This window comes from Lethenteron reissneri, chromosome 51, assembly GCF_015708825.2.
Source record: "Lethenteron reissneri isolate LAM-NWPU_2019-01 chromosome 51, ASM1570882v1, whole genome shotgun sequence".
Taxonomy (NCBI): Eukaryota; Metazoa; Chordata; class Hyperoartia; order Petromyzontiformes; family Petromyzontidae; genus Lethenteron; species Lethenteron reissneri.
The window spans coordinates 1,437,278-1,509,366 of NC_083829.1; the positions used below are offsets into that span (position 1 = coordinate 1,437,278).

General features: G+C 50.9%; 1 long non-coding RNA gene across 2 annotated transcripts; it reads left to right on the forward strand.

The window, feature by feature from the left end:
• The first annotated feature begins 3,332 nt into the window (after window positions 1-3,332).
• On the forward strand, window positions 3,333-53,156 carry LOC133355616 (uncharacterized). Of its 2 annotated transcripts, XR_009756708.1 has the most exons (4): window positions 3,338-3,462; window positions 32,028-32,190; window positions 32,400-32,561; window positions 53,089-53,156. It is a non-coding gene; the product is annotated as an uncharacterized LOC133355616 (long non-coding RNA). The 2 variants fall into 2 exon arrangements; XR_009756709.1 differs by lacking the exon at window positions 32,028-32,190 and having other exon boundaries at window positions 3,333-3,462.
• The last annotated feature ends 18,933 nt before the right edge of the window (window positions 53,157-72,089 follow it).

The window sequence follows — 72,089 nt, forward strand, 5'->3', positions numbered from 1 at the left end:
TTAACCACATGCAGTCGATAATCGGTTATCGACATATATTCGGCCATCGATTATCAATAGACAGTAGATACTCGATGACCTACATACAGTAGATAATCGATTATCCGGCGGCTTCGGTGGGGGGGGGGGGCAGACAATCACGACATTGTTATAATTTAAAACTGCTTATTTTTTGCACATTCCGTTAATGCAATTATGTTTGTATGTGTTGTTATATGTTTTTTCTGTGTTTTAAATTAGTTCACTGCATGAAATTCGCATAAACATATAGAAATAGACAAAAATAAAGCTCCTTTAAAAAGTGTACGCATCTGCTGAACCGTACTTGGCACTCCATGCTCGAAGACGCTGCGTGAAGGGGCGACGTATCCGCATGCAGTATTGACACTGTCCAGGCGGTACGAGGTGTCACGTCCCGCCTGTAACATTTGACACTGAAATCGAGCAGAGCCACTGCTCTGTGTCGTGGCCCACGATCGCCGGACTGGCCACGCAGCCCTCGGGAGCGGTTTCGCCGGATCAGTCCAGGACCGCCGAGTATCTTCGGAAGCAATAGCCGGATAATTCATCGATGATCGATGGTACATACGATTTCACTGGCAATCACCTGCCGGTGCATTTAGCCACCGAGTTTGTGTTACATTCACTCGTCCGCCGTGTCCCCTCTGCACTCCCGCCTGACTGCTGCACCGCAGCCCACGGTGGAACTCTACACCAGCAGCAGCAGTGCGACTCACAGCCTCCTCCTGCTGCTGCTCTCTACACCAGCAGTGCGACTCACGACTCACAGCCTCCTGCTGCTGCTCTCTACAGCAGCAGTGCGACTCACAGCCTCCTGCTGCTGCTGCTCTCTACAGCAGCAGCAGTGCGACTCACAGCCTCCTCCTGCTGCTCTCTACAGCAGCAGCAGTGTGATTGACAGCCTCCTGCTGCTGCTCTCTACAGCAGCAGCAGCAGTGCGACTCACAGCCTCCTGCTGCTGCTGCTGCTCTCTACCCCACGGTATAGTACTATAATAATAGAGCAAGTGCAGAATCACTGAACCGGAGTTGATAGATTAAAAGCATTTAGCGCGGGGCCCTTGAAAGTGCGGGGCCCGTAGAATATGAAGCTACTACACATGTAGCTACACATGCAGCTACACGTGTAGTGCCTGAAAGTACGCGTCACGCGCAGAGGTCGGTGTGCGCACACGCGACGTACAGTGGGAGCAAATAAGGACACGGGGCGCTGATTGGCTGGTCGTTGTTGTTGTCGGGATGTGGGGCCGCGCTGTCTGAAGATGGTAGCAGGTGGCAGGGAGTAATTAAGGACGCAGGGCGCTGATTGGCCGAGAGGGTGTTGTTGTCGCGGAGTGGCGCCGCATTGTCTGGAAAAACATTCGGGGGGGCTGGGGGCGAGTGGCGTCACGGGGGCCCCTGATTAATTGGGGATTAATTGGCTGGTGATAAAGACAGGGGTTTTTGGAGAAGACGGGAGTTCGCGCCTGGGAGGAGACAGAGGATGGAAGAGTCGGAGCAGCAGAGCTAATAACAGTATAGGGTAGCAGTGGAGAAGTGTAGGGTGGCAGTGGAGAAGTGTAGGGTAGCAGTGGAGAAGCGTAGGTAGCAGTGGAGAAGTGTAGGGTAGCAGTGGAGAAGCGTAGGGTAGCAGTGGAGAAGTGTAGGGTGGCAGTGGAGAAGTGTAGGGTAGCAGTGGAGAAGCGTAGGGTAGCAGTGGAGAAGTGTAGGGTAGCAGTGGAGAAGCGTAGGGTAGCAGTGGAGAAGTGTAGGGTAGCAGTGGAGAAGTGTAGGGTAGCAGTGGAGAAGCGTAGGGTAGCAGTGGAGAAGCGTAGGGTAGCAGTGGAGAAGTGTAGGGTGGCAGTGGAGAAGTGTAGAGTAACAGTGAGACGATGAAGAGTAGGAAGCGGCTGGAGTGTGGGAAGAGAAGCTGATGCAGCTACGACGGAGTGGGACGGCGGAGCTGATAAAGAGCAGCCGAACTGTGGCAGAGAGAGTGGAGAGGAGAGTCGACGGAGGAGTGAAGGGGAGCGAGTGAGGCCGGCGGAACGCGGCGAGCGAGCGGAGAGCGCGGAGGAGAACATTGGATCGGTGTTAGCGGGAGGAACGTTGAGCGATGTTGGATGGAGGAGTGTTGATCGAAATACGCGAAATAAAGTGAAGAGGAAAGACAAGAAGCTGTCGTGTCGCAACCTAAAGAGACGTTGACATTGGCTCCGCGCCTCAACAGTCGTTCGTACAATTACCCCTAGGTCTGTGAATTATCGTGCACGTTATAAATCGCATCATTACGAGCAATCACATGCTTAAGCAGCCGAACACTTATTTAGTCTTGTTCAATGAAAATATCCACAAGTTTTTTTTGTTGTTGCCAGACTCGTAACATTTACGAGATATAGGCAGCGACGTGGCCCCTGCGGTTGCGCGCCTTCGCGATTTTGTTCCAGAGGTTCGCGGTTCAAGCGCAGTTGGCCGGTCTCGTGATTAAAGCTACATGTTACATTAATTTTTATTTATTTATAGTGGATAAAAACAATCGTACTACGCGCCATCGGCTTCGCGGTGGACTCTATCCCCTGGCATTTGTTCGCAAGAGGAGGCCAGCGTGTGTGTGCCAGCTTTTGCAGGGTACGTGACAGACAACCTTTGACAAATTTGTGAAACTTGGTCCATTTGAAAGCCACTGCGAATGACTCGATTGAAATCTACCCTACACAGCGACCATCGCCACCCATCCCCTCCATCACCCACCGTGCGAACTTGCCGAGGAATCCTCCTGGAGCACGAGTCGCGAGACTCGGTACGGCTTTCGTGGCCAAACAAGAAAAGTGTTGTCGTAGAAGGAATAATGATACATTATTGCACGGTTCAGTAGTTTGGTTTCATCGAGAGAGGCACTTCTGCACATCTGGTTTTATTTCTTCCCGCGTTTAAAATTATTGACCCCGTGACCCCGAGCTATGCTCATGCATACTGTGATGAGTTAATGTCGGTTGCTTTGGGAATTAAATGGTTTTAAATGTCGCAGCGAAAGTACAAATTTGCTGTGGATATTTTACGAGCCAACGTTTTAAATTGTGTATTATTTATATGCACTGTAATTATGTCCGTATGCATTGGTGTACATATACCGTGTGTATGTAATGCAGAATGTGGGTTCGTGCATGTGCTGGGAGACGATTAACAATTTAATGTACAGTACGTGTGTACGAGTGCATTTTGTTTACAGTGTAAAAGCGTGTTTATGTATATTTGTGTCTTTATGCATGGCCACCCACGCATGCTGATGTCTATAATCGGCTGTGGCGTGACCTGCCGCTTCTTGCAGAGTTTCGAGGTTCGAGTCTAGCGGCTGCCCTGGTCAACACCGTGGTGTGCGGTAGCCATAATCACACTACGCGCCGTCTGCTTCACTCACGGCGGACGCTCAACATCCCCTGACATCATTCGCAAGAGGAGCACGGTTGGCTACGCACGGTTCAACATACAAATTCAAACATCACACTGCAAATTATTCACCCGGGATTATACACGGCAATCATCGCCCCCCTACTGGCAGACTATTGCCTCAGATCATTCTGAGACACTCATCTTGGTTCAACAAAATTAACGTGAAACTTGTTGAGGTGAATTCACTGCGGTGATGATATATTTATGAAGGATAAATATGCAAATAGGTATACTTAACAAAAGGAGCAATATACCCCGTATGTACTTGTATATTTGGGGATGGAGTGGTCAAGGTGGGTTGATTGGCCATACCTCACTACACTGGTCAGCGCGGGTTGATGAAGCGGGGAGGCCTAAGACTGGGCACCACGGCAAGGTGTTAACTACCTCGCCTGGTATACAGGAGCGCGTGGGTTCGATCCCGACCCTGCGCCTGCTGTATATTTGGAGTTTGTATATTCTCTCCCCGTGGTCGTGTGGATTTTTCTCTGGGTCCTCCGCTGATCCATCCCCACATTTAGAATCAACGTGCGTTTAGAGTATTTGGCTGTTGTAAATTTCCACGTGATAAGCCACTTCGTTGAGCTATCATATGTGGCCAGGTCGCTTCTGAAAAAGAGCTACATAGCTCAGTGGACCTTACCTGGTAAAATAAAAAGTTAAGGTTCAGGTATCGATCACCTCTAGCTCTAGCCGTGGCTCGGAATCAAATAGGGTTCACGGGGTTGTAGTCCAAAGCGCCAGGGCTCCTCCACAAACCAACTCACCTCGGATAAATTATCTGCAATTCCTCAGCTGCATTATCGCAGGCCCGTGTGTGTGCTGCGACAGGCTCGTTCACGAGCGGGCGGTTTTCAAATTCCCCACTACAGGTGCAGGCAATAGAAGCCGTGTAATTTAAGATGGGGCGAATGCAGCTGTAGAGCTGCTTTAACATTATTGGCCCCATCTGGAAGAGCGGAATTTACAAATTTACACGCCGACCCAGCCCCCTGCGCCCCCCACCCTGTATGCCTCTACCTGCCTCCACGGGGCAGTGCGGATTGATGGCAGCTTCCAGACACGGCCTGGCTCGAGTGTTGACAGTGAGAATACCTCATCGCGGCTGTGCCGTCTCACAGCCTCCCTCGTCGTGCGCGTGACGTGCTATTGCGCTCCAGATGGGTCTCCCGTGCAGGTGTGCCGGCAGGTAAGACATGCCTCCGATGGACTACGGCCTGTCTGGATGTCACCTGTGTGAAACGTGCAACGCAAATTGTCCGAGTCCAGGCCATGCATCTCGGTTGTCAGTACCACGTGAGGGTGGCATAGGTTTAGTGGTTCTAATCTCTTCATTGCGGCCATTAACAGTGAATGACGTGATAACCATTTGACATGAGTGGGAATTTCAAATCATTGTCGCCATGCAACCCAACCTCTGGACCGCACAGTAAGCCACCGTAGTCTGGGCTCCTTCGACGAAAGAGGAGGATTAGCAAAACGACACGAACGAACTTCCTGCTGAAGCCCCCTCGCCGTGGCCGGCAGACCTCGACATTGGCACTCATTGCCGCAAGACGCCAACATAGAATAGAATATAATCAGTAATTCACTCGTATTGGCCATGTGAAAAAAAAATCGACATGGCTATCAATGTTGCTGCCTTAGGTGGTACCAACATCTGCTCCAGCCCATGGGCCAAAGAGCCGAACGACGACCTGGTCGAGCCACATCGGCCTGGCGCGTAATCTACCAAAAGCAATTGCCACCACTTCATGCATATTGTGGCATTGTCAAGCAACCGTAGCCCAGCATCCTATAACACCTGTTATGCATGGTGGTCTCCATCCAAGCGCTGTCCATGCTCAACTGTGCTTAGCTTCTGATAAGGTAATGATTTGGTTGTAGGCATATTGTAACTCATCCGTTTTTATTGTATTAGTTTGAAATTTATTATGCCCATCGTTGGTTTAGCTTAAGACTGCTGATCTCAGTAAGGCTTTTCTGGATAAATGAATAACACCACATACTTTATTCTGCTGACACAGAGAATAAAGAAATAAGCTCTTGGGCAGGTGAGAGCTGGATTGTTGCATAACAGGACCATGAGAGATGGCAATGGGTTCGGGAGACCTTCATCCAGCAGTGGATCGACCATGGCTGCTCGATTTTGAGTCATCCCCTTGCAGCGGTCAACCGAGGTTGTTTGAGCATACTTCTTCACATGCTGGTCAGTGCAGGTTGGTGAATCAGATAGTGCATGATGATGAATCGTTACTACACCCAGAACTATATTGGTCTGTCCATATTCCTTTCAACATTACCCAGGTCTAACTTACAGCACAGATGTATCATCACAATGGGCTCTCGCTTGGCTTGGATAAATAAATGAAGACCTCCCCATACCGTGTCGGTCACGGGGCTTGTTTAGCTGTACTTGGCGCTCGCTGGATGAAGAGGGATTTTAAGGTTCTCACGATTAATTATCGATTAGTTATCGTTCGCCACTGATGTTAGTTGTGGCCGGGAATCGAACTCGGGACGCCTGGTTCACCGCGCAGTGCTGTAACCACTGCGCCACCACTCCACAGGAAAATAGCGTGCGTGAGAATACATGTACAAGAGCATTTGGGTCTGGGGCTTTTCATACGGCGATGTCGGTCTGGACCATGGCGGCGTTTGGGCACTAGGTGTCACTGCAGCAGTAGACAGAAACTGGACCGAGCGCTGTGACCGAATTGCGCCTCCAACAGGGAGGAGTGCTGTTGCCTTGGAGCAGGGGCCAGCAAGCTGCGCCTCCGGGGCTGCATGCAGCTCATTAAGGACTGCTGCTTCGTGACGTCATTTATTAAGGACCACCGTTGCGTATTCACATTGCATTGTGGCTCTTGAAATAGAGGATTTTTTTTGCGAATTCGAAAAGAATGGCTCTTGTTATTTTGGATGCTGACTCCTACCTGGGAGTTAATGGTCAGCACGGGCAACAATTGGCTGTCACTGCCGCAGTAGACAAGGCAGCCTCTGATGAGAAGGGGTGGAGGGCACGCGAGGGGACAGCACGTCCGGGATTGCCATCCACGCTGTCCAGCTGTCCGTGGTCGGTCGGTCGCCCCTCCGAGCACTGGCCAGGCTGAGGCTTGCTGAGCCCCTGAAACCTAACGAGATGGGGCACATTCCAGGCGATATGATTCATAGGTCGCGAAAATGAATGAACGAATGAACGAATTTCAGCAACGAATACCAAAATATGCTCGGTGCGTGCAGGTACAGGCGTGGCATCGTCGCCACCGCGGTGAAACTGACATCAATAGGTGCGGCTCGTCCCGGAGTAGAGACGGCGTCGGGCGTGACTCGCCCGGCCCAAACCTCACCGGTTTAATCCCTCATCCTGGCCCTAGGCTCTGCGCTTACCACAAGCACAACAACAAATGGCACAACAGCATCGAACGCGGCCAGACAGCCAGCCAGCAAAACAGACGGACAAACCTGGCAGACAAACCTGACAGAAAGACAGTCAACCTGAATGCAGGACAGCCAATGTAGTCAACCAGACGAGACAACCAGGACAGCAGCCAGAGAAGCAGCTGGATGGAGAGAAACAACGAGATGGCGGGCAGCTGGTGTTAGCCAGCCGGTTCGCCAGCCAGGAGTTTGTGCCATTGTATTTTCAAAGAATGATGGTGGCCATTGTGAAATTGGGTCATTGTCAGAATGCGCAACATGAATAAGTCATCCGTCCCAGGCGAATACGAACAGAGAGGATTCTTGTAAACAAACAGCATGCGGCTCAGATCCCACTCTCCAGCCATGCTGCCCCACACATCAACAACAGATGAGAGCTGGCTGGCCGAGAAGCCACCCGGCCGGCCAGCTCTCCTGTATGCTGTTGACGTGTGGGGAGATGTGGCTGGAAAATTGTGCAATTGTGCTGTGCAGAGAGCTGACCAATGTACAGCTGTGTCAAGGTCAGAACGTGCGACATGAATAAGTAATGATTCCAGGCAAGAGCCGATTCTTGGAAGCAAGTTGCGCGTGGCTTAGACGCTGTACACCATGTACGGGTTGCCACCTGTTCTTAGGTTTTCCAGGATCGTCCTGTTATTGAGACAGCTGCTGTCCCGGGATATCTGAAAGTCTTCCCGGAACATTAAACTCCCGTTTTTTTGTCAGTTGCGTAATAAAAATAGTAATGCACCGCTCTCAACGTTGCATTTACACTACACGCAAGTTCTCCCCCTATTCTGCTTTTGTCAGATACTTCTTGCCGCGACGTGTGCCGCTTATTTTGTACTTCGGAGGTGGCAATCCCTACGCTACGCCGGGATCCCCAGTGGGAGCCTGTGAGGTTTCCTGTTCACTTCCTAACTCAGCGGGGCGTGACTTGGGTGGAGAAGCGCGGTTGGCACGGTTGGCACGGTTGGCACGGTTGGCATGGGCTCTGCTGCAAGGAATGAAGCGGGGGCCCCCTGTCCGATCTCCTCCCCTCTCCGTAGCCCCTGGTCCCTGGGGCCCCTTCAGGCCCGTGGGCCTCGGTGCAGTTGCACCACCTGCACTCTCGGTAGCCACGCTGCTACCGCGACGCCAAAGGCGGTAGTGGCGAGGGTGGCAACAACTTTCACTGACAATCCAGCAACAGGGAGGGCAATCGCATGTCCTAAGATGGCACATGCTGATCCATGAACAGATATCTTACTAAAATAGTGAGTATTTGCAGAGGACAACTATATTGAATTCAAAGCCTCTACACGTCTGCCTCCAATCTCGATGCGACTTATTATAATCTTTAACAGAGTTGCATTCATAAATCGATCACCTATTTAGAAGTTACCCAGGGGTCAACTCGAAAAAATCAGCAGGGCATCTATAAATGGATCGCCCTCAATTTCTCACGCTCTACTTTTTACATGTTAATCATCTTTGTTTACCCAGGAAAGGCAAGAAAATAGTGGCCATGCACTAATTAGAGCAATTAAACAAGGAAGTTGTTATTCTATGTGTGTCTGCGGTCACCCTTGAGTGCGCATATGCTTGCTGCGTGAGTGGGTTTTTGCGAAGGAAGGAAACAATTTTTGTCATTCTAGAATTTGATATTTCTAAAGTCTCGTCAAATTTACGACTGCCAATAAAGTCTATGCGCAACTTGTGGGATGAACCCGATGAGGTTCAATGCCATTAGATTATTTTTAGAGGGCATTCTTTGCCGAAAATCTAGAGCTTTTCAATGAGTAACAGTTGTACGATGTTGAAATGGGGCTTGCATGCGGTGCCAGAGTGGAGGAGCAGGATGGGTGATGATTAGAGGAATTATTGGGTAAAAGGTATAAAAAAAGTATCCATGGAGAAAAAAATCCACCTTATTCATATTTATGACAAATCATACCAACACACGCACATACAAATTGTGTACGCATAAATTGTGTATTTGTCCGTGTACAACTCTTGTTGATTCTCTGCCGTTTGAGGACCTCCCCGTGGCTTCCCGGGAGTTCTTTGACAATACTTTGCAGGGTGAAGGCAGGGACCGTAGACGTTGGATCATAGTACAGCACAACAACGGATGTGTCTGCACTGGCCTCCTGCTGACAGTGCTATAACACCTGCTTTTGGTATTCGTTACTTGACCTCTCTGGCCTCTCTCTGTGCTCTGAATAAGGGCCATTACCCAAAAACGTCACCTACTATGACGGGTTTTATTTTAAGGCCACGGTGTGTTGAGGTGCTTTGTTTGGTGCACTGTGGTTCACGCATTCAAGCGCAGTCCAGACTTACACCTGCTTAGCTTCCAATAATCTAATGAGATCTGGATGCATTCTGGGATATTTGTTTGTAGGCTCATACCTATTATCCACTTACAAAGCTGATGTGCACAGAATGACAGCTGCTATGGTAAAATAAATGAGGACAGATTGATGTATGACTTTCAAATGTTGATTTTATTCATGGTCAATGTTTGTTGTTGTTGCTGTGGCATAAAGATTCGCAGAAAATTTTTACTTTTGGATTATCCGCGACTTTTAATAATCCCTGGTCGTCCTCTCCGTCATTAGCGCGGATAATCGAGAGTCTATTGTATTTTAAAGTCAACACTGTTTCTGGCTGAAGCATGCGTGGGGGCGGCATTCTCCACCTCTGTACCCGTGGGGTATTCTCCGGGTTCTCTGGTCCAGAGGTGTGGACTCGAGTCATGTGACTTGGACTCGAGTCAGACTCGAGTCATGAATTTGATGACTTCAGACTCGACTTGGACTTGCATAACAATGACTTTGTCCCACCTCTGAGGTGTGGACTCGAGTCATGTGACTTGGACTCGAGTCAGACTCGAGTCATGAATTTGATGACTTCAGACTCGACTTGGACTTGCATAACAATGACTTTGTCCCACCTCTGCTCTGGTCTCCTCTCGCGAGTCAAAGCTCATTCGTGGAATTGGGCCAAACATCCCAATGCAGGACCCTCCTGATGAAGAGTCTTCATTTCACCCCAGGGTGACTTTCCTTGATAAATAAACGACTTTATTATTATTTAGTACTTACGAGGGCAATTGTGAGTTTGGCTAAGTATATTCGGCTGGCGTTTCTATGCCGCTGTCCACTACAGCTGGGCTGTGAAATTACGTGAGTAAATAAATGACTCTCCCCATTTAACCGGTCCAATTACTGGCTAATCGACTGACAAAATAGTGTCACCTCTGTTCTCACGTGTGCCACTGTACGGGAGGCGATCGGTAGGAGTTTTGATGACGTGTTTGGGCGTTATCAGCCACGTGACACTCGGCGTGGCTTGTAAGAGGTTTCCCAACTTCGTGAGGCGGGGTTGTGGGAGTGACCGTTTTTAAAAGGGCTGAGTATGCATCATGGAATGGAACACCTGAGCCATGAGCTCAAAGGAAAGGAGAGGAATTCGAGGTCAGATGGTTCCTCCCCCCCCCACCTCATACAACACCTAAAATAAGTTAGCAGGATGGAGGGGTCGGGAGACAGGACCGAGCCGGAATCGGAGGGGTGGAAAGAAAAAATACTCGTTTAGGTCGCCCTCTTATGTTTATATTATTTTTGTGTCAGGTGTGTCTCAGTTATATCCCTCCCTCTCCCCTTATCATCGCTTCCCGCTTTAAAAACAACGAGTTCCCCTTTCTGTGGACCCCCCACCCCAACTATGGTTTGAGGCAGCAAGCCGGTTCCCCATCTTTCTATATCCCCCTGCTTTTCTAACCGGTTTGGCTTATGGTGGACGGTACGTGTACGTGCGCCACAACGTGATGTATCAGCCACACATTGCCTCAATAAATACATAAAAGATCCTGAATAAATCAACCGTAACAAAAGTATACTCTTTGGTTATTTCGGTACAAGTCACGTAGCAATAAACAATTTGGCTGTGGGTTTCCCCACCTGATAATGATTGCTTGTGTTGCGATTCGAAACGTCGTGATTTAATTTACTTATTTTCTACCTACGTTACTTTACCTAAAGACCAAAGAGTATGGATCCCTGCAGTCACGAAAACTTCAAATCTAGATCGTAACACAAGTATTACAATTAATTGAGTTTAATTGCCTAATTTTCCCAGCTCGACTGCTGTTTGGGGCGGTAAAAGGTGGTACCTACTCGGGATATCCGATCAGAATCTTTATTAAGCTGGAGAATCTGATGAGCTACGAAGCACTTTTTTCAAAGATGCCCAGTAGGTCACAAATGTCCATGTTCAAGATTTTGGATAATGCGAATATATAAAGAAATACCCGTGCACCTAGACACAAACATATCAGACAGTCAAAAAATGTTTTATTGTTTCGGTTTTATCCGAAAAACATGACATCACTTCGGTGCTTCTTCCCACTAAAAGCGGTTGCGTCGCATCGGCTGATGTCGCTATTGTGAGCGTGAGGGCATTTTAAATGAGCACATCAAGTAAAACAACGTGAAAATCGAACAAAAAATATTTCGAAATTGTCCTTAAAGTACAAACATCCGATACTCATGCCATGTACTTACCATATTTTCCCACCCATTGGGCCCAATGTGTGCAGTGTGCCAACCCGTTTATCTCAGCAAGAGGCTGAAGCTTTCGATGTACAGTGGGAGTGATATTCCCCCAGAATGCCTGACGTGTATTTTGGTTATTTGGAAAATTCTACGTAATGATTTGCACAGATTTTCAGTGGACTTTTGCTGTGGTGCTTAAAGCATGCAACCCCATTTTTGAAGGCCACTAATCCGTTTGTGGATACTCTTAGGTTTTTTCGGTAAAAGTCACGTAGGGAAAATTAAAATAAAATAACAGAAATAATAATAGAAATACAATAATAAAATAATAGAATAATAGAAATTTACTGATACAATAAATTTAGCTGTGACGGTCCCACCTGATGACGGAGACTTGTGTTGCATCCGAAACGTCGTGATTTATTATTTAATTTCTATTATTTTTATTATTATTCACATTATTTTATTTTGTATTTTACCTACGTGATTTTATAGAAAAAACTAAGAGTATGAATTCTTGCAGTCCCGAAAGCTTCAAATCCAGTTTGTGGATGTTGAAAATATGGCCTCCCAGTTCCGTGCTAAGATAGCGCAATAAACAAACAAAACCAGAGAAAGAAAACCCCTCTTTAAATACACATTGAATATAAAATCAAGCATGCTATGCCACATATTGTCTGCAAGCTGGCAGTGACTGCGCTATTCTCCAAATTGTAAAGCTCACTTTTTTGCCATTATATTTTAAAGCAAAAGTTGTGTGAGGGGGTGGGGGTCGTGTTATCTACAGACTACGTTTTGGAACACATGTTTTAAAATCGCAGTTTGGAATCGGAGCGATCCACGAGCACCCAGAGGGCAGAATAATCTTCCTGGAGACATTTATCACCATAACAACGCAGGGGGTTCATAATCATCCCCCTGGAAGATGGCTCTCCATATAAATACATACATAATCTTCCAGAAGACGTGTCTTAATCTAACTGTTAAGAATAATCTTCCTGGAGACATCCCTCGCCATTACAACATAATAATCTTCTGGAAAAAGATGGCTCTCCGTGGTCACCCGTAATCTCCCGACGATGAAGCATATTTTATTTTTCAAAGCAACATTAACCCCCGAGCTTGAGTCTTGCTTTCCAGACCATATCATCATCATCCGAAGACCACGGGGTATCTTTCTTGTGTGCTCGACAAGCGCCAACATGACCTGCGCGTGAGCTGTCGCGGGCTCGCTCGACACACTCTCTCGGTGTGTCGTCACTGCCCTGCGAAAACGCGGCAGCCAAACGTGCGGAGCGAGGGGCCCGAAGTCGAGATTATTATTTGGGCCTACCCCCCCCTCCCCCCCAAAAAGATTACATTTCTAAACTCATAGCAATCTTCTTCTTTTTACCGTTTATGTGGCCGATGTCGATGTACAGCAGTTGTCGGCAACCTGTGGCTCCGGAGCTGCGTGCGGTGGTTCTTTAAGGATTGCTTCGTGAGACGTTGTTCACATGGCATGCCGATCCTTTTATTGTTGAGTTTTTTTTCTTTCTACCAAATTCATAAGAGATGGCTCTCCTTGTCCTTTTGGTTTGCCGACCCCCCGTGTTACCGAGTACTGTAGCCGTGGTTTGTGCCGTGGATGCGGTGTAGGTTGAACTCCTGGTGAACCCCTGAGGATTTTCTCATTTAACATATTTTGAACCTAAATGTTATTAGATCTTAATCTAATTCCTAACGATAGATAAAGATAACCGATTAAACAAATTACACAAAACTTGATACTCTTTCAACATTTATTCATCCTCATGATTTTATATTAATAACCACGTGAAAAAAATGTAAACCTTTAGATTCAGTAACTGGTGACACCCCTTTGAGCAACAATGACTGCAACTAAGCGTTTCCTGTCACAACCATTGGTCAGTCTCTTACATCGGATTTGAGGAATTTTGGCCCATTCCTCTTTATAGGACTCCTTAAACTCGGTGACATTTGAGGGTTGCCTTGCATGGACAGCTCGCTTAGGTCCTGCTACAATAATTCGATGGAATTTAGGTCCATACTTTGACTAGGCCATTGTCAAACGCGGAATTTCTACTTCTGCAGCCATTCTCTTGTAGATCTGCTTGTATGTTTAGGATCATTGTCTTGCTGCAAGACCCACTTTCAGCTCAGCTTCAGCTCACGGATGGATGGCCCGACATTCTCCTCTACAGTCTTCTGACACAATACAGAATTCTTGGTTGTGTCAATGATGGCGAGCCGTCCACGTCCTGAGGCGGCAAAACAGCCCCAAACCATCACATTCCCACCACCATGCTTGACGGTTGGGGTGAGGTTCTTCTGTTTGAAAGAAGTGTTTGGTTTTCGCCAAGCATAACGTTTCTCATTGGGGCCAAAACGTTATACCTTTGACTGTCTGTCCAGAGAACATTGTTTTAGAAGTCTTGTGGATCAACTATGTGTAGTGAGACACTAATAGTAGGAGGCATCCACGTTTATTCTACACTTTCCACAGTTTCGGGTATAACTATATACGGGTCAGGACAGCCGGCACACTGCCTGACCCAACACCGACGAGGAGGTGAAGACGGGGACGAAGACTTGTGAAGAGGACGGGTTCCATTCCCAAACCGCAGCAGCCCCGACCCAGCGTCGGGGCCTCCCTTTATCCTCCCCAGCGTGGCCTGGCTCCGCCCTCGGCCACGCCCCCTTCAGGAACCTACCAGAAGGTTCTGGGCTCTGCCCCACGTGTCCCCTCTGTCGCCATTACCCTACATCCGTGCCTGTCACGTGGCCTCCTGGCAGACCGGCTGCTGTATCCTCAAATGCCCTTCACTGCCAGCAACTGGCGCTATGTGCTCCAGGGCACACTTCACCTGCCCTGCTGGTAGACCGGGCTATTACACCCACGATCCCGCTCTCTACCAGTATCCAGTGTGACGCACCGTAGTGACCCATTCTATGTCACTACATATGTGCTCTTTGGTCAACTTCAAGCAGGCAGCAATGTTATTTTTGGAGAGCAGCGGTTTTCTCCTTGCTATCCTTCCATGAACACCATTCTTGATCAGTGTTTTTATGATAGTTCAGTCATGTGCACTCACATTAGCTAAGACTGGCCTGCAGATCGTTGGATGTTTCTTTGGGGTTCTTTGTGACCTTCCTTGATGATTTTCCGCTTTGTTCTTGGAGAGATTTTGGTAGGACGACTGCTCCTGGGTAGAGTGACCGTGGTCTTGAACTTTCTCCATTTGTAGACTCTCTGACAGTGGATTAGTGGAGCCGCAAATGATTTTGTAACCCTTTCCGGACCGATGAGCATCAATAACTCTCTTTCTGAGATCCTCAGAGATATATTTTGATCGTGGCATGACTTGTTCCCACACGCACCTGTATGGTGAAGACCAAACTCACGAAGTTTCTGATCTTTATATAAGGTGGGGCCTCCCAAACTCACCCCTGAAGAGCTGCCTAATTATTTAAACACCTGATTCAAATTATTCCCTTAATTGACCAAATTAAACCAGGGGTTTACTTTTTCACATACTCTGAACCTTAATTACTCAATGTTGTTTTAATCCATACATCATTTGTTGCAAAATACATGGAGTTGGTTAATATAAACCATTTTGGATATTTAAGAAAATACCAGTTTTGATTCAAGAAGGCTATCATGTTCTTGGTTCTTTAGGTAAGTCACGTAGAATGGAAATAATAAATAATAAAAAAATAAAACATAATAAAATAATTCTCACGACGTTTCGGCCACAACGCAAGCAGCCGTCCTCAGGTGAAGAACAGGTCTGTCGAGAAGACAGCGTCTGAATGTTCTTCACCTGAGGACGGCTGCTTGCGTTGTGGCCGAAACGTCGTGATAATTATTTTATTATGTTTTATGTTTATTATTTATTATTTCCATTCTACGTGACTTTACCGAAAGAACCAAGAAATTGAATCCCTGTGTAGGGGTTATTACGGGAGAAACGGCGGACAACAAACACAGGGCTGTCGGCACTCACATACACGGGGAGTCACACCGACGTCCGCATCAGTTATTGCCCACGCCCCCAGCCCTCGGAGGCGATCCCTATAAAAGGTGGAACCCAAAGAGCTCGAGGCAGTTCGACACGAAGCTGACCAGTGAAGATCCAAGACTCGGAGATTAGGCCCTGGGACTCCCCGGTCTCGCCGTCCTTATAAGGGCCGAGCCGGGTAAGCCAGTGGCGCGGCCCAAGAGCTTCCAGACCGCTGCCCTTATCAGGGCAAGGCTGGTTAGCTGGTGCCGAGATCTGTGCTTGCCAGGGCCAGATCAGTCAGCCTCCCGTAGCCCAGTAGAGGAGGACTGGGGGACAGGACAGAGGGCTTAGTACTAGGGTGGGTTTCCCATAGTACGGGTGAAGGGGCCGATACCCCTTCAAACTATTGTATCTGTCCCGGAGTTAATAAACAGTGTGTCTCAACTTCCTCATCGTCTCCTCATCAACTTACTACATCTGGTGTTGGAAGTGGTCCAAGCATGGATACGAGACGGAAGACTCGTGCCCAAGACCCAGGAGAGGATGACGACGAGGGAGGGGCAGTGCAAGACATCGCCGCCGACGTACCTGCACAACTGCTGCCGGCTCCGACATCGGCGGGGTCGTCGGAGAGGGCCGGGACGTCGACTGACGAGTTGGCGTTGGCTCACTCGCGGCTGGCGGAGCTCTTGTATGCAGCGGCCGTTATGCTGGAACAAATAACTCGCCTGGGGCCGGGAGGAGCGACGCGGCGGGAAGATGGACAACGCCCGCCAGAAACTCCCGCCTTTACAACAGCGGGGCGACTCGAAAATCCCGCCACGAAGACAGTAGGGGCGGAGGGAGGAGTCCCAGCTCGTCACGCGGGAGACGGTGCCCAACCAGCAGCCGCCACGTCATCGGCGGAGGCGGGTCGCGGTGGCAGCCTATCAGGGGTTGAAACGTCACCACCAGCGGACGCCAGCACCGACCATACAGTACGGGGACGCGCTACGGATGCTGCAAGAGACGATGCAAGAGGATCGGAGACGGAGCCGACATTCCAGCAACGCCTGCCGGCCCTGCAGGTATTTGTTGCAAGCGACGGCGATTGGGGGGGGTTCCAGCGCCGGTTCTTGGCCCACCAAGAGATGGCAGGCTGGTCGGACAACGAGGCGCTGTGTGCTCTCCCGGCGTTATTGGACGGCGACGCCCTGGGCACCCTCACTGCTGCACCCAAGTCGGCACGCTCCACCATTCAGTCGGCGCTGCAGCTGCTGGCCACCGTTTATGGGCCGCCCTCCGATTGTCGCCAGCTCTTCTATGAACGGCAGAAGGGTGATAAGGAATCGCCACTCGCTTATCGCACGGCCCTGCTGTCATTGGCGAAAGACGCTTTCCCGCGTATGGATGAAGAGGGGATCGATGCGATGGTGGCCGAGAAAATTTTGCTGCTGGCTGACGATCTGGACTTCACCATCTTAGCGCAGGACGATGCGGATATGTCATCACTGCGGGCTGCAAGGCACATTCACGCCAATCTCATCTCCCAGCGGAGGAAGGCGAACAAAGCTGCTGCACGACACACCGTGGCGGCAATCTCTTCTGGAATGGAGGGAGCCTTCGCTGCGGATCGTTCTGCAGGATGGCGATCTGCCGAGCGACCGGCTCGGGACGTTCCAAGCCACCGAGACCAGCCCAAGTCCTCTGGAACGCTCGTCGTCTGCTATAATTGTGGCCTCCGGGGCCACGTGGCGTCCGGATGCCGGGCTCCTCGACAGCGCGGTGCGAGACCTGGAGCTGCGGACGGCCCTCCTCACAAGCCTTCGCAACATCCTCGGGCAAGTCATGGCACCCCACATGTTCGGCCTGCGCACACACCCACTTTCCTATCACATGGTCCGATACACAATTCTCGGGGGTTGGGTGCTGGTGCGTCGGGTCGCGGCATGTCGGGGAGGGCGCTCCAACCGGGCCAATGGTCCGAGTTGGCTCACCGAGTTGTGGCTGCATCAGCGGGGTCGTCCGTTGTCGCGGGGCATATTGACGGGGTGGAGGTACGGCTATTGGTCGATACGGGAGCTTCGGCAACTATCATTTCAGATTTGATTATAATATCCTGCCCGTTCAGAGTCGCCCGTTGCTCCCTGTCGATATACCGTTTTACGCTGCGAATGGGGGCTCGTTGGGTATTATCGGTCAAATTCGAGCGCAAATTTCGATAGGGGACATTAAACTATCTGGCCCGGTGTTCGTCTCCTCCTCGCTGGCTATTCCGTGCCTGTTGGGGACAGACTTTTTGGCCAAATTGCCCATCAAAATTCTGATTGACCAGCAATGCATCGAGCTTCCATCGGGCCGACGTATGACGTTCCTACCTGCCACCCCTGCCGTGCGTGTTGCCTGTGCTGCGGTACAGGCGCTTGTTGCTCGGACGGTGCGTGTACCCCCGGGGGCACAGATGTTGGTACCCCTGCGCTTGCGTCGACCGTTCGATAAAGGAGTCTCTGACCGGGGCGTTATTTTGGGACCATCTAGAGCCGGGGTGAGTGGGCCAGATCTGGTGACGGCCCAGACTATTGTTAAAGGGGATGGTGACCCATTTATCGCGGTCCTCAATGTCGGGACACGGACGGCAGTGGTTTCGCAAGGTACCGTGTTCGCACATGCGGTTCCGGTACCTGCGGAAACGCCGATCATTGGCCAGGTGGCCACCGATTCTCAAACGCGATTAGCCTCAGACGCTGACGAGGGTTGGCTGGATGCGTTGTGTGCTGAGTCACCTGACCTGTCTGACGCACAACGTGCTAGATTACGCGCCTTATTGCGAGAATTTTCCGACGTCTTCAGTAAACACAAATACGATATCGGATGTACCAAATTGCTACGCCACCATATTGACACCGGTGACAACGCTCCTATCCGCCAAAATCCTTTTCGGTTAAGTCCCGCCGAAAAGGATCATGTCAAATCGGCTGTAGATGACATGTTGAAATCGGACATCATTTCTCCCTCGACCAGCCCTTGGGGTGCACCCATAGTGTTGGTCAAAAAGCACGACGGGTCCCTAAGGTTCTGCGTTGATTTCCGGCGATTAAATAAGATCTCGGTGGCCGATGCTTATCCGCTTCCTCGAATGGACGAATCGCTGGATGCCCTCGCGGGATCGCGATTCTTTTCCACTTTGGATTTGCTCTCAGGATTTTGGCAACTTCCCTTGGACGACGAATCTAGGCCCAAAACAGCTTTCCGAACGCCGCACGGCCTCTTCCAATTCAATCGCTTACCCATGGGATTACACTCTGCTCCCGCGACGTTCCAGCGCCTGATGGAATTGGTCCTCGCTGGCTTGCAATGGGAGGTGTGTTTGATTTACCTGGATGAAGTTATCGTATTCAGTAAGACGTTCGAGGAACACCTTGATAGGCTTCGGGCCGTCTTTCTCAAAATGCGCGCTGCTAATTTGAAATTCAAGCCACAAAAGTGCCATTTGCTGCGCGAATCTGTTAAATATTTGGGTCACATCGTCGGCCGGTCAGGTATCTCAACCGATCCCGCCAAAACGCGTTGTGTCAGCTCCTGGCCTATTCCCACCTCGGTGGGGGAGGTTAGAAGCTTCATCGGCTTTGCTTCATATTACCGCCGGTTTGTTGCGGACTTTGCTTCCATCGCTAAGCCACTACATGCCTTGACGTCAAAAGGGGTCAAATTTCATTGGGGGCCGGTGGAGAACGCCGCTTTTGTCTCTCTTCGGGATGCCCTGGTGGGGGCCCCGCCGTTAAGCTACCCCGATTTTTCCATGCCGTTCGTGCTCGACACGGACGCAAGCAATACCGGGATTGGAGGCGTGCTGTCACAAATTGTGGGTGGCGTGGAGCGCGTTGTGGCTTATGGTAGTAGAGTACTGTCCCCGGCCGAGCAGCGGTACTGCGTCACCCGCCGCGAACTGTTGGCTATCGTGTTCTTTATCCAACAGTACCGGCCATATCTGTACGGCCGGCATTTCACCGTCCGTACAGATCATGCAGCGTTGCAGTATGCCCTACGAATTAAACAGCCATCGGGGCAGTTGTCCCGATGGCTCGAGATCATGCAGGATTTCGATTTTGAGACAACTTACCGGAAGGGGATTCGCCACACCAACGCCGATGCCCTATCACGCCTGCCGATCGCCCCGGATTGCACTTGTTTCTTGGGTTCGGGCCGTTGCAAATCGGCAAGTGACGGCCGGGATCGGGTTCTTGCGGCCGCAGTTGATACTCCTTCGGACGCTGGTCCTATTTCGGAGGGTGGGAGTGATTCCCTACTTGGCTTGTCAAGTACTGAGTGGGGTCGCCTCCAAATGGAGGATGCGACCCTCCTGGCGCTACGACGTCGCGCGGAAGGATCAGGTCAAGGGAAGTCGGGCGTTGACTCATGGGGGTGGTGCCAGGGCTTACTCATGCATTGGGACGGGACGATCCGCCGTCACAGGCTGGTGGTGCCTTCCACGTTGAGGGGTAGGGCTGTATGGGCTGCTCATGAACGGCTCCTGCACCTGGGTACCCTCAAAACACTTGCCATGCTCCAGCTTAATTACTTTTGGCCGGGCATGGCAAGAGACGTGGACGATCTGCTGCGGTCCTGTACCCAGTGTGCACAACGGAAGCCGCCGGCGAAGGGAGCCAGTCCACCGCTCCAGTCCATTTCGGTCACCCGGGTTAACGAGCTGGTCGCCCTTGATATTTTGGGACCGTTTCCTTCCACGCCGAGGGGTAATAAGTACCTGCTGGTTGGCGTGGAATATTTCACGCGATGGCCTATGGCTTGGCCCCTCGCCAACCAGTCCGCAGCGGCCGTTGCGGAGGCTTTTGTTCAGGGCTACGTCCTCGACAAAGGCGCTCCGGAACGGTTGTTGACCGATCAGGGAAAGAATTTCACTAGTACTCTTTTACACGAGGTATGTGGCCTTCTGGGTACAAAGAAAGTTCGTACCTCGCCTTACCATCCACAAACGGATGGGATGGTGGAACGCTTGCATAGGACTCTTACGTCCATGCTATCCCACCAGGTATCTGAGTCCCAAAACGATTGGGATCTACGGATCGGGGGAGTCCTGGCGGCATACAGGATGGCTCCTCACGCGGCGACCGGGTTCTCGCCATTTTTTTTGATGTATGGTCGCGAGGTTGACCCGCCTGTCGCGACTCAGCTGACGATTGCCGCGCCTCATGCTAAGTCGAAAATCGCCGACCATGTTAAATTTAACATCCTTCGCTTGGCGGAGGCACGGCAGGCGGCCATGCAAAACTCTGACTCTCGCCAGAAACAAAACGAGAGATTGCGGTCGCCGGACTCACACGCACGAATGGCACCCGGGCGACCGAGCATGGTTGCACTGCCCCCAGGTGCCATTGGCCACCTCGGCTAAGTTGTTGCGACCATGGAGGGGCCCCGTTGAAATTGTGCAGGTTGTGCGGCCTCAATGTGTGCGCATTAAGTGGGGGAAGCGTCGGTGGTTTGTGCACCCTTCACGGTTAAAGCCATTTTTTGCTCCGCACGCTTCCTCCCACGTAAATGGCCAAACATGTGGGGAGTCCTCTGACTCCGGGGGGGCGGGATCGATGCCAGCCTCTGATCCACTAATGACTGTCCCGTCTTCAGGAGCCCCAGGACTGAAGCCCTCTGGGCTGCCAGCCTCCCCCGTGGGGGCGGCGCTGGCACGTCCGGGAAACCGGACGACCAGGCACCTGCTGATGCGACACCTGCCACCGACTCTACCAAGCCGGCCCCTTGTGACGGGCCCGCTGCACGGACTCGCGCCAAAACGCGCCGGTTGTTATGATTAGCTTTCCGCGCGTGTTCCGTTGCTGCGGAACCCGCTCATTGTATATATGTTTTTTTAATGGTTGTATGTGTGTGTAATAACGATGACCACGCTATCTGCTTGTTGCTTGCTGTCCATGTAAGTGTGTGCGTGTGTTGGGAATGGACGGAGAGTCTGCTGTGGTTGCTGAGTTTCAAAGGGAGTGTGTGCGCTGCTGCGTGGAGTTGTTATCTTGATGGTAAAGTTAATTATTAACGTGGGAGCGTCGGGTATCCTGTGCTGTACCATCTCGTGGGTCACCGTGCGCGATGGGCTTAAATGAAAAAAAAAAATGTTTTTTTTGGGCTGTATTATGCTGCGAGGTGCTGTGTGCGATGCGGTCGTTGCATGAGAGGGAATAACTGTGTTGTGGTTGAAAAGTTACGACGGGATTGATGGTGTGTTGGTCGCCTGCAGATTTGCTTGCTATTGTGCTTCAATGTACGCGTGTGATCGCGATATGCTGATTGCATGTGCTGTTATACCGTTCTGTATATGTGTTGCGGTTCCGGGTGGGGTTTTTTTTTTTTTAAGGAACCATCGGTTGATGTTACGCTTGTTCTTGTTATTGTTACTGTTACGAGGCACACGTGTATGGACGGTGTTAATCTTTATTCTTGGGGGTTGAGGGATTGTTGCAGCCGGGACGGCTGCGAGCTGTACAGGGGGGGGTGATGTAGGGGTTATTACGGGAGAAACGGCGGACAACAAACACAGGGCTGTCGGCACTCACATACACGGGGGGTCACACCGACGTCCGCATCAGTTATTGCCCACGCCCCCAGCCCTCGGAGGCGATCCCTATAAAAGGTGGAACCCAAAGAGCTCGAGGCAGTTCGACACGAAGCTGACCAGTGAAGATCCAAGACTCGGAGATTAGGCCCTGGGACTCCCCGGTCTCGCCGTCCTTATAAGGGCCGAGCCGGGTAAGCCAGTGGCGCGGCCCAAGAGCTTCCAGACCGCTGCCCTTATCAGGGCAAGGCTGGTTAGCTGGTGCTGAGATCTGTGCTTGCCAGGGCCAGATCAGTCAGCCTCCCGTAGCCCAGTAGAGGAGGACTGGGGGACAGGACAGAGGGCTTAGTACTAGGATGGGTTTCCCATAGTACGGGTGAAGGGGCCGATACCCCTTCAACTATTGTATCTGTCCCGGAGTTAATAAACAGTGTGTCTCAACTTCCTCATCGTCTCCTCATCAACTTACTACACCTGCAGTCACGAAAGGTTTAAATCGAAATTTAAGGCTATCATGGTAAAACTATGGAATTTCCATAATTATCATTGGGGTTCACAAACTTTTTCTCAGCACTATAGTTCAAGAGATAGAGATGTTAGGCGGTGGTTGAAATGTTAATGTATAAGTTCCGGCTGCCCTCTGTGGAAGAAACATCACAGCAAAGGAACAGGAGCCATTGTGAACAGAGTGCGGGTGGTACAGGGGTGTTCCATGCTCTGAGAAGTGCCGGTGTGGCGTAGACCGCCGTATACTGCTACATTTCCAACACTGTGAGAAGATAAATGTAGACAAAGTAGAGAAGAGAGGCACGGTAGAGATGAGAGCCATACATTCTGTTTATTTCCTTGTTATGTTTATAACAATCTAAGGTTTGGGCTGATATTTTATGTACCCTTCCTTTGGGGTGCACAGCCACACACAGCAACAACAACCACACAATAACAACACACAGCAGCAACAACAACCACAAACAGCAACAACAACAACCACACAGCCTACAATAACCACACACAGCATCAACAACAACCACACAATAACAACACACAGCAGCAACAACCACACACACCAACAACAACAACCACACAATAACAACACACAGCAGCAACAACAACCACACAATAACAACACACAGCAGCAACAACAACCACACAATAACAACACACAGCAGCAACAACAACCACACAATAACAACACACAGCAACAACAACAACAACCACAAACAGCAACAACAACAACCACACACACCAACAACAACAACCACACAATAACAACACACAGCAGCAACAACAACCACACAATAACAACACACAGCAACAACAACAACAACCACACACACCAACAACAACAACCACACAATAACAACACACAGCAGCAACAACAACCACACAATAACAACACACAGCAGCAACAACAACCACAAACAGCAACAACAACAACCACACAGCCTACAATAACCACACACAGCATCAACAACAACCACACACAGCAACAACAACCACACAATAACAACACAGCAACAACAACAACCACACACAGCCTACAATAACCACACACAGCATCAACAACAACCACACACAGCCTACAATAACAACACACATCAGCAACAACAACCACAAACAGCAACAACAACAACCACAAACAGCAACAACAACCACACACAGCAACAACAACAACCACACACAGCAACAACAACACCACACACAGCAGCAACAACAATCACACACAGCAGCAACAACAACCACACACAGCAACAACAACAACCACACACAGCAACAACAACAATCACACAGCAGCAACAACAATCACACACAGCAACAACAACAATCACACACAGCAGCAACAACAACCACACACAGCACAACAACAACCACACACACGCAACAACAACAATCACACACAGCAACAACAACAATCACACACAGCAACAACAACAACCACACACAGCAACAACAACAATCCACACAGCAGCAACAAACAATCACACACAGCAACAACAACAATCACACACAGCAACAACAACAACCACACACAAGCAACAACAACAATCACACACAGCAACAACAACAACCACACACAGTCAACAACAACAACCACACACAGCAGCAACAACAATCACACACAGCAACAACAACAACCACACACAGCAAACACAACAATCACAACCAGCAACAACAACAACCACACACAGCAACAACAACAACCACACACAGCAACAACAACCATCACACACAGCAACAACACAATCACACAAAGCAACCAACACCACACACAGCAACAACCAACAACCACACAGCAGCAACAACAACAATCACACACAGCACAACAACAATCACACCACCAGCAACCACACATACAATCACCACAGCAACAACAACAACCACACACAGCAACAACAACAACCACACACAGCAACAACAACAATCACACACAGCAACAACAACAATCACACACAGCAACAACACAACACACACGCAACAACAACAATCACAACAGCAACAACAACAATCACACACGCAACAACAACAATCACACACAGCAACAACAACAACCACACACAGCAACAACAACAATCACACACAGCAACAACAACAACACACACAGCAAACAACAACAACCACACACAGCAACAACAACAACCACACACAGCAACAACAACAACACACACAGCATCAACAACAACCACACACAGCAACAACAACAACCACACACGCAACAACAACACCACACACACAGCAGCAACAACAACAACCACACACAGCAACAACAATCACACAGCAACAACAACAACCACACACAGCACAACAAACAACCACACACAGCAACAACAACAACACCACACAGCAACAACAACAACCACACACAGCAGCAACAACAATCACACACAGCAACAACAACAACACACACAGCAACAACAACCACACACAGCAACAAACAACCACACACAGCAACAACAATCACACACAGCAACAACAACAACCACACACACAGCAACAACAACAACCACAACAGCAACAACAACAACCACACACAGCAAAACAACACCACACACAGCAGCAACAACAATCACACACAGCAACACACAACAACCACACACAGCAACAACAACAACCACACACAGCAAAAACAACACAACACCACAGCAGCAACAACAATCACACACAGCAACAACAACAACACCACACAGCAACAACAACAACCACACACAGCAGCAACAACAATCACACACAGCATCAACAACAACCACACACAGCAACAACAACAACACACACAGCAACAACAACAACCACACACAGCAGCAACAACAATCACACACAGCAACAACAACAATCACACACAGCAACAACAACAACCACACAGCAGCAACAACAATCACACACAGCAACAACAACAACCACACACAGCAACAACAACAATCACACACAGCAACAACAACAATCACACACAGCAACAACAACAACCACACACAGCAACAACAACAACCACACACAGCAACAACAACAATCACACACAGCAACAACAACAATCACACACAGCATCAACAACAACCACACACAGCATCAACAACAACCACACACCACCAACAACAACAACCACACACAGCATCAACAACAACCACACACAGCATCAACAACAATCACACACAGCATCAACAACAATCACACACAGCAACAACAACAACCACACACAGCATCAACCACAATCACACACAGCATCAACAACAATCACACACACACCAACAACAACAACCACACACAGCAGCAACAACAAGCCAGCACACATACAACCACACCAGACAACAACAACAACCACCACAGCATCAACAACAATCACACCACACCATCAACAACAACCACACACAGCATCAACCAACAACCACACACAGCCACAAACAACCACACACAGCATCAACAACAACCCACAACATCAACAACAACCACACACAGCAACAACAACCACACACAGATCAACAACAATCACACACACCAACAACAACAACCACACACAGCAACAACAACAACCACACACAGCAACAACAACAACCACACACAGCAACAACAACAACCACACACAGCAACAACAACAACACACACAGCATCAACAACAACCACACACAGCAACAACAACAACCACACACAGCAACAACAACAACCACACCAGCAGCAACAACAACAACCACACACAGCAACAACAATCAACACAGCAACAACAACAACAACCCACAAACAACAACAACAACCACACACAGCAACAACAACAACCACACACAGCAACAAACAACAACCAACACAGCAGCAACAACAATCACACACAGCAACAACAACAACCACACACAGCAACAACAACCACACACAGCAGCAACAACAACCACACACAGCAACAACAATCACACACAGCACAACAACAACAACCACACACAGCAACAACAACAACCACACACAGCAACACACAACAACCACACACAGCAACAACAACAACCACACACAGCAGCAACAACAATCACACACAGCACAACAACAACACCACACACAGCAACAACAACAACCACACACAGCAACACAACAACCACACACAGCAAGCAACAACAATCACACACAGCAACAACAACAACCACACACAGCAACAACAACAAAACCACACACAGCAACAACAACAACCACACACGCAACAACAACAACCACACAAGCAGCAACAACAATCACACACAGCATCAACAACAACCACACACAGCAACAACAACACAACCACACACAGCACAACACAAAACCACACACAGCAGCAACAACAATCACACACAGCAACAACAACAACACACACACAGCAACAACAACAACCACACACAGCAACAACAACAACCACACACAGCAAAACAACAACCACACACAGCAGCAACAACAATCACACCACAGCAACAACAACAACCACACACAGCATCAACAACAACCACACACAGCAACAACAACAACCACACACAGCAACACAAACAACCACACACAGCATCAACAACAACCACACACAGCATCAACAACAATCACACACAGCAACAACAACAACCACACAGCAGCAACAACAACCACACACAGCAACAACAACAACCACGCACAGCAACAAAACAACCACACACAGCATCAACAACAACCACACACAGCAACAACAACAACCACACACAGCAACAACAACAACCACACACAGCAACAACAACAACCACACACAGCAACAACAACAACCACACACAGCAACAACAACAAACCACGCACAGCAACAACAACAAACCACACAGCATCAACAACAACCACACACAACAACAACTACATCCACACACAACAACAACTACAACCACACACAACAACAACCACACACAACAACAACTACAACCACACAACAACAACCACACACAACAACAACCACAACCACACACAGCCAACAACAACCACACACAGCAACAACAACAACCACACACAGCACAACAACAACCACACACAGCAACAACAACAACCACACACAGCAGCAAAAAACCACACACAGCAACAACAACAACCACACACAGCACAACAACCACACACAGCATCAACAACAACCACACACAGCAACAACAACAACCACACACAGCAGCAAAAACCACACACAGCAACAACAACAACACACACAGCAACAACAACCACACACAGCATCAACAACAACCACACAGCATCACAACAACCACACACAGCAACAACAACAACCACACACAGCAACAACAACCACACACAGCAACAACAACAACCACACACAGCAAACAACAACAACCACACAGCATCAACAACAACCACACACAGCATCAACAACAACCACACACAGCAAACAACAACAACCACACACAGCAACAACAACCACACACAGCAACAACAACAACCACACACAGCAACAACAACCACACACAGCAACAACAACAACCACACACAGCAACAACAACAACCACACACAGCAGCAACAACAACCACACACAGCATCAAACAACAACCACACACAGCAACAACAACAACCACACACAGCAACAACAACAACCACACACAGCAACAACACAACCAACACACAACACAGCAACAACAAAACACCACCACACAGCAACAACAACAAACCACACACAGCAACAACAACAACCACACACAGCAACAACAACAACCACACACAGCAACAACAACAACCACACACAGCATCAACAACAACCACACACAGCAACAACAACAACCACACACAGCAACAACAACAACCACACACAGCAACAACAACAACCACACACAGCAACAACAACAACCACACACAGCAACAACAACAACCACACACAGCAACAACAACAACCACAACAGCAACAACAACAAACCACACACAGCATCAACAACAACCACCACACACGCAACAACAACAACCACACACAGCAACAGCAACAACCACACACAGAACAACCCCCAAACAACCACCAAGCAACAACAACAACCCAACACACAGCACAGCAACCATGCAACAACCACCACACACAGCAACAACAACATTCGTCACTAAGCGGTGGTGACATCACCACGGTGCTTGTGCCAGGCTAGGTGCACTCTGAGGCCACGTGAAGTGCCGGAGGCTAGCTGACGGAAGATCTCGAGATAAACCAGGTGCCATGGGTTGACTGGACTGAGATGACTGTGCCAACTTGCTGCATTTCAGCTACCTGGCGCTCTGCTCATTGGCATGAACGTTGTTGTTGTTGTTGGAGGGCGACTGCCTGCCACTACCGAGGTTGCGTCCTTCACGAGCCTCCTCCACAGAGGTCGATCTTGACACCGCTGGTACCGGTCTTCGGCAGCTCCAAATCCTCCCGTATCGCATCGGCTCCATCCCTTCTCCAGCCCGTGTCGTGTTCGTTTAGCCCCCCTCTATCCGGCCAAACAGAAGCTGCTTGGGCATGCGGTGGCTGGGCATGCAGGCCACATGACCCAGCCAATGCAGCCTTAGTCATACTCCAATAACAAAACGAAACATGACAGCGTGCGTGTCGACCGACTACAGAGAGGCCCTCGCGGTGTCAGGAGCGACTGGTTGCGCTATGATTAGGAACACGGTGTGGCATGCCCGGTTGAGATAGTGCCCTCTAGAAGTCGATTAGTCCAGATAAGGTGCTGACGGTGACGAATCAACATCCAAATTAGAAGTTACCCAATTACCACAAATACAGCCGTGCAGCAGCCTGTAACCACGTGTCCATACGAGGTTTTTGGGTTAGATCGCACAAATATATGAATGTGTCATTAAGCCCACCGCCACCCGACACAGCCAATTGGTAAGGTTTGTCACGTAAACAGAACGTGCCAATTTGTTACTCGTACAGCACGCCGGTTGTGTGTTGGAGAGTAAACCCACAACATTTACAATTCGAGTGCCGTAACGTTTCACCTGTCTGTGTTCATGGCGGTTACCCCATTCAAGGACTGTCCAGGCTCAACCGTGCTTAGCTTCCGAGATCTGACAAGATCGGCCATACCGTCATCTGGGTTGCTTTGTACGATCATTTATGTCCCACGAAGAAGGGTCATAGGCCAAAACATCACTTATTATACATTTCTTTCGTTTAAGGCCACGGTGTTATTAACAAGTGCTTTTTATTTGATTATCTGTGCTTGTGCACCACGGCCAATGCGGTATCACCAGATAATTTGATATACGATCATTTAAATTACAAAAATTTACCATCAGGGTCTCGGGCTGTGTTATGCTGATATACGAAAAAGAGACACTAACCCCATCCATCTGCGACCTCACCTCCCTTCTGAATTTAACTTTAGACTTCAGCTCTGGTGTGTTAGGCAGTCCCCCCTTCCCCTACACCACAGAGGTCATTACCCTCGCCGATGGATCTGCATCTACCAGTTTATCTCGTCGGGTTCGGGTGAGAGTTAGGATCGGGGTTAAAGTTTTGTAATCGCCAGGGCCAGGACCAATTGCAATTGTCCTGCAGATTGGCATGGAGAGAGGAATTGCACCGTTTGAGTTCAACGTACTCGCATTCTGGAACCGTCAGAGCCGAGAGGGCCCCAGGTTTTTAAGCGAAATTGCGCATTTTCACCGGACGTCACCGTTTTCCGCTGCCAATCATCGGTTCGCGTGAAAACCTCCACTTGATCACACCGTGGCTGCCCAGCTCCGCACCCACGGATCTCGGTGACGCCACCGCTTTTGCTTTCCTTTTTCTTCTTCCCCTAACTGCCCCCCCCCCCCTTCGCTCGAATCCTTGGCGCAAATATCGCCGCTAATGCGGTAGCCCCCACGGCGCTCGCGATTGCAGATTTCGGGCGCCTCGTGTCAGGTTTTTCGCGCACAGCTTGTGTGAGTTACTTCGAATTTACGCAAAAGTTTTGGCGCGCGGTAACCGCGGGCGACGCCGTGCGCTCGCGATGTTTCCGATGCGTTTTTCACCGCGATTATTGCCTCCTGACATGCAGGCCGACCGACCGGCCGGCCGGCCCGAAACCGCCCGCCGCCTTCCCCAGCCCGCCCCCTTCGAGCGCCAAACGCAAAGCGACCCGGCTCATCAGGCCGCCTCTCCGCTGGACTGATGCGATGTGGCAGAAAGTAACATAGCGGGTATTAAATCACTAACATGCATTTCCCAGATCACAGGCGTAGGTTTTCCAGTAAACTTCCTCAATTTTCCAATTTCCATACACGGTTTTCCTTTTCATTTATTCATTCTCTTTTTTTGGTTGTTGCTGCTGCTGCACGGGGAGATTTCGCTCTCAGCATTACTGTAATTCTCAAATCCCTCAGAGGGTTCTATATTTCTGCCCAGCCATTCCAGCTCAACGTCACTCCCCCCCCCCCCCCCACCCCTCTGCTCACTTTGAATCCGAACGCTGCCCACGATGCGGCAGGAGCGCTGGGCCACTGGCGCCCAGCGCCGGGAGACGAAGGCCATCGGCGATGCCGGGAGAATCGTCGTGCTCCCCTCCACCGCGGGCTCGCTGTCCCGGTATCGGGTACCGCCCCACTGCAGTGATGCGACAGCGGGACTTTGTTTATTACCAGATATTCTCCGGGTCGCTGGTGAGACTTGATTTTTGGCACCCGGTTCCATAGCGAGATGAAGTATATTGGATGTGGTATGCCGGGGTGTGGATATATTTCCTTGATTGCTGACCCAGACAAACTCGACTGAAATGAAGCCGCGGGTATCGCCCCAATGAAAATATGCTGACGTGTTTTTTACTTACATTTTATTTTAGAAGCATATTCCAGTTGTGCTCCCATCATACTCCCATCGGATCCAGTCAGACTTCTGCCGTGGCTAGCAGAGCATGACCCTGTGTCAAAGAATTGCCCTGGAAGATGATGCTGTAGAACTAGTATATGGTACTTCTGAAGTGACTTTAATGCCTCCTCTCCCACACCAGAGCCACACATTGTGATGCCCTGCAGAGAGTGACCAGCGGTTGTAATGCCGCTATGGTTTTATTGAGAATTTCTATTTCGATATTAAATTCCTACCATCTCTCCATTTGCACCTGCACCCAAAACCCAGAAGCTTCGTGACCACAGTGACATAGACATAAAAATAATAATATTTGGCACTTTGTCAATCCCCTGCCAGGCTAGCGCCTCCCCACCCAGTGCAAGTCATGTTTGACCATACTTCACCACACCGGTCAATGCAGGTTTTATGAAAGTGGGTGATGGTGGGGGTGGTGGGGGGGTGGAGAGGAGGCCCAGGGATTCGTTCAGATATCACCCAGCCACTGGCGACAGCCGCGGCTGGGGATCGAACTCGGACCGCCGGGATGGGTTTGCAGTGGCCTTAGCCACTTGTACCACTCACCGCTTACCTGGTCTCTGTCTGCTTTACGTTCCTGATCTGTTATTAAACGTCCACAACAGCTGGGTTCACAATGCGGGGTGACAACCACTACATTGCACAGACATGTCCCTGCCTCAAACACCTATGACAGTCTCCTAACAGCAGTGTTATTGAGCCGGGATGATTAATCATTGGCGTCGATTAATCGACTAAAGGATCGTAATCGACTGTGTTTTTAGTGATCGATTACCCGGCCTCCTTTCAACACGGCGGTTGTCCCACCATCCTGAAGGTGGGAAACCCCCCCGCCCTCACAAGCCACGCCCAGCGTGACACACGGCTGATGACATCACCAAGCCCCGCCCATCACCTCCCCGGCCAGTGGCACACATGGCAGCAGAGGTGCGTTGATTCTGTATTGTTGTTCGATTTGTCGAGTCGTGGAACTGGGAAGCGAGCGATTCGTCGCTTCACTTAAATAACATCGCAGCCCAGCGCAGCTATGGTGGGTAGCGGTTGACAAACGCAAGCTGAAAACACTCAACCACCCTTGTAATTACCCTCTTAAGTTATTCGTGAATAAATATTAAGTATGCCCTTTATTTATTCAGGAACGCCTCACTCGAGCATTAAGGACTCTATTTCCAGAGGGGGTCCTACATTGGGATGCTTGGCCGAATTCCATGACCCAGCTGTCTTGACTCGCGAGAGGAGACCGGAGATCCAGGAAAATACCCCACGCGTACGAGGAGGTGGACCCGCCCTACACCGTGGTAGGTGACGCTGCACGTGATGCACCTTTGGAACAAAATCTATAAACGACAAGAAACCCCCATCACCTACGCATGTATGTCGAACTTTGTTCGCGCCGTACGTAGCCAACCACGTTCATCGGAGGTATGGGGCAATGGCATCATCATGGCTGAACAACAGCGCGAGCTGGAAAGCACAAAATTCAAACGAGACGCACATTCTTCACACATTTCTTGCGCGTCGTTAGAAAGTCTTATAATGGTCTGCTCGCCACGAGAGGGCTTCGGGAGAGAGTTGGTGTAGGAGTGCTGTCCCTGCTCCCTTGGGGGAGCGCAGGCCACTGTGGTTTCACTGTAGGAACAGCGGTTTGGTTTGCATGGCCACGGCAGCACCATGCTCATGGTCGTGTGAGTCCTCGACAGTACGACACTTGGAGGAATGCACGGGCCCCGTGATCGCTAAGCGAGCCGCTCAGCACAGAGGAGGTGGCGCTAAGTCTCGTGCCGTGCAGCACAGAGGAGACGTTGCCCGTCAGAGTTCAGCGTCTGAGGGCCCTCATTCACCAGATTAGGACACTAATCCGCACTTCCGATTGGCGCGGGAGGCTAAGTACGGTGGAAAAGAAGTTCAGCATGCGACATTGTGCCCCTTGTGCCACTGACAACGTGGATCGGTTGAAGTCGTCCGTGTGCGGCTTAGGGGCGGCTCTCGGTAAGTCAGGAAACACGCTTCAGCTGAGCGCTCGTGCCACCAACGCATTGCAGTACGACGTGGATTGATTGCAGTGTCTAAATGTGGCCACATCGCAGGATGCTGGACAGAAACAGAGGGCGTATTTGCATTGCAGAGAGAGACTGAGAGAGACAGTCGGTCATAGGCAAGATGCCTTGAACACGAATGTCTGGCGGTAAGCGAGTTCCAGCCAAACCGAAGGAGGGCAGAGGAGATTTAACAACCTCTCACCGAGTGGAGATTGACTGAGAGTTTTGATGGAAGGCATTGATTGCTGTAGCTGAGTGTGCATGCAAGAGAGTAGAGTGAGGAGAGAGGTAAGAGGGGAGTAGAGTGAGATGAGAAGAGAAGAGAGAGGTAGGAGAGTGCGTGGAGGGGAGTAGAGTGAGATGAGAGGGAGAGGTAGGAGAGTGCGTGGAGGGGAGTAGAGTGGTATGAGAGGGGAGAGGTAGGAGAGTGCATGGAGGGGAGTAGAGTGAGATGAGAGGGGAGAGGTAGGAGAGTGTGTGGAGGGGAGTATAGTGAGATGAGAGGTAGGAGAGTGTGTGGAGGGGAGTAGAGTGAGATGAGAGGGAGAGGTAGGAGAGTGCGTGGAGGGGAGTAGAGTGAGATGAGAGGTAGGAGAGTGTGTGGAGGGGAGTAGAGTGAGATGAGAGGTAGGAGAGTGCGTGCAGGGGAGTAGAGTGAGATGAGAGGGGAGAGGTAGGAGAGTGCGTGGAGGGGAGTAGAGTGGTATGAGAGGGGAGAGGTAGGAGAGTGCGTGGAGGGGAGTAGAGTGAATGAGAGGGGAGAGGTAGGAGAGTGCGTGGAGGGGAGTAGAGTGAGATGAGAGGGGAGAGGCAGGGGAGTGCGTGGAGGGGAGTAGAGTGAGATGAGAAGGGAGAGGTAGGAGAGTGCGTGGTGGGGAGTAGAGTGAGATGAGAGGGGATAGATAGGAGAGTGCGTGGAGGGGAGTAGAGTGGGATGAGAAGGGAGAGGTAGGAGAGTGCGTGGAGGGGAGTAGAGTGGGATGAGAGGTAGGAGAGTGCATGCAGTGGAGTAGAGTGAGATGAGAGGGGAGAGGTAGGAGAGTGCGTGGAGGGGAGTAGAGTGAGATGAGAGGGGAGAGGTAGGAGAGTGCGTGGTGGGGAGTAGAGTGAGATGAGAGGGGCGAGATAGGAGAGTGCGTGGTGGGGAGTAGAGTGGGATGAGAGGTAGGAGAGTGCGTGGAGGGAGTAGAGTGGGATGAAAGGGGAGAGGTAGGAGCGTGTGTGGAGGGGAGTAGGAGTGAGATAAGATGGAGAGGTAGGAGAGTGCGTGGAGGGAGTAGAGAGTGTGATGAGAGGTAGAAGCGTGTTGGAGGGGAGTAGAGAGTGTGATGAGAGGGGAGGGGTAAGTAGGGGCGAGTACAGAGAGAGCACCTTCTGCAGCTCCCCTACTGCGGGCGGTGTGAGCCTTGCGAGGTGGAGTGAGGGGGTTGAGGTGAGGAGAGGGGGGGCCACGCGAGGTGGGAGTGAGGGGGGTTGAGGTGAGGAGAGGGGGGGCCACGCGAGGTGGAGTGAGGGGGGTTGAGGTGAGGAGAGGGGGGGGCATGCGAGGTGGAGTGAGGGGGTTGAGGTGAGGAGAGGGGGGGCCACGCGAGGTGGAGTGAGGGGGGTTGAGGTGAGGAGAGGGGGGGCCACGCGAGGTGGAGTGAGGGGGGTTGAGGTGAGGAGAGGGGGGGGCATGCGAGGTGGAGTGAGGGGGGTTGAGGTGAGTAGAGGGGGAGCCTTTCGAGGTGGAGTGAGGGGGGTTGAGGTGAGTAGGGGGGGCCACGCGAGGTGGAGTGAGGGGGGTTGAGGTGAGTAGAGGGGGGGCCTTGCGAGGTGGAGTGAGGGGGGTTGAGGTGAGTAGAGGGGGAGCCATGCGAGGTGGAGTGAGGGGGGTTGAGGTGAGTAGAGGGGGAGTCATGCGAGGTGGAGTGAGGGGGGTTGAGGTGAGGAGAGGGGGAGCCATGCGAGGTGGAGTGAGGGGGGTTGAGGTGAGTAGAGGGAGGAGTCATGCGAGGTGGAGTGAGGGGGGTTGAGATGAGTAGAGGGGGAGCCATGCGAGGTGGAGTGAGGGGGGTTGAGGTGAGTAGAGGGGGAGTCATGCGAGGTGGAGTGAGGGGGGTTGAGGTGAGGAGAGGGGGGGCCATGCGAGGTGGCGTGAGGGGGGTTGAGGTGAGTAGAGGGGGGGCCATGGAGGTGGAGTGAGGGGGTTGAGGTGAGTAGAAGGGGGAGCACGCGAGGTGGAGTGAGGGGGGTTGAGTGCGTAGGGGGGAGCCATGCGAGGTGGAGTGAGGGGGGTTGAGGTGAGGAGAGGAGAAGGGGGGGGCATGCGAGGTGGAGTGAGGGGGGTTGAGGTGAGTAGAGGGGGGGCACATGCGAGGTGGAGAGTGAGGGGGGTTGAGGTGAGGAGAGGGGGGGGGCATGCGAGGTGGAGTGAGGGTGGTGAGGTGAGTAGAGGGGGGGCCATGCGAGGTGGAGTGAGGGGGGTTGAGGTGATAGAGGGGGGCCATGCGAGGTGGAGTGAGGGGGGTTCAGGTGAGTAGAGGGGGGGGCCATGCGAGGCGGAGTGAGGGGGGTTGAGGTGAGTAGAGGGGGGGCCATGCGAGGCGGAGTTAGTGGGGGGTTGAGGTGAGTAGAGGGGGGCCATGCGAGGTGGAGTGAGGGGGGGTTGAGGTGAGTAGAGGGGGGGGGACATGCGAGGTGGATTGAGGGGGGTTGAGGTGAGTAGAGGGGGAGCCATGCGAGGCGGAGTGAGGGGGTTGAGGTGTAGAAGGGGGGGCCATGCCGAGGTGGATTGAGGGGGGTTGAGGTGAGTAGAGGGGGGGCCATGCGAGGTGGAGTGAGGGGGGTTGAGGTGAGTAGAGGGGGGCCTTGCGAGGTGGAGGGGGGTTGATGTGAATAGAGGGGGGGCCATGCGAGGTGGAGTTGAGGGGGGTTGAGGTGAGTAGAGGGGTGGCCACGCGAGGTGGAGTGAGGGTGGTTGAGGTGAGGAGAGGGGGGGCCATGCGAGGTGGGTGAGGGGGTTGAGGTGAGTAGAGGGGGGCCTTGCGAGTTGGAGTGAGGGGGTTGAGGTGAGTAGAGGGGGAGCCATGCGAGGTGGAGTGAGGGGGGTTGAGGTGAGTAGAGGGGGGGCCATGCGAGGTGGAGTGAGGGGGGTTGAGGTGAGTAGAGGGGGGGCCACGCGCGGTAGAGTGAGGGGGGTTGAGGTGAGTAGAGGGGGAGCCACGCGAGGTGGAGTGAGGGGGTTGAGGTGAGTAGGGGGGGAGCCATGCGAGGTGAGTGAGGGGGTTGAGGTGAGAGGGGGGGGCTTGCGAGGTGGAGTGAGGGGGTTGAGGTGAGTAGAGGGGGGCCATGCGAGGTGGAGTGAGGGGGGTTGAGGTGAGAGAGGGGGGGGCCATGCGAGGTGGAGTGAGGGGGTTGAGGTGAGGATAGAGGGGGGCCATGCGAGGTGGAGTGATGGGGGGTTGAGGTGAGGGGGGGGCCACGAGGTGGAGTGAGGGGGGTTTAGGTGAGGAAGGGGGGGCCATGCGAGGTGGAGTGAGGGGGGTTGAGGTGAGTAGAGGGGGGGCCTTGCGATTGGAGTGAGGGGGGTTGAGGTGAGTAGGGGGAGCCATGCGAGGTGGAGTGAGGGGGGTTGAGGTGAGTAGAGGGGGGCCATGCGAGGTGTGAGGGGGGTTGAGGTGAGGAGAGGGGGAGCCACGCGAGGTGGAGTGAGGGGGTTGAGGTGAGTAGGGGAGCCATGCGAGGTGGAGTGAGGGGGGTTGAGGTGAGTAGAGGGGGGGCTTGCGAGGTGGAGTGAGGGGGTTGAGGTGAGTAGAGGGGGGCCATGCGAGGTGGAGTGAGGGGGGTTGAGGTGGGAGAGGGGGCCACGCGAGGTGGAGTGAGGGGGGTTGAGGTGAGTAGAGGGGGCTTGCGAGGTGGAGTGGGGTTGAGGTGAGTAGAGGGGGGGCCATGCGAGGTGGAGTGAGGGTGAGGTTGAGAGAGGGGAGCCACGCGAGGTGGAGTGAGGGGGGTTGAGGTAGGGGGGGGCTTGCGAGGTGGATGAGGGGTTGAGGTGAGTAGAGGGGGGGGCTGCGAGGTGGAGTGAGGGGTTGAGTGAGTAGGGGGAGCCATGCGAGGTGGAGTGAGGGGGGTTGAGGTGAGTAGAGGGGGGCCATGCTGGAGTGAGGGGGGTTGAGGTGATTAGAGGGGGGGCCATGCGAGGTGGACGTGAGGGGGGTTGATGGTGAGGAGAGGGGCGGGGCCATGCGAGGTGGAGTGAGGGGGGGGCTTTGAGGTGCAGGAGAGGGGGGGGGGCCATGCGAGGTGGAGTGAGGGGGGTTGAGGTGAGTAGAGGGGGGGCCACGCGATGGTGGAGTGAGGGGGGTTGAGGTGAGGAGAGGGGGGGCCACGAGAGGTGGAGTGAGGGGGTTGAGGTGAGTAGAGGTGGGGCCACGCGAGGTGGAGTGAGGGGGGTTGAGTGTGAGGAGAGGGGGGGGCCATGCGAGGTGGAGTGAGGGGGGTTGAGGGAGTAGAGGGGGGGCCACGCGAGGTGGAGTGAGGGGGGTTGAGGTGGAGGGAGGGGGGGGCCACGCGAGTTGAGTGAGGGGGGTTGAGGTGAGGAGAGGGGGGAGCCATGCGAGGTGGAGTGAGGGGTTGAGTTGAGTAGAGGGGGGGGGCATGCGAGGTGGAGTGAGGGGGGTGAGGTGAGTAGAGGGGGGGGCCATGCGAGGCGGAGTGAGGGGGGTTGAGGTGAGTAGAGGGGGGGGCATGCGAGGTGGAGTGAGGGGGGTTGGGTGAGGAGAGGGGGGCCATGCGAGTGGAGTGAGGGGGGTTGAGGTGAGGAGAGGGGGGGCCATGCGAGGTGGAGTGAGGGCGTTGAGGTGTAGAGGGGGCATGCGAGGTGGAGTGAGGGGGGTTGAGGTGAGTAAGGGGGGGCCATGCGAGGCGGAGTGAGGGGGGTTGGGTTAGAGGGGGGGCATGCGAGGTGGAGTGAGGGGTTGAGGTGAGTAGAGGGGGGCCTTGCGAGGTGGAGAGGGGGTTGAGGTGGAGTAGAGGGGGGGCCTGTGAGGTGGAGTGAGGGGGGTTGAGGTGAGTAGAGGGGGGCCTTGCGAGGTGGAGTGAGGGGGTTTGAGGTGAGTAGAGGGGGGCCTTGCGAGGTGGAGTGAGGGGGGTTGAGGTGAATAGAGGGGGGCCATGCGAGGTGGAGTGAGGGGGGTTGAGGTGAGTAGAGGGGGGGCCACGCGAGGTGGAGTGAGGGGGGTTGAGGTGAGGAGACGGGGGGGCCATGCGAGGTGGAGTGAGGGGGATTGAGGTGAGTAGAGGGGGGGCCTTGCGCGTTGGAGTGAGGGGGGTTGAGGTGAGTAGAGGGGGAGCCATGCGAGGTGGAGTGAGGGGGGTTGAGGTGAGTAGAGGGGGGGCCATGCGAGGTGGAGTGAGGGGGGTTGAGGTGAGTAGAGGGGGGGGGGCCATGCGAGGTGGAGTGAGGGGGGTTGAGGTGAGTAGAGGGAGAGCCTTGCGAGGTGGAGTGAGGGGGGTTGAGGTGAGTAGAGGGGGGGGCCATGCGAGGTGGAGTGAGGGGGGTTGAGGTGAGTAGAGGGGGGGGGCCACGCGAGGTGGAGTGAGGGTGGGTGAGGTGAGGAGAGGGGGGGGGCCATGCGAGTGGAGTGAGGGGGGTTGAGGTGAGTAGAGGGGGGGCCTTGCGACGTGGAGTGAGGGGGGTTGAGGTGAGTAGAGGGGGGGGGCCCACGCGAGGTGGAGTGAGGGGGGTTGAGGTGAGTAGAGGGGGGCCTTCCGAGTTGGAGTGAGGGGGGTTGAGGTGAGTAGAGGGGGAGCCATGCGAGGTGGAGTGAGGGGGGTTGAGGTGAGTAGAGGGGGGGCCACGCGAGGTGGAGTGAGGGGGGTTGAGGTGAGTAGAGGGGGGGGCCATGCGAGGTGGAGTGAGGGGGGTTGAGGGTGAGGAGAGGGGGAGCCACGCGAGGTGGAGTGAGGGGGTTGAGGTGAGTAGAGGGGGGGCCACGCGAGGTGGAGTGAGGGTGGTTGAGGTGAGTAGAGGGGGGCCTTGCGAGGGGGAGTGAGGGGGGTTGAGGTGAGGAGATTGGGTGCCACGCGAGTGGAGTGAGGGGGGTTGAGGTGAGAAGAGGGGGGGCCTTGCGAGGTGGAGTGAGGGGGGTTGAGGTGAGTAGAGGGGGAGCCACGCGAGGTGGAGTGAGGGTGGTTGAGGTGAGTAGAGGGGGGCCTTGCGAGGTGGAGTGAGGGGGGTTGAGGTGAGGAGATTGGGTGCCACGCGAGGTGGAGTGAGGGGGGTTGAGGTGAGTAGAGGGGGGGCCTTGCGAGGTGGAGTGAGGGGGATTGAGGTGAGTAGAGGGGGAGCCATGCGAGGTGGAGTGAGGGGCTTGAGGTGAGGAGAGGGGGGGCCACGCGAGGTGGAGTGAGGGGGGTTGAGGTGAGTAGAGGGGGAGCCATGCGAGGTGGAGTGAGGGGCTTGAGGTGAGTAGAGGGGGAGCCACGCGAGGTGGAGTGAGGGGGGTTGAGGTGAGTAGAGGGGGAGCCACGCGAGGCGGAGTGAGGGTCACGATCGCACCGCTCATTTCACTTCTGAGCAGCCGTCGCTTGGCACGGACTCGGGGAGAACATGAACATCGGCGCTAATTAATGGGCCTTGTTTGAAAGCAATTAGTACGCACACATGTAGACCGAGGGCCCTTCCTCAAGAAAACATCTCATAGGTCAGCTATATATATATAATAATATTAATTAAATACGGCGACTTGTAACATTCCATAAGAAATTACAGCAATTATAATGGGATCCATGGAGAATTGCGTGGGATTTTATGTAAATGTTGCACTCAGACCTTTGCTCCAATCCCCATGAGTGAATCCGATACCATCCAGACGTTGGAAGCTAAGCAGCCTCGAGCCTGGACAGTGCTTGGATGGGCCACCACTGTGCACGAACAGGGTGTTGTAGGCAGCTGCCAGGCTACGAAATGGGCAGCAGATGGCAGAGCAGCAAAATCCATTGTTGTACCGTACTCCGATTCCGTGTTTCTCATCCTCGCCTTCACCAAACGCAGCCCTGACCAGCGTCGGGAAGTATGGTCAAATAACCTCCGTGACCTGCACGGCGTTTTATTTTGCTTCAGTTTAGTTTCATTTTGCGTCGCCGTCGCTCGTGCCAATTGCATTTCTCACAATCGCTGAGAAACCGCCGGACCAGGCTGGGAGGCAGCAGCAAGCAGCCAAGCGGCAAGGACCCGGAGCCCCCCAACAGCTGCCCCAAGCTCTGCAGCTTTCTGTGCGTGAAGATGTTTAAGCCAATTAATGAGTGCGTGCTCATGCATGTGGAAGGCGCGTGCAAGGGGCAACACTCTATCCCGCACAGAAGGGACGGTACCAGCGCACCTCGTGGCGGCTGCTGCTGCTGCCTTCCATCTGTGGTTCCTCCTCTCGTTCGCTCTCTCCCTTCGAGAGTGCACAAATAATAAGTACAAGTTCAAGTTATTATTATAAAAAGACCTGTAAAAAATGTTTTCATGCAATGAACAATATCCCTGCTTGGGAAATTACGGTACGACATTCTGCCTGACATTCTGCCTGGCATTCGTGATGGCAAATCCCAAAAGGGCCCTCTCACCTGGATAAATAAAAGGGCCTCAATAATCACTCAAAGAGAATTACATTAAAACAAAGCATGGAATATTAATACCCGCAATTAGTACAATTATCACTATTATTGCCCAAGAAATGTATAATAATTAATGTAACAGTAATGACATTACTCAAAAATACCATAAAAGTAATGTATTTAATATATGTACATAATATATATACCGCGGTGTAATGGTTGGGGCACTGGACTTGCAATACAGAGGTGGCCGGTTCGATTTGATCTCTCGGCACAGCCGTCGAGAACCCACGGGGCAAGTTTCTTAAATCACCCGCCCCCCCCCTCCGCCCCCTCATCTGTCCACCCAGCAGTTTGAACAACGAGAACAACAACAACTGCCGTTCTGGCCGTGACATCACCACGGCGACTGTGCCAGGCCAGGTGCACTTTGAGGCCACGTGAAGTGTCGAAGGCCCTCTGGCAGGAGGTCACCGGACAGACCCAGCAGGTGCCATGGGTGAACTGAGTAGACTGACAGATGCACCAGCTGTGCCCCCTACTGTGCCAACTCACTGCGTTTTAGCTGCCCTGCGCTCCGCTCGTTGTTGTGAGCGTCGCTGCTCTGCCCTCCATTGTTGCTGGAGGGTGTCTGCCTCCAACTGCCCCAGAAGCAGCGTCCTTCAAGAGCCTCATCCACAAATAATGAGTACAACTGCTGTCAGCTGATCAGCAGATTGCGCGCAGTGGGGTAAAGCGTGGGTACACCCACGTCTTCCAAGACGTCTGGGCAGGGTGGAAGAGTAGACCAAAATACCCTCCAGAGGGGCTACTCCGGAGCTCGAAGTGGAGGCCCTTCCGTCAGCGGTGGCGTGAGCAGGCAGTTGCAGGGCTGCACCTTTGCCACCTTTAACAACATCCGTATTTTGGAAATGACTGCGCGAGTACGCTCGGCCTAATTGACAACTAATCTCGATGGGCTTCTCACGTGGATAAATAAAGGACCTCAATTATCACTCAACAATAATTAGAATCACCAAAAAGCACGGTAATTAAACTCTGCAATTTGTACTATTTTTATTATAATTATTACTCCGCGTGATAGTAATAAAATTAATAATGGTAAATATATAAAGGAACAACATGAATCATAAAGTCATCGTCGTAGTGTGTGTGTGTATATTTATGCAGCACTTAATTTCAGCCGGGTCTTTCTGGGTTGGTGATGACCGGTTCAGTATTTACACTCGCGACGACGCTTCAAGCAAAATCTCTCTTTCTCCTCTCACGCTTCAAGCAAAATCTCTCTTTCTCCTCTCACGCTTCAAGCAAAATCTCTCTTTCTCCTCTCACGCTTCAAGCAAAATCTCTCTTTCTCCTCTCACGCTTCAAGCAAAATCTCTCTTTCTCCTCTCACGCTTCAAGCAAAATCTCTCTTTCCTCCTCTCACGCTTCAAGCAAAATCTCTCTTTCTCCTCTCACGCTTCAAGCAAAATCTCTCTTTCTCCTCTCACGCTTCAAGCAAAATCTCTCTTTCTCCTCTCACGCTTCAAGCAAAATCTCTCTTTCTCCTCTCACGCTTCAAGCAAAATCTCTCTTTCTCCTCTCACGCTTCAAGCAAAATCTCTCTTTCTCCTCTCACGCTTCAAGCAAAATCTCTCTTTCTCCTCTCACGCTTCAAGCAAAATCTCCCTTTCTCCTCTCACGCTTCAAGCAAAATCTCTTTCCTTTCACGCTTCAAGCAGAATCTCTCTTTCTCCTCTCACGCTGCTTGCTACTCGGCTGTATTGGAATATGGATCATCAGCATAAGGCACTAAAACTAGATTACAAGGGGTACGCTTATCAAAAAGAAAAATAATCATCATCAATTATCGTACTCGATATTCCTGCAATCACTATGAATAGTTCATTTAAAAAAAAAATACCTCACAAGGACAAAAATAATGCGAGATGGATGTGGCGTGCCGAAGTCGTGCCCGAGTGGCGTGACACGAGTGTTGTGGCCGCTGGTGCCTCCCGCTCGGCGGCCTCGTGCCACCCCAGCGACGCGGTGACCCAGACGTCAACCAGCGAGACGCTTAGCCCTTCGGGGGGGGGGGGGGGGTGCTGCCCTGCTATTGCCTGCTCACTCGACTGTCAGCAGAAGGTCTCCCAACCACGCGAGGAAGCTCTAAGACGGCACCTTTGCACGCGCCTTGGAAGGAGTGGGAGCTAGGCACACTTTACCCCACCACACGCCGCACTGCGGTGTGCCCGGTCGCACCCGCTGCGGTGGATAGAGGCGGAGGGGATCGAGAAACTTGCACCGTCGTTTGGACTGCCACGCCGGGCGATCAAACCGCGGACGTCTCAATTGCAAGTCCATGGTGCGAACCGTGATCACACTATGGCAGGTATCTCAGGATAGACAAAGACAAAGAATCCCCGTGTTGCCTTGACAGATGTCAGGGCAAGTGCTGTTGGCGAGCTCCTATGAAGTCCGGTGGCGATGGTTACTCACCGCACCAGGTACTCATTTGAGGCTGAGTCGACCTAGAGAAGGCCCATGACTGGTTCGGATAATCATCACTGGTGTTGGCCGTGAGCGGAAATTAAGCTCGGGTCGCCGGGTAGCGTAGCACGCTAACCACAGCGCCACCGACCCCCACAGGAAACGCACATGTACACATATGTATGTATATACACACCGTTAATACTTAAAATCCACAGCAGCACAACACACCATTGCAAAGAAGACGACAAAAAAAATCTGTTTACCAACATCTGATCAGTCAAAGTGGCACCGCTGCCTGCCTGTAATACCTCCCGTCTGCTCGCATGTGCCTATCGGACGCGTAACTGGATATCTGGACAGATGACAGCTTCCCAACTGCTGCTGCTGCTGCCGCGCTGATTGCCACTGCAAAAGCCGCACGCCGCTTCGCTAGGAACGAAGCGCGCACACGAGGAATCTATTTCGCTCTCTCGCTTGGTCGGGGCCCCTCTGAGGAGAAGGAGAAAAATTAAACAAAGGCAAGATGCGGCTTGGCCCAATGGAATTTCGCACAGGTCACTCATCATCATCGTCATCACCACCAGCAGCACCAGCAGCAGCCACGATCAGTCCGCTGCTGGACGAACGCCTCCCTCCTCAAGCTGTCGCCACCTCTCGCCGCTTCGCGATGCGTCGCCAGCCCTCACCTGCCGTCCCGTGGCTCCGTCTCCGCGGCGGACGTCCTGGCGGCTGCCGCTCAACTGCGAGGACAGCGACCGAGTGGCAGTCACAGGGGGCGCTTTGTAGTGCCCACTGGTAACGAAGCCACTCCACCGGCTTCGTTACCAGCGGCTAGAATCCAGACGCGAACCCAGCGTTTCAGTGTGAACTCTCTCGCCTGGTATGCAGGAGGTCGTGGGATCAATCCCGACCCTAATACCTGCAACATTTGGAGTTTGCGCATCTCTATCCCTGTAGTCGCGTGGATTTTTATCTGGGTCTTTTGGTTTATCCCGCCACATTTAGAATCAAATTGAGTTCAGAGCATTTGTCTGCTATACATTTCCATATGATGAGCTTTCGTGACTGCAGGAATCCATACTCTTTGGTTATTTCGGTAAAGTCACGTAGGTATAAAAATAAAATAAATCACGACGTTTCGGGCGCAACACAAGCGTCCGTCATCAGGTGGGAAAGCATGGCCTGCTTATACCTACATAACTTTACCGAAAGAACCAAAGAGTATGATAAGCCACTTCGTTAAGCCATCAATTGTAGCCATGTCGCTTCTGTAAAAGAGCTACTGTATATAGCTCAGTAGGTCTTACCTGGTCAAATAAAAAAAAGTTTAGTTTTTGTAGTTATCCTGCACTTGAGAATGGCCGTGTACAAGGGAGCGGCGTAGCGAGACACACGCACGGAGAAGTGGCCCCGTGACGTGGCCCCCAATGGTGGCGCGCTCGCCGCTCACTAACGGAGGTTCGCGGTTCGAATTAATACCGCGGGCGCAACGTGCTGTTCACTTCCCAGTGGACGTTGCAGATCCCGTGACGTGATTTGCGAGAGTGGGCCGTTGTGTGCCGGCGTCATGACGGTCCACGTTCGAAAAATGACACCCCGCCAATGACTCACTGGGAATCTACACAGCGGCAATCATCGCCCCCCCCCCCCCCCCGACTGCCGAAACTTGGCAGGAAACATCCTGAAGACGAGTCGTGAGAGTCGGGGTGGGGCTGTGCTGGGTAAACGAGGATAATTCGTAAATAAATATCAACAAATGCTGTTACACCGAAATTATAATTTATGAAAAATTCCCAGGCAATTCTGGCGTGCTGGGTTTTCTTCACGATTAAATCTTCCCCTCAGCCGGTGAGTCTCCTGGATTTAACCTGAAGACGACAACACAAACCCGTTGAGAGGCGAGAGGCATCGTCTGTTGTGCCAGGGCGACCTGAGTGACATCCAGTCATTTCGAAATCATTTTTAAGCGAACAATTCTGGACGAAATGTAACAATAATCTAATTCAAGTAATACGAATAAGAGTCAGTGAAAAAAGTGAATTGCCCTTTCACATTTTAAATACGACCAGTTCCCTATTCCTGCATCACGTGCCCACTGGAGGGGCCAGTGGGGGTGGGGTGGCACGTGTATTAGTCATAAATTGGCATTTTGCGACCCCCACTGCCACTGTGTAGCATATTAGTACGTGGCAGGGACTCTATGAGATGACAGGACAATAGTCTGAGTCCATAATTGGCAATAAGTAACGGCAAAGCAGTTGTAAGTGACTCAGAAATGTGCGCAGTTGCGTATTCAGTCCACGACTTCCCTGAAGGCATTCACCTTCAGCGAGCGCGATGCCGATCACACAACACGGTTCGAATTCGACCCTCGATCGATGGCTGCGCGATCACCGCACACGCGTCGAATAAAAAGCAAGGGACAAGTCATCACTTACTAACAAGTCCTTACTAACAACTCCTTACTCACTAAGAACTCCTTACTTACTAACAACTCCTTACTAACAACTCCTCTATCATTTTTCATTGCTGGAGGGATTGCCCCCCCTACCTGAAAATCCTGGCTCCGCCATTGCACGTGACGCACATACCGATACTCGCTGTTTGTATAGCGAGATATGTAACCACGCGTGTGGCACTGAGGTCCACCGCATCCAGTGGTAACATCCCTATCGTGCAGAGGTTGCATAACGTGCAGCGGTTACGTCCGCACCATCGCAGGATGCCCATGACGTAAGAGGCTAGCATCTCACTGGGCCCTTCCTGCTGCAATAAATGCAATCTAAATAAAGATGTAGAATTGTAATTTCTTGAAGAAGGAAGCAAAGTGAATCGATTGGTAATGTAAAAAGAAAACATTTGCCCAGCGTGCGTCAAGACGTAACAAAACAAATTGGCTTAAGGCCACCGGATAAACGTTTAAAACAAACGGGGCCTCATCAAAAACATCCGCGCGATTTCACAGCTCCAGAGATCGTTTCACACTTGCACTCGCAAATTTCCGCTGCGCCGCACTGTTTAGGGTGGGGCGGACAGACTCCAAATAAAACAGCGGTGCCGCACTTGGCCTAATAGACCGCCGCTGCCAGGCGCGGCCACTCCACTGGGCTCCGAGTGGCTGTGCCCCCAACGCTGCGTTGGTGTGGCTGGCGTGCTGCAGGCGGACAGCGACATATTCCGCTGCAGCTGCCGCCGCCGAGGGAAGGCGAGTCTCTGTGGGGCGACACGAACGCGCGATTGCTGCCGGGAACAAGGGGGCCAGTGCCGATTACCGAGACGTGCACTGTGAGACATTTTCAGGCCGAGTTAACCTAGCTGAGACCCAGGCCAGGTAGAGCAACCCAGCTACGTGTCGCTGGCGTTGCGCCAAAGCACACAGTACGTATGGGGCCGTCCATAAATGACGTCACGCGATTTTGCACGATTTTTTACCCCCCCCCCCCCTTCTCGTCACACGTCATTGTAGTGCGTATTTAATGTGGCGCTGCACTCTGATGTTGTAGGAGAAAACATTCAAAAATCTGTTTAATTAATTAGAACTTGTTGTCTATATTTATTTAAAGTTGCGCATTTTGATGTGACGTCACATTTCTCAACCCCCCCCCCCCTCGTCACACATCGTCACAAATGTCTGCCCCCCCCCCCCCAGGTGCGTGACGTCATTTATGGACGGCCCCTACATCACGTGACAACAACAACAATAACAACGACAGCCACAGCCAAGCGTGTGTGACATTGACACAGCGCACTATTTTCAGGCCGAGTTGACGGAGGCGAGACCCATGCCCGGCCGGTTTGACTCAACCTGCTAATTATCGCAGGCGTCGTGCGTGGAGGAGCTGTGGATACGAGGGATTTCTAACTCGCGCCGACAGAAGCTGTGAACGTTTGCACGGGGACTCGCGATAATGACCGCTGGGGAATTGGCTTCTCCCGAGGTGTGACTCGCGCTCGCGAGAATGTCGCGCTCTGCCCAGCGCCCCGTTTCGCGACCCCAACCCGGTCGGGGCGGTGGGGGGGGCCTCAGCAGATTTTATTTTGGGAAGGGTCCCCCGATCCACCCAACAACCCCTTCGCCGTGCCCTGCGCTTTCGCTGCAAACGTACTCACTCCTCATCTTGAGACGACGAGAGGGAGAGAGATGGGACAGTAGATCGAGACGTAGCGACATCAGAGAGAGAGAGAGAGATGTTGGCGAAAAGATAGGGGTGGGGGGGGGGCAGTGAGATGTGAGAAGAGAGATGTAGCGAGATGCAGACAAGAGCGACACGAGAGAAGAGAGCAGCAGACAAGTGATGGATGAGAGAGATTAATGGGCTTGTATATGTTAATTGACTTTTTTATGTTTATTAGGATCTGAAATTTGAGCTGATATTTGATGCATCCATAATTTATTCATGAATCCGGGGGGGGGGGGTGGGGGGCCTTGAGTTGCTTGGGACCTAAAGCCTTTTGCTTTGAGTCTCCCTGTGCCTCGCGCCGCTGATCACATCAACCGCTGGTGTCTCATCAGGTGCCCTTCCTCGCGGCATCATCTTCATCATCATCATTTATTATTTACACAACGCCTCCCATGCAGTAACATCTCCAGGCACCGGAACAAAGGGGAATTTGAGATAATGACTCCGTAAGAGACTGCAGACCCAGTACCACGTGCAGTAATAACGCAGCAGCAGCAGAGGCAACACAGAGACAAAACACACACAGCGAACGAGAATAAACAACACGGAATAGGCAGCCTATGCCCGTGACGACTACGCGTGTTTTCCCTCTACAACAGCGGCATCAATCGCTTCATTTCAGCCAGGACTGTCCGGGCAAAATATCCCTGTATCCGGCACACCACCTCCAGTATACCTATTGCCGTGGCTGTGGTTACTGTGCGCGCCGCTACATTTACCTGCGCCTTGCGGTGAGAAACCCAGACCCTGTGGCCGCAACAACAATGTGGTGACTGGCAATACCAGATTCTGCCAAGATGGCTTTTGTATCTCCCCCACCCCGCCAACACCGCTGTGGGGACCATCATAGCAGCCAACAACAACCGCCGTTCGCTACTCAGTGGTGGTGACGTCACCGCGGCTCCTGTGCCAGGCTATGTGCACGTTAAGGCCACGTGAAGTATCGGGTTGATTGACTGAGATGAGCGGCCCTGGACCACAGCCGCCGGCCTGCCCACCCGCCCGCAGGTGGCTCACTCGCCCCGTGGGCATCGCAGTGACAGTGGCAGAGCGACGTGGCGCAAGACGCAGCGGCGGTAGCAGCAGCTGTCGGCGCAGGAGGCAGTGCGTCGCGGTGCGTCACGCGAGGCGCCAGGGATCGCTCCCTGCGTGCACTCTGACAGCCACGGCCCCTGTAGCAGCATCCGTCCCGAACCGACAGTTTAATAGGTTGCCGGCGTGGATCGGGCTCATAACGGCCGTGTCGGAGCAGCGAGTCACGATCCTCGGTCGGGTTGGAGTCTGGTTCTGAGCCAGGTTTTTGTGGTGTAATATAGCAGCGGGCAGCCATCAATCCAGAAATAGAATCAGAATCTTTATTGAGACTGCAGGAGGAATCCGATGAGCTACAAAGCTCTTCTTCACATGTCCAGTAGGAGCGGATCAGCAAGTTACGACAACAAACAGAAACACGATGGGAGTGCAAAGTATAGAAAAGGTAAATCATTCACAAATTGCATAAGTACATCAATTACGGGTGATTTTTCAACGCTAAATGCAAGTTTGGGCAAGGCACCAGAACAAAAACAGTCCCAGACTACACTAAGACAACACACAGTCCCTCAATAAAATTGCACATTAAAATTAAACTATGCATACACGGGTAAGGATCAAAACTACAATCACATTTGCATTTTACGATGTCAAGGGAGGATACGAGGTTGTTCCAAAACGTTGGTGCTGCAAAGGCGTTGTCGCTTATTCCATTTCTTTTTCTTGGGATAGTTAAAAGGAAATTAGATGGACGTCCTTAGTAATGTTTTTTGTACTAATGTTGCTCGTAAATCGCAATTCCCATATAACACTGAATGTAATGGCAATAGTAGTGACATTAACTAGCAAAATAAAAATTACACCTTTAAATTACAATATCATACGCACAGCCTAAAAGTATTTACATTTAAATAGATTTACGTGGTTAAAGTGAAAATTCTGTAAGAAAACAATAGAATTCGAAGTAAAAACGTTCATTATAACGTTCAACTTTACCGTTACATGAGACCGTTACATGAGATACATTAATGGATTAGGTTTGCATAATCAATAACGGCCCAAATAATGTAGAAGTTGTAGACAAATGCACATGGGAATATACTCATAAATGAAATAATACCAAAAAAATAAACAGGAACAAAATACACGATAATTGCAGCACTTCGTGAACATCTCGACTAAATAAGAGCTTTACTTTCCTGGCCTTCAAAGCTGCGAACTTGTGAATCACTTCATCGAAATCAATGCCTTTCACCAACTCAATTTCAATTGATAATATCGCAAGATCAGAAAGCCTTGACTGTCCCAGGGTAGATCGCAAATAGTTATTTATACGTTTCAGCTTTGAAAAGCACCTCTCACATGAAGCCACAGACACACAGATCGTCAGAAATAATTTGAGGCTTATTGAAAGGGTTGGGAGAGATTCTACGAAGTCCCATTCAGCTATGAATGTCAAAACGTCTAATGTTGCCCAATCTTTGGCTTCTTGCAGATAAATCTCTGCTGCTTTCAGGTGCCTTCTCAGACTCGCTATTTCTATTAAAAGCCCACTCTCGAATACCTCATCATAAAAAGTGGTAAATTTTGGAATGGACAACTTAAACTCTTCTTTAGTGGCAGATATGAGACTCTTCGCTTGAACAGCCTCAAACATCATTAGATCTCCTTTGCCAGTACCAAGTATATAATAATAGGGTTGTTCCCCTTTTTGTTTGTACTCATTACTTTGATAGTGCATTGTCTTTGAGCTGTACGCATTTTGGCGTCCTCTGGTCGAGCACCAATTGAGACGAGGCTCTAAAGAAAGCTGTCTTGGGTGTGGACCAATCAGTTTCAAGGACAATGCATATATTATCAGAGTGTGTTTTTTTGTTAACATTTTGACTGCAAGTATTGTGGTTAATGCAGACATGAATCCTTGTAAAAAGGTTTCAGTTTTGTTGCCAGAAAAATGGGAACAACCCTATTATAATAGCCTCAAACATGGCTGCTACTTCTTTGATGGCTCTTGATCTGATCTGGAGTTCAGAATGAAAGCGCTCAATGCACTCAAGCATCACCCTCTTAATTTCTTCTTGCAGAGTGAGTCCAGCATCGCTTGCCTGCTCCCCTGCCATCCTCTGATTGAACCTGGCTCTTCTCTCTACGGCAATTCCATATTCGTCTGATTTTCAAAGCACCTCTTCAACTGCATGCTCCGCTAGGTGACTGCGCTCCTCGTGCAGAAAAAAAAGTCTTAGCGCCTCGAGCTTTGTCACCACCTTGTCGAGAGTTAAGCCCTCAGTCTGCAGGTACTGCTGTGTAAGATTAACCTCCTCAAGTACATCACACCAGAAGTACGGGTAGCACAGACAAGTAAATCACAGACAGCCGGCAAAAGACCTTGTAATGCTCCTCTTGTGTCTAAATTTTCACGTGGATCACAAAGAGCTTCAATCGCCGCCTAAATGTTTTCTTTAACTGGCTTCACTGCAGCATGATGAGTACTCCAGTGTGTTGTTGATATACTTTTCACTGACACTCCAGTATGGTCAATTAACACATCCCATGGATGGGTGGAAGCAGCAAAGAAAGAAAACATTGTCTCAAGAATTTAAATAAATGTCACACGATGCATTTTCCGCAAGAGAGTGCACAAGTTAAGCGAATGGTCCACACATCCATTAAAATCGCTTTCTTGTTCTTTCCACTTTAACAATGGCTTGTACACCTCCATGGAGTCCAGCCAGAGTGGCAGCATTATCGTAACCTTGAGCGTGGCACATCATGATGTCCAGTCCATCACTTTCCAGTTTTTTTAAGAATGTCAGAACTGAGGTCAGCAGCTTTTCTCCCCTTTAAAGGGAAAATCCTAGAAAAACTTACTTCACTTCAACTTTCCTATTGTTGATTTTTACATATCTGATCACTTCGGACATCTGGTCAGTATGTGATATGTCAGGTGTGCTGTCGAACATGATCCCAAAGTACTTCGCAGACTTTATGTCCATGACAAGTTTTTGGTGCAAGATAAGAGACTAATACTTTAATTTTACAAGCGCTCAACTTTAATCTCATTAGGTGCTCTTTCAGCACTGGATCATATGTTGAAAGCATCTCAACCATCTCAAGAAAGTTCCCTTTATTCAATGAAGATTCATCTCCCTTGTGGCCACGGAATGCCAGATTCTGTTTGGCAAGAAACAATGCGATATCAAGCAATCTGTGCAAGATGTCCCTCCACTCTTTCTTATCCATTTCCATCAAAGCAATCGTTTCGACGTCAGTGGTTTTGTGCAGCCTCAGTCCTGCTGCCAATGTTTTCCACTTTTCAAGGCGACGTAGGTGCTCTTGGGATGTCTCAAGGTTATGCACTTTCGGGCTCAGTTTCCACCACTTCTGAAGCCCAGTCACAAATGTGGATGTCGTATCTGTAGCACTAACGGCAAACAGTCGGCAGCAAAAACAGTATCAATTATCGCTGACGAGTGAGTAAACCATCCATGACCGCAGAGTTTTCTCGCCATTTGGCATCACCGTGTAAAACCACTCTTTTGCAAGCTGGCGCACATGTCCCTTTGCTTGTGCATCTTGCCTTGCCGCGACTCTGAAAGGCCCATCTCTGTTCTGGAAAGAAGCACTTCCCCTTTTGATGATTTCAGCCCGAAAATTATCTGGAACTGGTATCTCCCATAAAGAAACATCACTTAACATTTGCAAATCTTTCTCCTTAACGCCACTCATCTCATTTACAGTATCGTGGCAACAGTCACTTTCAGCACTCTCTTCAAATTCTGCCATTTCCACTCCTTGCTCTTCTGCAGAATGCACGCTCGCATTAGAAGAATCAGCTTCATCAATTGTAGACCGACGAGCAGTGTCTACAATATTGTGGTAATACTAATTACCACAATATTGTAGCTAGAACACCAGAAAATTTGACAAAATCAGCGACTATAAAAACACGAGCAGCGACGAACACAACAGTGCGTGCCTGGAGCGCGTGCAGACGAGACCACATGGCTCGAAGCGTCACTGTAGTTGAGTAACAATGACGGCTCTGACCGGAGAGTATTAGAAGATCCAAAAAGTAAATTAGCATAGCAGAGTTTTAGCTTTGTATGTATATTTATACAGTACATGTAAGTTGGGCTTACGAAAAAAAATTGTTATAACTAACTACAGGGATATGTTTATTAAAAAATAATACAATTCTGCTGAAACTGCACAAACATTGTATATGCAGTCATTTTGGTGTCACCCCCTCTGATGGTGTCACCCGCTGCGGTCCGTAGCCCCCGAACCCCCCTAGTGACGCCACTGCCATAGACTCACACAGAGACCCATAGACTCATCACACAGAGACCCACAGACTCATCACACAGAGACCCACAGACTCATCACACATAGACCCATAGACCCCATAGACTCATCACACAGAGACCCACAGACTAATCACATAGAGACCCATAGACTCATCACACAGAGCCCCATAGATGAGAAGAGTTATGAAGATGCTACGGATGCAGGGACAAAGGAGGAGAGGGGCGACGGAGGGTGAGACGGGAGGATCCAGTGGAGCGAGATTCGAGGAGGAGGAGGAGGGAGCAGGAGGAGGGATGCGAGAAGAAAGAGGTGCAGAAGAGACGCTCATGGGGAGTGAAGAAGCACGCAATCATCGGACCACTGTCTTAGGAGAGGAAGCCATGGGGGTGAGTGATTACACACAGAGGGAAGGACTTGTGTCGATGTTGGGTGGAGAGAGGGTTGGGGGCCTCTTTGTTTGCCTCGTTGCTGTAACTTTATTTCCAATTGCTTCCCTTTTGTCGCTTTGGTGACCCGGGCCATGCTTGCGAATGAGCCTGTCCCGGTCTCTTTGAGTTCTCACCGCGGTTAAAGAAAATAAACTTTAAATCTCAGTGACTTGAGAAGCGCAGGGCTGTTCCATGTACAGACACCGGGCTCAAGCGATGGGGAAGAAGTGACAGAGAGAACTGCCTTCGTCATTCAAAGCCTCTCTTTGCACGTCTCACAACCACCCCATTACACTTATTAAACATGAACAGGCTCTGATATTATCAGAGCGTGTTTGTTTACATGTTCACCACGAGTACTGGTTGTGGTTAATGCAGTACTTGATTTCTTGCAAAAGGTTTCTATTTGGTGTTTGAACATCTTAACACCTGTTTTATTGCCCGAAAGTGTGAAAACCTATTCTTATTTTTTTTCATATTTTGATACTGGCAAAAAAGGGTCCCATTCTGTAACTTCATTAAACAGCTGAGCACTTTGCTCATTCGTGCAGCCGCCTGCTCTGTCCCGTTGCTCCGCGAGAGACGGTTCCACCGCGGCGCCCATCACATTCGATCGCCCGTCGACAGCAGCGCTCAGAGGGTTCGTTGGGACGTCGTCGGTGGGGTGGCGATGAAGCGGAGCAGCCCAGCGCAACTGCGGCGTGACATTCCGGGAGCGCGCCACGCGACGCTGCGGGTCCTGGCGCCAAATGAAGGGAAATGTGACACCTCAACCACGCGGCTTCATTAGCGCGACCGGGGTGAGATTGTTGATGAAAGCCATTAAAACGCCCTGCACTCCTACGATACGGCACTCATTTGCATATGCGCATGGCTGCCGGCAGGCTATAATGCCATTACTTCAGGGCGGCTGCAGAGCAATAATAATAATAATTGATCGTGCCAGGGATAGACGCCTGAGAGTGTGCAAAGAAGCACGGGGAGATGCGCGCTCGGGCAAGGCACTGAGAGAGAGCCGGAGAGAGGAGTGCGTGCGTGAGTCAAGAGGACGCGGCACGCTACGGACGTTGAGGACGTCAGCGGAGGCTTGGGCAGGACGCGTCACCACGGAACGAGAACGGCGGCCGTGGTCGAGACTCGTGGAGGAGTGGCAGCCAGAGGAGGAGCCACGCCTAAGAGGGCATCTGTGGGGTCATTTGAGAGGCTTGACCCAGCCGTGGATTGATCATGGCTGCTGGTCATCATGATGATGAGTGCGCCGTTTAGCACACCGTGGGCCAGGCCACATCTTGCCATTTTGCATTCTCCTATTTTTTTTCTCCTAAGAGGGGGGCCCCAACCGAGCGAGAAGCAAAATAGTGACGAAATAGATTCCTCATGTTCGTAGATTCCTCATATTCGTAGATTCCTCGTGTCTGTAGATTCTTCGTGTCTGTAGATTATTCGTGTTCATCTGTCCTGCCTCACGGGCGCAGAGCAGCGTGAGGTCCGGTGGCGGTGGCGGGGAGCTGTGGGGAGCTGCGGTCTCTCCAGAGAGCGTCAGACCCGTTGAGACACACCGCTCGCCAGCGATGCCAATAATCACGCAACGTTGGGCCGGTGTTGCACCTGTACCGGGGCTGTAGGAAGAATTCCATTGTCAGTTATAATTATGTTTTAATATTCGTATTATGACTGTGTATGTAAGTGAAAGCGCAACTTCAGGGAGTCCTCCTGAGTATCTCAATACTTACCAAGGTCTTCTAATGCTGGTCACCGAGTCATCATCGGTATTCCGTTCACGGCAAGTCGAGGTGGCGAGCCCTGTTCGATGATCGATCGTTTGCTCTCCGAGTCAACAAGGAGGAGAAACGCGCGCGTGGCTCTCTGTGACGCTTCCTTAGCGCGTCGGTCCTCGCACACGATTTAATTGGCGATGAGAACTTTCTGCACCGGGCCGCACGAGGTGATGGCACGTGTAAATGCCGTCATCGCCTTGGCCAAGCCACAATTTCTAGCACTGTTTTTAGCACGTAAATGTTGGGGCAACCCTTCCATCAATTTCGGGGTGCCACGGTAGTGAGATGTTAACTACCCTGCCTGGTCTACCCGAGGTCATGGGTTTTGATCCCGACTCCTGCTCTATATTTGGAGTTTGCGTATCTCTCTCCGCGTGGTTTCGTGGATTTTTCTCCGCGTCCTCCGGTTTTTCCCTCAACATTTGGAATCAACGTCACGTGTTTAGAGTATTTGGCTCCGAGAAATGTCCACGTGATAATAAGCCACTTCGTTGAGCTGTCATTTGTGGCCAGGTCGCCTCTGAAAAAGAGCCAGTGGGCTGTACCGAGTAAAATAAATAAATAAAGTTTTTTTCGTTTAATTTGTCCGGTTCTCATTCGGGCCAGTCGCTCAGAGCAAGACAACCCTCGACTCAAATTTCGTTCGTATCCATGTCCTGCCCCCGTCAACTCAAAAGTCCCACTCCGTCATCGTTTGGGTAAGTTACGTCAAGCGCCTTGAGTGAAGGCGCTCTATAAATATAGATGAGACGAGATACTAGATCGTCGTGACGAGATGCATCGTGGCGGCTACTCCCCTCGCTGTTTGAGGGCAGATGCACTGGGCAATGCGTCCCCTTTCACCCACCGATAAGCCACCACTGGGAAGGCAGCGAGGGTTGGCGGGTCACACAAACGTCGTGAAACTTCCTTCCCGCGAGTCTCGAAGAGGAGCCGTCGGCTGGCTGGCCAGGGGAAGGCGGTACACGAGGTCTGGACTAATCCCCATCTGTTCCATCTGTATGGGGTAGAGCGTGCCCCCTCGTGCGCAACGGCTATTTGTCCTCCCGCGTGTATAAACACTCATTCATCGGCGAATTTGTACAATTATTTCGGGTTGTGTTTGCATATAAATGTATATTGTGCTCTAGTGGAGTAGTGCCCTACGCCGGTGATGAATCCTCACTCGAAGCAAGCCACCGAGTCCTCAGCGGCGTGCTGGGAAATATCGAGAGTGGCAAACGAGCGGACATGCGCGCACAGGCATCGCAGTTGTGCTCGAGCATCACGGGCTGCGGGGAGGCAAGATGAGCTTTTCGAAATATGCCACCGACTTCCTCCGCGCGCACACGCGGCATTCCTGAGAATCGGCCACGGCAATTTCCACCACCCCCCTCCCCCTTCGCAATTACTGTGAAAATTAATATTAAATTACGTTGCCGCTCGGCAAGAGCAGGTTTGCTGCACACATCACCGTAATTACCTGTCTCGGATGTTCTCCCCAATGTTGCGGATTGGCTCTCGCCGCAGGCGCAGCGCGACTCTAGCGCTTGTGTGGATCAAGCGCCGGAGCCATTTCTGCCGAGCCTCGCTGTCTGCAGTATTCACTGTCTGCAGTATTCACTGTCTGCAGTATTCACTGTCTGCCAAGCCTCGCTGTCTGCAGTATTCACTGTCTGCCAAGCCTCGCTGTCCGCAGTATTCACTGTCTGCAGTATTCACTGTCTGCAGCAAAGCGTGTGGCTTCGTGTACACACACACAAAGCGTAAAGACAAAGATCCCCCGTGTAGACTTTTCACAGACTGCTGGGGCAAGTGCTATCCGCGAGCACCTATGAAGGTCGCCACGGTGCACGAGGGGGTGGGTGGCCAACATCGCGCCCGGCCGCCTTTGTCTCCCCAGTGGCGATGTTTTTTACACCCGCACCAGGTACTCAGTTGAGGCTGAGTCGACCTAGGGGAGGCCCAGGACCGGTTCAGATCGTCACTGGTGTTGGCCGTGACCGGGAATCGAACTCGGGTGGCCGAGTTGGTAGCGCAGCGCTAACCGCTTCACCACCGCTCCCCTCATACACACGCATACTACTCACGTACGCGCCGCGTGTACGCACACAAAGATTGCCCGTGTGGCTTACATGGGCTGCCTTGGGGGTAAGTGCCGTTAGCGAGCACCTGCGAAGGCCGGGATGAAGGTGGAAACACGGCCGGTGTGGTTAGCACCACGGCCGGCCGCGTTTGTCTCACTCCCCCCCCCCCCCTGTGCTGAATTATACACAACGCACCAGGTATTCGTGGAAGGCGAGGTGGGCCTCGCGGGGAGACGCATCAGGACCGGTTCAGATACATTCGTCGGTGATGTTGGCCGTGGCCGGGAATCGAACTCGGGTGGCTGGGCGAGGGAATGCAGTGCGCTCACCACCGCGCCGTGCACATCCGCCGCTTCAAGTTAATGAAAGCCAAGCCACTAGCCATGCCACATGGCACAATGATAGCTGTTTTGTGCAATTACTATCCATTTGAAATAATGTATTTTCCAAGCTTGGTAATGTCCCGAATCGTGGTAATTTAATGATTGTGTGTGTGGGGGGGGGGGGGGGGTTCATCACACTTACTTTAATTTTATTTAAAGACCCCGTAATTTTGGGTAGCAACTCCCGAACGCTACCTCGCCCCGCCCCTGACGTCAGCAGCCGCGGCTCCCCATACACGTCGAGGGCAAGGGGGTGCAGCAGCCCTGTGAACTGCTTGCTCAGGACAGGGGAAAGGGGCCTCCACATCGCTGGGAGCTCGAGATCATCCCCGCCAGAGTGGCACGCGGCCCGCTCGTCACGCTGACACCGACACCTTGAACAACACGAACATTGGGGGCACCCCCACACTTCACACCCCCACACTTCACACCCCCACACTTCACGCCCCCACACTTCACACCCCCACACTTCACGCCCCCACACTTCACACCCCACACTTCACACCCCCACACTTCACACCCCCACACTTCACGCCTCCACACTTCACATCCCCACACTTCACACCCCACACTTCACGCCCCCACACTTCACACCCCACACTTCACGCCCCCACACTTCACACCCCACACTTCACACCCCCTAACTTCACACCCCCACACTTCACACCCCCACACTTCACACCCCACACTTCACACCCCACACTTCACACCCCCACACTTCACGCCCCCACACTTCACGCCCCCACACTTCACGCCCCCACACTTCACACCCCCACACTTCACACCCCACACTTCACACCCCACACTTCACACCCCACACTTCACACCCCACACTTCACAGCCCCACACTTCACACCCCCACACTTCACGCCCCCACACTTCACACCCCACACTTCACACCCCACACTTCACACCCCACACTTCACACCCCACACTTCACGCCCCACACTTCACACCCCCACACTTCACACCCCACACTTCACGCCCCCACACTTCACACCCCCACACTTCACACCCCACACTTCACACCCCACACTTCACACCCCACACTTCACACCCCACACTTCACACCCCCACACTTCACACCCCACACTTCACACCCCACACTTCACACCCCCACACTTCACACCCCCACACTTCACACCCCACACTTCACACCCCCACACTTCACACCCCACACTTCACACCCCCACACTTCACACCCCCACACTTCACCCCGCACACTTCACACCCCACACTTCACACCCCCACTACACTTCACACCCCCACACTTCACACCCCACACTTCACACCCCCACACTTCACACCCCCACACTTCACCCCGCACACTTCACACCCCACACTTCACACCCCACACTTCACCCCACACTTCACACCCCCACACTTCACACCCCACACTTCACAGCCCGCACACTTCACACACCCACACTTCACGCCCCCACACTTCACACCCCCACACTTCACACCCCCACACTTCACGCCCCCACACTTCACAACCCCCACACTTCACACCCCACACTTCACACCCCCACACTTCACACCCCAACCTTCACACCCCCACACTTCACACCCCCACACTTCACACCCACACTTCACACCCCCACACTTCACACCCCACACTTCACACCCCACACTTCACACCCCACACTTCACACCCCACACTTCACACCCCACACTTCACACCCCCACACTTCACACCCCACACTTCACACCCCCACACTTCACACCCCACACTTCACACCCCCACACTTCACACCCCACACTTCACACCCCCACACTTCACGCCCCACACTTCACACCCCCACACTTCACACCCCCACACTTCACACCCCCACACTTCACACCTCCACACTTCACACCCCCACACTTCACACCCCACACTTCACACCCCACACTTCACGCCCCCACCCTTCACACCCCCACACTTCCCCCCCCACACTTCACACCCCACACTTCACGCCCCCACACTTCACGCCCCCACACTTCACACCCCCACACTTCACACCCCACACTTCACACCCCCACACTTCACGCCCCCACACTTCACACCCCCACACTTCACACTCCCACACTTCACCCCCCCACACTTCCCACCCCCACACTTCACACCCCACACTTCACACCCCCACACTTCACACCCCCACACTTCACACCCCCACACTTCACACCCCCACACTTCACACCCCACACTTCACACCCCCACACTTCACACCCCACACTTCACACCCCACACTTCACACCCCACACTTCACACCCCACACTTCACACCCCCACACTTCACACCCCACACTTCACACCCCACACTTCACACCCCACACTTCACACCCCACACTTCACACCCCACACTTCACACCCCACACTTCACACCCCACACTTCACACCCCACACTTCACACCCCACACTTCACACCCCACACTTCACACCCCACACTTCACACCCCACACTTCACACCCCACACTTCACACCCCACACTTCACACCCCACACTTCACACCCCACACTTCACACCCCCACACTTCACACCCCACACTTCCCACCCCACACTTCACACCCCACACTTCACACCCCACACTTCACACCCCCACACTTCACACCCCCACACTTCACACCCCCACACTTCACACCCCACACTTCACACCCCACACTTCACACCCCACACTTCACACCCCCACACTTCACGCCCCCACACTTCACACCCCCACACTTCACACCCCACACTTCTCACCCCCACACTTCACACCCCACACTTCACACCCCACACTTCACACCCCACACTTCACGCCCCCACACTTCACGCCCCCACACTTCACACCCCCACACTTCACACCCCACACTTCACACCCCACACTTCACACCCCGCACGCGACCTGATTGGGGCCCTTGCGTGGACAGAACTATGACGTCTGCGACCTGCTCGATCGACTGCGGTGACCCCATTATTGTTAACCTGCCGCTGGGTGGACAGAGGAGGGAGGATTTTAGAAACTCGCCCCCGCATTGATTCCAACTTCCGCGCCTAGAGATCGAATCGGACCGGCGGCCTGAGGATTGCAAACCTCAGTGTGCTGCCCGTGCCACCACAGCCTCTAGCGGAAGCACTTGCGCCAGCAGTGGCATGAGCGAGCAATTGCAGGGCTGCGCCTTTCTCCGAAATTAATCAAACAATTAGCGCGCACGAATGAACTTAACGGGGCCAAACAACAACGAAACACCACTCGCTCGCTCGACTCTTGCTTTACGTGAACAAAATGTACAACAGCACAAAAAATTAAAAAAAATCATCGTACAAACAGAAGGAAAGAACCACCCCCCCACACACGAAATAAAACCCCACAAGGCAGCAGGGAGCAAAGCAGAGTGCTGTGAATTTTCTGGAAAGCTGGTGACAAGCCGATAAGGGCACAAGCCCAGCATGGGGCCTCTCAAACCCATCTCCAAATATCTCCCCCGCTAACCCCCCCCACTCTCACTGCAAGTGCGAGTAATTTTCGTGTGCGGAAAACAGGGAGCGGGTTTTTTTCTCTAATATATATTATATTTATAATATATATCCCGCACCCCCCCCCCTCCACCCAACGCTGGTTCGTCTCGTCGTGGCTGTGACTGTTGAGTCCTCCGTGGTCCCAGCGCCAATTCCGTGCGGCTCTACTCCACCTGTTTTTTATTTTGTCGCTTTCCCCCCCCCCACCCTCTCCACCCCCCACCCTCTCCACCCGCACACCCACCCCCCACCCTCTCTACAACACCCCCCCACCCACTCCACAACACCCCCCACCACCCCACCCACTCCACAACACCCCCCACCGCCAACCCCCCCCCCCGCCCCCCCACTGCTATTACATTTATATATTTAGCTATATTTTTGACATTTCAGTTTCTCTTATTTTTATTTAGAAGCCAGTGATTCTCATGGTTTTCTTTCTTCCCCCCTCTGCCACCCAGAATCGCTGCCTTCCAGATGAAACCCTTCCACGACGAAATCGTAACGCGTCTCTCGCGAAAGAGAAACGCCGCCGCCAACGGCCTGGAAAAGCAACGACGTGGACGAGGAGGACAGCAGGTCCGGTAGAGGCATCTGAACTCTTGTTGGATAAGTTTCACGTGAATTGTGTTGAATAATGATGTTTAGTTGTATCTGCAGCGTCGTAGTCGTCATCTCACGCAATCGCCGAGTAGGAACCACGGCCCACGCTGGGATGGCGGCAGCCAGTGCGGTTAGCCGGCACTACCAGCAGTTGCCCAAGATCTGCGGTCCTTTATATATGAGGATGTTTTCAGACAATTAATTAGCGGGTTGTACAAGTGAAAGGAAACCGGAGCACCCGGGATACACCCACACGTGCACACACCCAAGGGGGGAGAGCAACACGAGATCCCATACAGAAAGAACACGATGATATTAGTCCGCACTCTGCTGTCCTGCCTCCTCCTGGCGAGCCTGGCCTACGGCACCTCGATGTTGCGATCCTCTAACCCTCGAGTGCAGGCCACGTGCACAGCCGCCACCGCCTGGCCTCGTTGAGCCACAGTGAGGACTCAAGAAGCCAGGATCGTGTTATTTGCAAGACTGAGCAAATGAGTGAGTAGGTGAGCGGGCGAAGGGAGTGATGGTGGTGTGTGGGTAAGTGGTTGAGATGGTGAGCGAATAGACGTCAGTGAAAAAGAGCTTAATAGCTCTTTGGATTTCTCCAGCATCAGTCCGTCTGATTCTGATTCTAAGTGAATGACTGAGTGGGTGAATGTGTGTGGCTGAATGAGTGGGTGAGTGAAAGGGTGAGTGAGATGGTTGGGTTAGTGGGTAAATGATTGAGTGATATGATGATGAGTGACTTGGTTAAAGTTTTTCTTTAACCAAGTGAGGATAGTAGTCTCATTTTCAAGAGTGACCTGGATCAACACAATAATAAAATTGACACAAATAAAATAAAGTTACAGCAATTAAGTAAATAGAAGTCAGGTCACGCGAGAGACATAAAAATACTGCGCAAATATAAATAAGCATTCAGTAATACAATTCCATCCATAACAGAGGTTTTTTTTGGGTTAGATGGCGTAAATATATAAATGTGTCGTTAAAACCCGCCACCACCCGACACAGCCAACTAGTAAGGGTTGTCACGTAAACAGAACGTGCCAATTCGTCACTAGTACAGCATCACACCGGTGTGTTGGAGAACCAAGCCACAACATTTACAAACTGAGTACGACGTTTCGCCAGTGATTACAACTCGCTTCATCAGGCGACAGCCAGATTTGTGGAGAAGTCCACCTGTTTCGTTCCTTATATAGAGGCGTAGATGTGGTGACCACGCTTCTGCGCTCTTGCTCCACGTGGGGGGGGGGGGGGATTACTGAGACAACGTACATTATGTCCTTCCTGTCTATTGTGTGTATTAAAATAGCCTTACCAACGGTAATCCCTATTTAAGTAAGCTGCCCTTTGTAGACATACATTTAAATAATGTATTATTTGATGATTCGCTTCCACGCAGCACCAAGGCTGTAACTATTCGAACGGTTAAAGTTATATTTATTTCAATTTCGATAGATTATATCATTAGTCTTGGCCAGTAGTAACTAGTTTTGCACAGAACTTCAACATTATCAAAATCAAATGAGTGTCCTTGTTGGCATACATGTTCTTCTACTGCTGACAGTTGTATTTGGGATAATTTAATACTTTTCTGATGTTATTTTAGTCACGTACTGATCATTCGTCCTGTTTGCCCAACATAACATTTACCACACGTGCAGTTAATCTTGTACACACCTTCTGTTGATAGCTTCGGTAATACATCTTTTGTACCAGATATTATTTTCTATATTTTATGTACCGTGCTAAATCTGACTCAGATGTTTTGTGTTTCCAAACGTCTGGCTAGTTTATCAGTTACTCCCGCGATGTGCGGTATTTTCATCGTTTTAATTACTTGGGAAGTTTCAATGCTCGTGTTATTTGATTTGGGGTTGGCATTCAATGCCCTGTTGATATGTGCATCATTGTAACCGTTCATTTGCAGTGCTTCTTTAACATGTTGAATTTCACTTCTCAGACTGTCACCATCTGACATTTTTTTAGATCGATGAATGAGCTTCTTGATGAGAGCAGATTTCTGTGCGGGGTGATGGTGTGACTGCATTCAGATAGGCGTCAGTATGCGTTTTCTTTCGGTAAACGCTGCGTGTTATTCTACCATTTCGACCCCGTCCGAGCAGAATATCCAGAAATGGTCGAGTTCTGTCAGCTTCCACTTCCATGGTGAACTGTATGGATGGGTTTGCGAGTTGAGATTATTTAAAAATGCGTCCAGTGTATCTTGGCCGTGTGGCCAGACCACCAATGTGTCATCCACATATCTAAACCAAGCAGATGGTTTTAGTGTGCTTGAAGCTATTGCTTTTGTTTCAAAATCTTCCATGTACAAATTCGCTATCATAGAAGACAAAGGAGAGCCCATTGCTGCTCCTTCCTTTTGTTTATAGAAGTCACCTTGCCACAAGAAGTAGGTGTTCTTTAGACGGTGTTCAGCTCGTCTTGGGATATCTTTGGCTAAACCTTTGTTCGTTACCAGAGTGTCGAGAGATTTAATTGACTCGTTTACCGGAACCCTCGTGAACAGAGAAGTCACATCAAAACTTTCGAGAATATCATTCGGGTTAAGATTAATATATTTTATTATATTTACGAGAGTTTTTGATGACCGAAGAGGTCCTACCGATGTAGGGCTGTATTTTTGTTTCGTTACATATTGTGCTAATTTGTACGTGGCAGAGCCTATTGTACTAACCATGGGTCTTAATGGGACATCAGGTTTGTGAATTCCATGTCAGAATATAATTAGGGTTAAGCTTAATATATTTGATTATATTCACGAGATGTTCAGAATTGTTGATGAACGAAGAGGTCCTACCGATGAATTGTGAATTCCATGTCAGGCAAGTCGGCTCGGTCATATTATTCTCAGACCTATCTTTGTGGCAATTACAAATTAAGCTTGAGAACTATTGAGCAGACGGAGGGTGACTACCGTACTGGGATGTAAACAGACGACGATGTACGACTCAAGCGGAACTTGCAGGTGAAGTTATCGTAAAAGAATCGACAGCTTGGTACGTGACCAGGATGACTGCTGACCGACTTTAGGGGATGGCGATGGAGGGAACACGGTGAGAGGTTTCTGCGGGAAAGGAGAGCGCGCGATCTGAGTGGACGTTGTCAATCATCATCACTGGACGGGTCGGAGGCTCTCTCAGTGGGATAAACGCGGAGCTGCGGGCAGCGATGGGAGTGGTGGTCACGGCAAGTGAAGGGACCGGTCGCGCCCAAGAAGACGAGGATATTTGTTTAATTTGCATTTTCTTGCCCGTTCATGTTTTGTCGTGAAATTGTTGTTTTTGTTGTTGTTGATGCACAGTTGTGGTAGCTGGCATCATCTGTTCGGTTTCCTGCGGTTTGTCATTACGCTGTTCTGTCGTGCAAGCAATGCAATCACAATCTGTCTTTTACTTGAAGAATTGATGAAGTCCCTGACATTCCATCGAGTACAATGTAATCATAGGTGGGCAAGAATCAGCCCTGCAATTGCTTGCTCACCGATTGCGGAAGGGCCTACCTTCTAGTGAGTCCCCCCCCCCCAGCTCTGTGGTAGGGTATTTTGTCCTCCTCTTGCACGCTGCCCACACGTCTCGGAAGAGGTGGGTGGTGTAGCCACACCTCACCCACCGCCACCGTGCCAGATCCTGCCCATCGAGTAGCTGCGGCACCGCTGGGTGGACAGCTGGAGCGGGGCAGCGTCAGGAAGTTGCTCCGCTGTTTCAACTGCCGCTCCGGGAGATTGAGTGTCACCCCCCCCCCCCTCGCCGCCCACCCAATCCCCCCACCTCTATAATTCGTCGAGTGGGCCTGCTGTAGGTTCTCCGGTTTCCTCCCACGAGGAAGCTAACCTCTCGTAAGTGGAATTGGCCCCAAACAAACCCCCAGTGTAGCAGGGACCCCCCTGAGGACCCCCCCCCCCCCCCCCCACCTAGAATCTGGAGGCTTTCCTGGGTGAATAATGTGCACTAGAATAATGCTGCCAATCTGTGCCATTCTATTACAGGATTACATTCCTGTACATTTATGAGGTTAACATTCCAAAGTTGAAGATTGCTTGAATTAAAACGGCGATCGCTGGCAAAACCATTGCAGGCATTTGCGTTTGATTTGGGGCATAGCCTCGATGTGTTTAGACGGGGAATCCAATCTGCGTGACTGATACTTGCGTTATCGACATAATGCCGGGCTTGTTTTGAATCAGCCACAATCTGTATTTAGACTGCAGGAGGAATCCGATGAGCTATGAAGCTCTTTTTCACAGACGTCCCGTCGGGGTGCACCAGCAAGCTACAACGACAACAACAAAACGGACCGCGACATAGACAAAGGGAAGCAAGTCACGATAAATACAAATACATCAACATTAGTACAAATTGCACAACTACATAAAGCCCATGCCTACGGTCACAAACATAGAACATTGCACGATATTGGACGAATCTATCATCATCATCAACGCCTGCCCGTGCTCTAAGGAGGAGTGGTCGGGATGTAGTCATTTCCATCTCTCTGTCCATTCGGCGTCTCCCGTCAGAGGTGAAAACTCCGCGGTCGTCTCAGACGATTCCTTCACGAAACCACGCGACTTCCTTGCGCCCATTGTTGTAGCATCATCATCACCACCACCACTAGGTGGTACCTATTTTATCCGCCCCAGAGACGTGATGATGATGATTGCTGATGCTTGATTATGATGATTATTTGTATAAATGAAATTCACTGATAACTTAAAATAACAACCCAATGCAAGAGCCACCTGAAGAAGACACTTACGGCTCTCCTGGCTAAGTAGATAATAATTAACATTATTATTATTAACGATGATGACAGATTACCATCCAGGTGAAAATACATTAGCAAATAAATATCAATAAAATAGTTATTTTAGATAACCGGTGTTGATGGTGATATCTTGATTTGAAACTTTTGTGACTGCAGAAATCCATACTCTTTGGTTCTTTCGGTAAAGTCAGGTAGGTAGAAATAATGATGGTGATGTTTGATATTCATATTATTTGGTTCTTTCGGTAAAGTCACGTAGATAGAAAAAGAATAATAAAAAATAAAGTGAATAAATATAATACAAAAACAGAATAAATAAAAATAATAAAATACAACAAAACACTCATGTAGACTGTAGCATGGTTCTTAACATCGGTGAGTGTACTGGCAGTCTATATTGTAGACTGTAGCCTGGTTTTTAAGCTGGTGAGTGTACTGGCAGTCTATATTGTAGACTGTAGCTTGGTTTTTAAGCTGGTGAGTGTACTGGCAGTCTATATTGTAGACTGTAGCCTGGTTTTTAAGCTGGTGAGTGTACTGGCAGTCTATATTGTAGACTGTAGCCTGTTTATTAACCTCGGTGAGTGTACTGGCAGTCTATATTGTAGACTGTAGCCTGGTTTTTAAGCTGGTGAGTGTACTGGCAGTCTATATTGTAGACTGTAGCCTGGTTTTTAAGCTGGTGAGTGTACTGGCAGTCTATATTGTAGACTGTAGCCTGGTTTTTAAGCTGGTGAGTGTACTGGCAGTCTATATTGTAGACTGTAGCCTGGTTTTAAGCTGGCGAGTGTACTGGTAGTCTATATTGTAGACTGTAGCCGTGTTATTAAGCTGGTGAGTGTACTGACAGTCTATAATGTAGACTGTAGCTTGGTTATTAAGCTGGTGAGTGTACTGGCAGTCTATATTGTAGACTGTAGCCTGGTTATTAAGCTGGTGAGTGTACTGGCAGTCTATATTGTAGACTGTAGCCTTGTTATTAAGCTGGTGAGTGTACTGGCAGTCTATATTGTAGACTGTAGCCTGGTTTTTAAGTTGGTGAGTGTACTGGCAGTCTATATTGTAGACTTATTATGGTTCTCTCAGTAATACAAAATGAAATAAAACACAAACACGACGTTTCGATCGCAACACAAGTGGTCGTCATCAGGAAAAGGGGGGTTATCCTCTAAAGGCAAACTGTTTATAAAGGTCTCGAGATGGGCGTAGCCCAAGTGTGTCAGCAGTATGGGTGGGGCAGCTGATGTTAATGTAGGAGAAAACAACGCCAGCGCAGCGGGTCTACACCAATCAAAGGGCCACCAAGCAATCATTGCACCTTGCTCCACATACACACTACTGATGGTGGAGGTTGACAAGAAAACATAAATCAAGTCATGACCCAAAGTGGTTGATGACATCTTTCCAATGATTGCTGAGTTTATAATCATCATCTCGGTTTAAATTGTGTCTGTCTTTATATATGGATGGCTTCATGAACGAATCTTCGTTGATAGCCAGTCGGCTTGCAAAGTACCATCGTCTTCGAGAAATAAATTTCGTGTGAGCCAACCACATTAAAATAATGTTTAGCCATGGCAGAAGTATTGGTCCTACTGTGTTTCAAATCTGCATTATGTTCACGAACACGGTCCGAGACATGTTACTTCGTTTCCCCAATGTAACTGCTGCCGCAGATACAGCTTAGTTTCTAGACGCCGGGATATTGCATGTCAGGAATCTTGTCCTTCACAAATGGGATCAGATCCGGAATTTTATGTCCTGTGTTAAATCGGACCTGGATGTTGTATTTGTTCATGATTTTGGAAATATTTTTGGTTACCCCTGCTATGTATGGCAGCGTGATGGTTTTGATTGGATACTCAGATGGCTCCTTCCTCGCGATTGGGGTGATGGCTTTGCGGATAGTGCAGTCAGAATATCCATTCGCCTTGGGAGCTTGGTGTTTGATATTGCTTGACGAAGGGGTGTTGGCTGGCAGCCAAAGGGAGGCCCCACGTGGTCGAGAGGTACGCCGATCGCAGAGACGGAGCAACGGAATCGGCAGGTGTGCGGGTAGACGGATTACAGTAGGAGGTAGCGGTGGCTTGTGAGGCCTACATCCAGCAGTGGATTGATCGTGGCTGATGATGATTGGTGATTATGATAATTGATGATGATGATTGGTGATGATTGGTGATGATTGGTGATGATTGGTGATGATGATTAGTGATGATAATTGGTGATTAGTGATGATGATTAGTGATGATGATTTGTGATGATAATTAGTGATGATAATTAGTGATGATGATTAGTGATGATTAGTGATGATGATTGGTGGTGATGATTGGTGGTGATCATTTTGATTGGTGATTGATGGTGGCGATGATGATGGAGTTGCCCCTGTTTTGGCCCTATATACACAATCTCACGATATGAAATTAAACTAATTCTTTGGTGGCGCTGCGTTGGAAGTGACTGTGCTGTGAAGAAGGGAAATCACCCGAACACATCGTCGAATACAAATTAGTTTTTTTTATGCGAATCGAGAGAATAGATTCCATGGTAATTCCACAACAATCAAACACTGGCAATTACCCTTCGCATTTGTTCATCCCAACGCAGATCCCACCCGTTGCTATATCGGCGTCCAATCTATAAATGTACCTGACGAGGCGATTCCCACATTCTTTGGGTCTTTCGGTAAAGTCACGTAGATAGGTTCAAAGAAAATAACAAAAAAGTTGACGATCACTTGTGTTGTGATCGAAACGTCGTCGTTTTTTGTTGTTTTCTTTGAACCTATCTACGTGACTTTACCGAAAGACCCAAAGAATATGAATTGCTGCAGTCACGAAAGCTTCAAGTCGAGGCGATTCCCATCGAGGAACTCTGGCAGAAGGGAGCGCGACATCGGGCCGAGCTCGAGGAGACCGCGGCCTTTGCGGAAGACGACTTCGCAGAACTACAACGGAGGTGCCCTCGATTCCTCGTTGCCCACGCGAGGTGGCGTTGCGCCTTTTTCCCCTGCACAGGCCCTGACCTTCGAGGGTTCGGCTCGGCGCGTGGCAATCAAAAGCGAGAACCCTTTCCTTGTCATCCTCGGCACACTTGATTAAACCAAACTGCGTTGGAGAGTGGGCGCGGGGTGGGGTGCGGGGTGGAGTGCGGGGTGGGATGGGGGAACTCGACGCAACGCGCAATCAGTTTGCTGCACTTGAGAAATTGCTTCACTTAAAAAAAAAACCTCTCCTACAACGTAAAACATTCTTAATTTAGAATAGGATTGGAGCACGTGTTGGAATGCCTTTGGAAATCTGAAGTTGATAAAAAAAACAGAAAAATCATAGCAATGCGCATTAAGAAGGATTGGTTTTACACGCTTTTATTTAACTCACTCCGTCTGTTGTATCCTCAAAAAATCTTGTAACTCAAATTTTACACACTTCCCAATGTGCTATCGATTGCAAACTTGGTATACTCATGTCATACTGATGGCAAGACTATATTCTATCATAACAAAATCCAAAACATATATTTTTTAACATTTTACATGCTTTTATTTAACTCACTCTGTCTGTTGTCGTATCCTCAATTCTTGTAACTCAATTTCAACCGTCTTCCCAATGTCGTATCGACTGCAAACTTGGTATATGTTTGTCATACTCATGACAAGACTATATTCTATCATACAAATAAAAAAACATAATTTTTTTACATTCTTTTACACGCTTTTTATTTCATCGTTAACTTACGGAGCGCGTTCAACACAACTCGGGGAAGTGTGCAGTGAAAGCGCTGGAGGAGATGCGGGGAATTAGTGACGGAGAGATGAGCACATGGGCGAGAGGACACGCGCAGGTTCAAGACATCGTTCACAGTGTTAAGAAAAGTAAATGGGCTTGGGGAGAGGGATGGTGATGCTGATGATGACCAACGGTCGAAAATAAAACGCGTTCGAGAGAGTCCGAACGTCCACTGTGGAGATGGAGCGATGAAGTCAGCTCCACTGTATGGAGGCGCTGGGTGGATTGTGACATCGCAGGATTCGTGAGGGATGTCGACGGATTGGGATTTCATCCAGCAGTGGATTGATCGTGGCTGATGCTGCTGATGAAATATGAAACGAGCCCTTAATATAATGCGCGAGAATGCACCACCAGATGTGGCTGGTGATTGAGAGAGGTTGGCCTCAGTTTGCGATAACGCAAACAGCTGTGAACCATTTCGTTTAGAAGTCACAGCCTTGCCGGGCATCACCAGCGAGCAGGCGGACGGATCGCACCCCAATCACAAGCGGAAAGAGCTCTCATAAAATACGGTTCAGACATTCCCGCAATGAAAGCCACGCGGAAATTATTTAGTAAAGATGTGTTTTTTTATTTAACGCATTAATTATTTTTATTTTTTCCACGTTCACGTTTAAGCGAATTGGACTTTTACAATTCCGGTTGGGTTCCATCTCCCGGCATGGCAGCAATATTCTTAACCCCCCCCCCCATCTCCTCTTCCCTGCCCCCCCTTCCGTCCACCTCCCTTCCCCCCTTCCCCCCTTCCCTCCACCCCTCTTCCCTCCACCCCCTTCCCCCATTCCCTCCAACCCCTTCCCTCCTTCCCTCCACCCCCTTCCCTCCACCCTCCTCCACTGCCTCTGCCGACACAGCGGTCCAAACGGGGTTCACCATTTTCTAGGTCATGCCCGGTGGGGTCAAATGTGTGGGCGCTTCCAATCTCTTCCAAGAAGTCCTCCTCCTCCTCGTGGTGGTGGTGGTGGTGGTGATGGTCGTGGTGGTGATGGTGGTGGTGATGGTGGTAGTGGTGGTGATGGTGGTGATGGTGGTGGTGGTGGTGATGGTGGTGATGGTGGTGGTGGTGATGGTGGTGGTGGTGGTGATGGCCGTGGTGGTGATGGTGGTGGTGATGGTGGTAGTGGTGGTGATGGTGGTGATGGTGGTGGTGGTGATGGTGGTGGTGGTGGTGATGGTGGTGGTGGTGGTGATGGTGGTGATGGTGGTGGTGGTGATGGTGGTGGTGGTGGTGATGGTGGTGGTGGTGATGGTGGTGATGGTGGTGGTGGTGATAGTGGTGGTGGTGATGGTGGTGGTGATGGTAGTGATGGTGGTGGTGATGGTGGTGGTGGCGAGGAGCCTGGACCAACGTCCCTCCGAGAGGAGCGCCCCAGAGATCGCGCACAGCCACTTCCGTCGACAGCGGCACGAACGCCGCAACTGGAGGGCGGCTGCAACATTCCACATTCATACTCTTTGGTTCTTTCGGTAAAGTCACGTAGATTTAAAATACAAATATATATTTTTATTTTATAAATAAAATAAAATAAATTATTTTTATTTCATGACATAAATTATTATTATTATACCTATTTGACTTTACCGAAAGAACCAAAGAGTATAGATCCCTGCAGTCACGAAAACTTCAAATCTAGATATTCCACATTTATTTCGTTTTCTGTACTCCGGAGCGTGAATGCAGATGACCTTTAAAAATGCATATTAATTGGCATGGGTTTTATGGATTTTTTTTACAATGCATTTAAATGCCAACATCTGCCGAGTAGAGCAACTCGTAAAAGATTACACCAAAGGATGCCCTGCAATAGGCATATTTTTCCAATTAACCAACACGTGTTCTGTGGCTCGAACCCTCGCGTCTCACCATTTTGTCCTAACATTAAA